We start from the raw sequence: 71,740 nt of genomic DNA on the forward strand, positions 1-71,740 counted from the left end.
TGTTTTCTTTAAAAATCTAATATTGTCTGTGTTAGGTTACATTGTTTAGTAAAAGAAAAGTTTTGAATAAGTAAATTATTAAACTTTAAATATTAGTATCGTTGCATAATATTCATGAAATAATATAAAAGTTTGTATTTGAAGCAATGATAGGTGCATGAGCATAGGAGAGAGAAGAAAGTGACATACTTTTTTTGCCACATTAGTAAGGATGTTAACTTAACGTGATTGATACCATTTATATTACTTTGGGTAAAATAGAGAATTTTAAAAAATGAGTAGTAAATAGAAAAAAAAAATCTATGAACGTAAAGATCGAGTAAGCAATAAATGAAGTAAACAAAAGACTGTCGAAGTATGAGTCAAAAATGAAAATACCGCAAGTATAGAGAAACACATAGCCAAACAATTTGATCTTATTAATTATTGAAATTAGCATCTACAAATGGGCAGATTTAGGTGGTATACTCTGTTCATAGGTGAAGAAATTGGAAGGATCAACAGTGGTTTTCACACTCACTAATCTATCAAAGTTTTCCTTGAAGAACTTGGTTCCATATACTTGAGCATCTTTCAAGCTTGTTGAAGAACTTGGATGTTTTTCACCAATATCATTATCCCTGTAATTGAGAAATGCTTCCCTTGGATACCTAGAAACAAAAGAAGTCATAAACTCATAAATCAACTTGGAAAATTTCATGTTACGATCATAGGCCGCAGCACTGTCTTCATTCCAAAACACAAAGTACTGAATCAGGAACAAGTTTCCTTTCCTGTGAGGAAAAGGGGTTGCTGATGCTGAAATCTCATCCATTACCCCTCCATAAGGGTTCCACTGCATCCAAACGTTGTTACATTTAATCATCAAATCCCAAACGCCTTTGAGGGCCGTTTTTGGGATTGGCGTTTTCACATAATCTGATCTACTCTTAAAGTATATTGTAGATGGCTCCTGAGAAGTTGGTAGCAAAGCTTGAATAGGGGTACCAATTGGGCTATCATACCAAAAAAGAGTGGAATTTACCCAAGGCATTGCTATGCAATCACTCTTTTTCAAACCCAATTCAGGGAAGGATTTACTCACCATAGGAACAAGCTTTTCGATTGGGCCTAAAAACATGCCAATGAAAGAGATTATCACTGTTCCATTCACCGCATTAGGTTCCACTCTTATGAAAAGATCTCTGTCTAGTTTTGGTGCAACCAGTTGCCATTTGTAAGCAACATCAGTTCCATCTTCTTTGATAGATCTTTTCACATTGAACACAGTCACTTGTGGGGGTACAGGGACCAATTTGACCCTCCATGAAAGAATAGCCGCAAAACTGGCTCCACCACCTCCTCTAATAGCCCAAAACAGGTCCTCCCCCATTGATTTCCTATCCCGGATAACACCATTGGCATCGACCAATCTGGCATCAATGATGTTATCAACAGAAAGACCATATTTTCTCATCAAATTGCCATACCCACCACCAGAAATGTGGCCACCAGCACCCAGAGTGGGACACACTCCTGCTGGGAACGCAAGCACATTGCTTTTCTTTGCTATTTCATAATAAACTTGACCGATCGTGGCTCCAGCCTGAACCCACGCAGTGGCACTTTTTACGTCCACATCAACAGACTGAAGAGGAAACATGTCGAGAATCACAAACGGCACGTCTGAGACATATGAAGCAGCCTCATAGTCATGGCCACCGCTTCGGATTCTGATCTGAATTCGGCTTGATTTGGCGCATGTAACTGTTGCCTGGACATGATTCTCGCTTTTGGCAGTTATGATGGCAAGAGGTTTTGGAGTGTTTTTTGTCTTGTATCGTTTGTTTTGAACGTGCAAGTTCAAGATAGAAGTGTAAGAGGCGTTTTGTGGGGTGTATACGGCTTCAGGTATTGTTTTGCTTGAATGAGCTGAGAGACAAGAGAGGAATTGTTTGATATCTGGGCTTTGATTCTGTGAATTTCCCAGAGAAACAGGCAGCATTATCGTTAGAGATGCTACGAAAAAACAGAGCAACCCCATTGTTTTCATGTTTTCCTATGTATCTTTTTCGTTCTGTGTCTTTTTCGTTTAGCATTGGACTCAATATATAATAATCATGTCACCTCTCTGTTACCAGTGTCATGTGAGGATCTCAAAAATTTAATTAGGAAAAAAAAAAGTAAAAAACAAAATGTAGAAGTTTCCATCTCAGTGCAGAAATATTAAATTTCATTGAATAAAAAAAAACAGAGAAGTAATAAATATTTCTCTTAAATATGTTACACTTATATTTGTTATACATGAGTTAAATATTTTATTAATTCCAAAACATTGTTGTAAAATTTTTATATATTTTGATTACCAATTTTTAAAAATGAATTAATATTATACTTTTAAGCAAATTATGTTAAATCTTTTTATATGTGAATCATATTTTTTAACTAATAATAAAATTAAAATATATCAAATAATATAATCAATTTTATACATAAATAAATTTTAATTTCGAATCAAATTTCAATACTACAAACATATTAAACTTTTTTATTATTTTTTTAATTATTTAGTGTGAATACTTGAATAGCCTAGTCCTTTTCAAGATAATCAATGTCCCAAAAAAAACTTTTTGTAAGAATTTAAATTATAAATATTATTTAAAAAAATTAACATTTATGATTATTTAAATTTAAAGAATTTCAGATCTCATATTTAGAAAAGTAAAATTTTAAAAATTTTCATATTTTATGGTAACCTTTAACATTTAACTAATAAATAAAAATAATCACATTTTTACATTAAAAAGAATAATTGAAAAAATTAAATTTGTTTGCTCTCGCTATATTATATTTAAATGAAAAAGTGACCACCCAGCAATATTTTGAACGTACTATATATTTAAAATAAAAAATTAATATTTTAATATTCATACAAACTTAAAATCTATTTTATTTTATAGTTTTTGGTGTTACAATTTTATTTTAATATATTTAATTACATAAGTTAAAGAATAATTTGTTCTAATTTGAAAAGTCCAATGAAGGTTTGATTCATCCTTTAATATTCCATTATACAAAGTCAGTTTATTTTAATAGTATAATGATAAATACTTACATGAATATTCAAATAAAATTTAATTATACATTTAATGTTTGTATCTGACTTCATTTTGTTTAATTAAATCTGTAATTATTTAATAATATAATTTAATATTTTAAAATTCAAATGGGTTTTCTTATTAATATAATTTATTTAATAATTAATGTAGCAAATTAGTTAATAAGTTAAATGGAGCTTATAATATAACTTTGATATGAAAATTTAAATTCATTCTAAATTAATAAATTAAATATAAGTTTAATGTTATCAAAATGAATTATTTAGCTTGACCCGATACAATTCACTTAAATTACTCATAAATTTTAATTCGTTTTCACAATACTAATAAATTACATATATTCAAAACTTTTAAACATTTCATTAAAACTGTAGTATTAAAATTATTTAAAATATCGTTAATTGTAATTTATATGTTCAAACCATTAACAATTGTAACTAAAGTTGTCAAAACGGGTGATCCAGATTGATCTGACACAGTTTGGTCACTTAGTGAATCAATTCAATCTAAGTCATTTATTAACTAGCTAAAAAATTTGAACTCGACCCGACCTACACAGGTTGGTGAGTTAAACGGTTAGGCTCACTGACTCATTTAATTATAAGTTTTTTAAAATTAAAAAAAGTACATCTTTTTTAATTCAGATCTAAAAAAATTTCACTAAAATGATGTTAAACTCCACAAACAATTTAAAATAAATAAAAAAGTATCATACAATCGAAGCGTAATCCAAAAACATGTACAAAATATGAACAAATAAGTTTTTAATATTGATAATTTTTGTATTATTTATCCATTTATAATATTATAGTGTTAGATAAATTTATAATATTTTTCTCTCTTAAAACATTTTCTTTATCATCATCTATACTATAATAAAAAAATGCTAACTAATAATATTGAAATACAAAATAATAAATAATTAAATTAAATTAGGTGGGTTGGTGAGCCAATCCAATCCACCACGAGTTCAACCCGGGAAATTGAGTTCTAAGTGAGCTAGATTGAAAAGTAACTCGTATAAAAAAATTACATTTTTTCCAAGTTAACCTAGTTCAAACTCGTGGTGTACCAAATTGGTCCAGGAATTATAACTCATTTTAACATCACTATCTATAACCATGTTTAAAGAATTTAATATCAAAGATTTAAATTAAGGAAAGCTGAAATTAATTTAATGCGAGTATTGAAAAGGTTTCCTCGCTCAGAAAACCGCAATAAGTATATTGGAGAGTAATATTAACTAGTAACATTAAATAAATAAAAAGCAATATCTCAAAACAGATAAATTAATGACTATTATAATGGTCACACTAGACATGGCAGCAAAAGGATTTATTTATACTCGGCTCTCACCAAACTAAAAAGGAAAACTTATAAATTTTTTATTTTAATATTCCATATTAAATTTGCGTCTCATAGTTTTAATTACTTAAATATTTATTAAATAATTTATTTATAAAATAAAAAAAGACAAATGTTTTTAAGAATTTTAAGCCGAAAAGACATACATCTCTTTTTCTGATCAATATTATTTAATAATAAAGTTATAAATTTAAAAAAGTAAAATATTAAATGAATTAATAATGTTCTAGTAATTTAGATATGAGACAAACATGTGATTAGAATAGAATTAATATTATATGTAAGCATCTAAATATTCTATGTAAGCATTATAATAAATTAAAAAGTCAAATGTTATTTACACTTCATTAGTACATCTAAATATTCTATATAAGCATTATAATAAATTAAATAATATCTACTTATTTTGTAAAAACAAAGAAGAATGTGAATTATAAAAAGTTAAATCAATTTAAATTACTTATTTTTTTTATTCTCTCACTTATACGCAATATTTTTCCTCTTTTCTTTAGATTTTTTATACCCTTTCTCTTTATTTTATTTTTCACAAATTACTGTTCTTTTTATAAATAAGCAATTAGTTCACCTGAACAAATTTTTGTTAGAGTCGTTAGAGCCTTTTAGTGTTCACATTTTCTCATTCGATACGTAGGAAAAAATAATCTTAGTTAAGTTTTAGTTAGTAAATTTAAAATAAAGATTTTCCTTTGTAGTGGAATGATTAACATGAACATTAAACTAAGAGAAGTGAATGAATTTCTTATTATAAATTCATGTTTTTAATAATTTTTTAATATTTTAATTTTCTTAACAATTAATTAAAATAGTAAAGAGAATAATAAAGAGAGAAAATTACACATATAACTTTTCCCTAGCACAAAACTAACAAATTATTATAATCACAAAGAAAGACAAGTTTAAGGTTTAGAAAACATCTCTCTTGTTACCACAAAAGATGAAACTTACTTTTGTAGTTGGAGACACTTAGAAGTGAGAAAAAGGTCATAAATGGTATGGAAAGGCATTGTCATGGATAGATTTTACCGGTTTCACTCTCGTGCACACACAAAATCATCTCATCTCCATCAAACACTAAATTCAACCCACAAGAACACTTAAACTCTAACCCCTTAGGTGAAAGAGCCTAGGTTTCCTCACTAAAAGTCAATCTCTTGAACACTTAACAAGAAAACCTGCCTTAAGATCTAAGGTTTAAGACAACTAATGAATCAGGTTCCATCCTAGATACAAACTCCATTAGATTTATTGTTTCAAGTCTAGGTTTCATAAGATTCTTTCCAAAATCCCATGAACCACAAATTGAGATAAGAACATCCCCATTCAAGCAAGCATTTAGCATAGAAACAAGAAACTAGCATTCAAAGGAAGAGGCACATATATAATAAAAGCATTTACAAGGTACACGAAAATTCAATGGCTACAAATATCCGTAACAAGGTGGGTTTGGCTCTCCCTTTCCATGGAGAGCCTCAAGCTTTCAAAATGGAAGATGGAAAACGAAGGAAACACAAAGAGGAAGAAGAGGTTGTTCTTATAAGCTCTAAGCAGTCTCCATGAGCTTCAAACAGCGAAGATAAAGGGTTTCATTTACCACATTACCACACATCTCTCAATGCAAAGACTCTACTGCTCAGCACTGGTCTTTAGGATGGTCGAGGTTGCCCTTTGTAAACCAATTTTGTCCTTCGTTTCAACCATAATAAACATATTCACAAGCAAGTTAGCATCTCAAGGACTTTTATGGCTTGTATTGTGGCTAGGCTAAGAAGAAAATTTGGTTTTTCTTGATAACAAAGAAACTTGAGCTAAGATATCAAACAAAACAAAACTTGGTATAACATTAGTCTCTTTTTTGCTTCAAAAATTGAATAAATCACTCCCCAACTTATTTCCCAACTTTCATTTATTGAACTCATTTTTCTTTCTCTTCTTCTTCTTTCTTCTTTTTCTTTCTTTTTCTTATTTCTTTTTGTTATATTTCTCAATGCTCCCTTATGACATGAACTCTCTCAAACTTTTAATCATTCTCCTAAACTTGAAATATATGTTTTTCTCAACTCAAGGTAAAGAAGTCAAAAATATTTCATTAAACTTAAAGGGTCTAAGAATGAGAAATCTTTTCTTTAAGGTTCAAAGGGTTTTCATTGACTTATTTGACTTAAAATGTCTAAGAGGAAAGAGAAAAGATAGTCTTAATCATATGTAACAAGCAAGTGAATTATTCAAAAAGAGAAACTCAGGCAAAGTCAATTGCGATTGCTTTCAACAAGCATTTTGAGGCACAACATCTCATAGGTTTACTCAAGGTTCCAAAATTTATCAAACACAATGCCATGAATATTGACCACAATTAAAACAATGCATTTATCTAAACAAATGAGAGCAACCATAATTTATGCTCAACAACCTCAACCAACATCATCTTAATCAAATTTTCAAAGCAATTCATATAGATAAAGAACAAGCGCAAGAGATTTTCAGTCAAGTCAAACACAAAAAATTATTCACTCAAGTCACCAAACCAATTACATAAGAACTATCTAACTAGGCAGGTTCAAAATTAATAACTAGAACTAAAACTAGAATTTAAAGAGTAAAAACAATTAAAGCATGAATTTCAAACTCAAGACTATCCACAAAAAGAGTCATGCAAAAGGTTGACACTTTGTAGCTCCAGCAGGTAGATTTTTAAGAAAGCAATGAATAGTTAAACGTATGAAGAGAAGACAAGAAGAATAACAAAGTGAATACATTTTCTTTCTTTGATTTATGTGCTTACAATTCGTAATTCATCTGAAGCTTTCAAGCGAAAAGAGAGTGAAACACCATCAAGATTTACAAATTATATTGTAATTAAAAACATATTCTTCCGTAAAGAGTTATCCATATGTATCTTGTTGTATATCCCGCTATGGATTTTTAGTGACAAGAAGAGATTAAAATACTTATAAACTAGAAGTGGTTTGAAAACTTGTAAACCAGGAGTGTTCAGAATACTCAGAAACCAAAAGTGGTGAAACTTGACTAGGCAGTGAATCAGGGAGATATCAAAATTGTTTATGGAACCAAGAGTGGTGAGAATACTCATTGTAAACCAGAAGTGGTAAGAATACTTGTGTAATTTTCAAGATTAGTGGAACCTCTCAAGAGTTCATAAGAGAGAACTGAAGTAACTTAGTTGGAGTGAACCAGTATAAAAATACTCTTTGCGCATTGTTTTGTTTTACATATCTTTTTCTTGAAAAGCTTCTCATAAAACCTAGTGTTTGCACAACTCTTCTAAAAGATCTTCACATATCATTTTCCAGACGTCGAATCAAGAAATACATTTCTTCATGCTCATTACACTCTTTTATTGATTATATCTTTTTACAAGTTTTGCAAAATACTCTTTTATTGATTATATCTTTTTACAAGTTTTGCAAAACAACGTCTAAATAAATCCTATTGATCAATTTACTTCGTAACACTCATTAGATACTACATTACGAAAAAAAAAATTAAAAACATTATTTAACTCTTCTTATAATGTTATCCTAGTTTCATGAAAAACTAGACTTACTGATATAGCACTTAAAGCTCAAAACCATACTAACAAATTCTTACTTTATTAACATAAAAAATTAGAATATCTTATAATTGAATTCTTGTAAACACAAACCACACAAACCAAATTTCTTAAATCACAACAAAAACCCTAAATGCATAAGTTTATTTTTATTTTTATTTTTATTATTATTATTATTATTATTTATTATTATTATTATTATTATTATTATTTTCATTATTATTATTATTATTATTTTCATTACTATTATTATTTTTATTATTGTTATTTTCATTAGTATTATTATTATTATCAATATTATTATTATTATTATTCTTATTATTTTTATTATTGTTATTATTATTTTTATTATTTAGGTGATGCATATAAAAATCGTGAGTCAGTAATTTATTTGGAAAATATAGGAGTAATAAAAAAAATGCCTAAAATTCCTTCAAACTCCTCCGACTAATAATGAGATACATGTAAGTGACCAATCTCACAAATCTTTCCGCGATCTCACTTTGAAACGAGTCTATGCAAATGAAAAATGTCTATCATTTTTTCTTTGCCAATGTACATGCACAATACTATTAGCTCAAACCAACATAACCTAAATGGTCTTCAATGGAGAAAAGTTTCAAAGGGTGCTGAATCCAAAATGGTGTAATGGTTGTCATCATGATTATTGTGATTGGCATTGGAAAATACATATCATTCTGTCATCAATGTTCAAACAATGTTAGGTACACATCTCAAACTTATTCATTTACAACTTCAATAACTTTTTCACTGGTTAAATTTAATTTTATAAAATTTATTAAATATATATAATTTGACTAACTTTTATATTTGATAAAATGGATCTAAATATATAATTTTATATCGGTTGCATTAAAATGTTATATATTTATCAAATGGATATAAATATATAATTTTATATTTATATTTTAAATTAAATATTGATTTTTTTATGGAATAAAAATTTTTAATTTTATATTCTTATTAATTGGACCTGTACCTATGCAAAAAAGTTATATATAATACATGGATTAAGATAAAAAAAAAAGTTATATATAATACAGGCATTAAGACGAGTTTATATTATAAAAATTAGTCAAAGTACAATTTAAAGAAAGTTTTGCAAGATATAAATTATGTATATTTATTTTCTTATTTACACACAAGGGAGAAAATGGAATCTTCTTACATATATCAAGTATTTTACAATCTGATTACCTAAATATTTATAATAATATGAACATGCTCATTGATTGTTTTGGATCAAATGGTTTTAAGTGCAATTAATGGAACCATGATTTCCGAAATCTCAAAACAACTTTCAACTTCACCATTGTTTTCTTCTTTCTTTCCCGTGGTTTCTTTTTTATGAAAGAAAATGTTATTTATTAGCCACTAGGGCCTGCACTGCACTAAACAACAACCAATACTCCAATGAATAGTTATAACAAAAGTGCTAAAAACAATGTTTATAATATTTTCTATTATATATTCTAAGAATAGTCAACATGCTCTTCTTGAACACATCGACTGCACTACCATTCCTTTTCTTGCTTAGAATCATCCCAATTAATTAAGTTACTAAATATTTTTTATTATTAAGCATAAAAGGTATAGCTAAAATTAATCTATTAAACTTTTTTTAGATGAGTGTTGCCTTCTAATTTTTTTCAACTATTGAATTTGTTTTTTACCTGCACAAATTTAATTTACAATATCAATATATGAATAAGTTATCTGAACAAATTATTTATCACATCTAAATAAGAAAATTTAAAAAGCTAAAATCTGTGAGATTATTTATTTATAACATATTTTAAAATGGTAAAAAAAAATTTGTCTGATACATTTATTTATTTTTTGAATAGAGTATTTTGACATAAATAGTAAATTTGGTATATTGATGATGTATAAATTTAATGTACTTTTTCTCATTGCATGTTTCATTAGTTTCTTTTGGTAAAAAACATTTCTTAAATAAAAATCACTTTTAAAGTTAATGTGTATACTGATGTATAATTTAAGATGTGTGTCAGTTTGGACAAGTGTTCATTTCCAATTATAAGAACTAATGATGTTAATATCAGTCAACTTTGAAAAACTTAAAGATGGAATTAAATTTTGTGATACTAAAGAGATTGAATTTAAAAATTTAAATAAAAGTGAACAAAGAATGATTTTTTTTTTAATTTATTTGATATTGTTTTATTTTCCAATTAATTTAACGTTAAGAATTGACCTATTATTGTTTCGTTCTGATTTTGTTTTATTATCTATCTTAATGTTAACAATCGGACCTTATTTTAATAGTAAGAATAATTATAATATATTAGTATCGTTGTTGTTTTCTTGTTTGATTTAATTTTATTGGCTAGTTCTCATGTTAAGAATTTGACCTCCATTTTAATACTTTAATTTCGTTATATCATGTTACAAATTTGACCATTTTTTATCATTGATATTTATTTGACCTTCAATTTCTATCATTATTATTATCATTATCTTTATTTCATTTTATTTTATTTTCTATTTCATGTTAAGAATTTCATCATTGTCTTAGTTGATCGATTAACTAGTTATCTTCAAAAAAGACTGAACTGGTACAGAAACTTGGTCTAACATTATTGAACGATCAAACTTAAATCCTTCATTAATGTAAATCAACAATTATATTAATTTACTTATCTTTATTTATAACCACTAATTGATATGACTAAATGTGATCATTTAGCAGAGTACAAAAAAATCAAACACTTGAATACATGATAAACCTCAACCCTATGCATCCATTATAGAATCTCTTTGTTGTTTCGAATCTTTTGTTTCTCCCCTTCAACTGTGAAATGGTATTCCCTCCTTTCTTTGGAAAATTGCTTGCACCATTCAACTTTATTCCTCAGGAAACTACACCTTGAAGGTTTATAAACAGCTTACTGACATTCTCAATATTACAAAAGAAAATCTGCTCCTATTTTGCAGAAATATTGAATTCACCCCAAAACTAAAGTGAAAGAAACAGTATGTTAAACTGAATATGATTCATGTAGAAGTTTTCTCCTACCATGCTTAACCACTAAGTTATCAATTTGCTTAGATAATGGGAAGCTACCATCATCAAATAGTTAATTTACAACTTTCTGACATCACTTGGGAATCAACAAAAAAAGTCTCAGTATCTCTTTTTCAGAGTCAAACGAAGGAAATCCACTCTTACGAGTTGAAAATCAGAAAAATCAAAGTATTTAATTGTTTCTGATACCAAGGACACATTAGTTGTGTGGCTTTTAGAGCAACAGTTGTTCAAACCTCAAGTATCTCAAACGAAATTCCCTCTAATTTTGGTGGACCATGATGGATGTTGATATGTCTAATTGCTTCCCCCACTTTATGATAACTAGTGGATACTACTAATAACATTTGCCATGCTAAAAAGAGAAACATACCCCACATTTCTACACAATTCGTGAATATTTAATACATGAAAGACCAGAATGAATAAAACAACAAATTTAATCAAATCATGAAAGTCGAAACTTTACTCATTCTTATGTCCAAACAACTTGTGAGGACAGTTAAATTTATCATACAGAAGGACATAGGATTTCCCTCCAAACAATGACTAGAATTTCTAGCACTTTCTACTAGCCTGTGCATGTACATAAAGATTGCAAACAAGCCAAAGCAATCTTCAATGAAGGATTTGAAGATATGACTTGTATAAAGATTAATCAGATAGTAAGTTCTTCTATGTATGTATCAAGTCACTCTGAATCTACTTACTAATATACACACGTGGCAATCACAATCTATTCACAAAACTATCCGAATCAAGAGAAACTATTTGGTCCTGTAATCAGTTGCCACTTGTCCTTGGCCCACTCACTGGTCTTCTTTGGTAGGTGAAGCAAACAATGCCATTGTGATGCTACTCAGATTCTTACCAATAAGCTTGGACTTTGGTTTCCTCAATGGTGCATTAGGAGCTTCAATTTCCTCACCCTCTACACCATAGGGTACAGAAATAGCAAAAGTTTTCTTCTTAGGAGTTCTGTACTCAAAATTCGTCTTCCTAGCAATCTCAGTCTACAAAAGCAAAACCAAACAGTTCACAAATTAGAACAAAAAACAGAACTTGAAACAGAACTGAACAACATTGAATACTACTCCAAAACTTACAGCTTCTCTGACAGTTTTTGAGACACGAACAAGTTGCTCCAAATCCTCATGATCCACACCGCACAACACCTTCACCTACAATTAGTCCAGAAAAGAACAGAAAAACCCATATTTCAGAACAACTATTTCAGACATGAAAATTTAGGAAGGAAAAAAAAAATACAAAACTGATATTTGCAACACTCACCAGAATCTCAAGAGGAAGGGCCTCAAGCGGAGACGTTTCAGAATCGAAGGTGATTTTCTCGCTGCGCGTTCTCTTCAACGGAGACAAAACTTCCACATTATGTAATAACACGACCCTCTTCCTTCCAAGGGCAGTTGTATAACTATAACCCTCAAACCCTAATGCCATATTCAAATTCACCAAAACTTCACAGATACAACCTTTTCTTCTAATCTGTAAAACCCAAACAAACAAACTATTAGTTTTTCAGAAAGGGACGCAAAAAGTTCAATATTTAAAAAAAAAAAATCTTATGGGAAACTGAAAAGGATACCAGAACAGAAAACGCAGAAGAAAATAGAAAAAGGAGACAACTCACCAAGTGTTACAAGAGAGTTTCTATTTGCAGTCGTGATGCTAAACAGGTAAAGCAAGGACTGAAATTGACACTTGCTGATCAAACTCAACTACAAGCTGTTTAAGAATTTAGGAACAAATTGGGGAGTTAATGAACTGCTTTATATATAAAGCTAAAAAGTGAAAAAGGCTTTTCTACTTATTATTAGATAATAAATAATTTAATAGTGAATACCGCGTGAGAAAATTACGCGAAACTTCGAGGGAAGTGACAGGGGTTACTTTTCTCTCTCTCTACAACATGGCGGGCGGTTAAAAAACCAGAAGAGGGAGGGGAAAAACTAGCCGTTGGAAAAGAACACGTGGCAACGTGACAGAAGATAGGGAGAGAGGGCGGTGACGTGGTGCTTGGTCGGCTTTGTCGGTAGCTTCTGGAGAAGTTCCGTGTACGTAAGTAAACGCGTGGTATGGTAGACCGTCGCTGCAGTGGATCACACCTGTGCAACACACGTTTGTGATGGCTTAATCAACGGTGAAAAGTGGTTAACCGAACTGGAATGGGACCCACTGAAACAACCTTTGTGCTTCGACGGAGTTTACATAGGTGGCTGGCTGCTTTGTTGTTGGAGGGCCTTTTGGTCTTTTCCTCCTATTGGAGTTTTCCTCAACCATGGTCTCTGTTGAGTCAAACCGGAGTTAGTTAATTCGGCAAATATAAACAACGCAACATGTTTGTTGTAAACACGAGGGCTGTTTTGGTCTTTTCACCTTTTGCTGTTTTCTCAACCATGGTCTTTCTTTGGTCAAAACCTTAGTTAGTGAATCTGGTATATAAAAAACACAGCATGTTTGTTTTTACTTTACAAAATGATTAGCAAAGTGTCCAACAGTTTAGGCGAGCAGTTCTCACATTTTTCAGGAAAATTTCAGGAAGAAAACAACATATTTATCCCCAATATTTTATTGATATCAAATAAGCGCGTGGAATTCGGGAGATATAAATCTTAATATTCTCAAGTGTGGTAGTTTTACCTTTTATTTTTTTTTAAGTTTTCGACATATAATGTAAACATTTAAATAATTTAGTAAAGTTTCGAATTTTTATTTTAATATTGATACTGATTATTTATCATTACAAATATAAAGTAGTACTGAACCAACGAATGGAAGTGATGCCAGTATCATGAATCGATAATCTGAGTAACGATTGAGACCTTCTCTGATCAAGGACTACTCGACCATAACCTTAAACAAGCGATTATCTTAAACACTAACAAAATATGATAAAGAGCAAGAAAGTGAAGGTTAAGAACCTTATTGAGCCTTTACTAATAGAGGCCGAACAACTTTTCCTGTAAATAGAAGAGAAGGTAATGGTTTAAAATCTTAGGTATGATTATATGGTAACTAGGAGAAACATGACCGGGGAGGAAGGGAAAACACGTAGTAGGAAATGAGACAACCAAACTGCCAAGTTCATGCGGCAGGAGTTAAGAAAATATTTTGAAATAATGAAGCAGAAGAATAAACGAGGAGATGAGATGAGCTTTGATAAAGAGCTCAAATTGATATGAGATGCTTTATACTTGAAAGTTACTCAAAATTTCACTGAGTTCAAAATTTCAGAAAATAGATTTACGGTTTTATTTTTTATTAGTTTTATCTACTTTTTTACATTTAAACTATGTTTGTTTGAGCATACTTTATCCTTCAAGAACAATGATGAAGATGGATTTAAAAATTTGTTATGTTCACTTGAACTGATATGAAAGGAATGGAAAGTGATAAATTGTGAAATGTATTATTTTTTTTATCATCTGCCGAAGAAATGTGAGGAAATCTCATATTTGCTCTCTTCAAATTTTATAATGACCAAATTTAATTTGAAATGTAACATGTGTAATCAATTCTGAATTTCATGCAATCCATTTTATTCCATGAGTATTGTGAAGAAAATATGGAATTGATTCCAATGACTTAAGTAACAATTTCAACTTGGTCAGTAAAAATATTAACATATTAATAATGGAATTAAATCATACCCAATTAATTATAACTCGTAATAGTAATAGTATTAATATTGAAATGAAATAATTGTAATGGAAATGTTAAGCAGAGACTAACACATTATTTCTTATTCTTATTTTTTTTTAGAGTCATGAGTAACTTGAGGAGTTACTTTTGTGTTCCTTTCATTAGCCTTATGTAGAGATTTCTGAAATTTACTTTCACACAAAGACCGTAACAAAGATTCCTAAGCCAACAGTGTTATCTTTTAAAAAAGTTTGACACGTTGAGGATCCAACACCCATTAAATAACCCTATGTGTGATTAGTATTTGGTTGGTGGTATATTAAGTTTCTTACAAAAATAGAAGCTCATATCATTTGTCCTTTGTACATGTGAAAGACTCTGTTGGAGTTTTGAGTGTTGACCGCATTGAAGGAGAAGCTAAGATCAGGTAAGTTTGAGTGATTCATTGGTCACAATGTTTGTCTTGTTATGCAGCTTTCAGGCTTACACATAAGGTTGGTTGGAGATGAAGACAAAGAATGAAGCAGTCCCCACTGTAAAAGTTGCATGGGTTGATGCAACAACATACAGCGAGGTTGAAGATGAATACCAAAGAAAAATGAGAAGTAACTGATTCCACTACAAGTTGGAATTGATTCCAAGGTCCACATATTCGATTCCACGGTGAAGCGTAACCGATCCATGTCCATCATATTTGGTTACGATCATGATTGGTGTTTGCCTCTTTGTTTTCTTTCTCTTAGTTCTTGTGAATAAACGCTTATAAACTCTTCTTTCTCTTTAAGAACAATCAATGTGGGACTTTCCATGGCTTGGTCTTAAAAAGAAAAGGAGAGGAGATGGGCGTCCTAGGCGTTAGTGCAAGGTAGCATAGGTAGTTTTCATGTTTTTGAACTATAGGAGAACTAGTTGCCTTATAAACCCTTTGGAGTGGAGAGATTTCATCAATGTGGGACTTTAAAGCTCCTAGAGGACGTGCAACAGCTGACTGGCCGGCCTCCTCACTGTAAAGTCCACATCTCCTAGATCTTGCATCCAAGCTCATTCCAAAGGCTATATAATAAGGCTTAGGGGTCTCCTTTGTACGCACACCTTTGAATCAATTGATTTCTTGAGTTGATTTGCACATTTGCAATCCTCTTTTGAGATAGTATTTTGTCTCCAAAGTCCCTCTTTGTGCAAACCTTATCTTGCTTAAGCAAATGGCGGTCCTCCTTTGATGCTTATCTTGGAGCCTCCTTCAAGTGGCGCATCTTCAAGTCATAAGTTCCCTTTTCTCTAATGTTTTTCATTTTTAATTTCTCTCCATTCTTTTGTATGTCATTTAGAATATTCTCTCTAGGTATGCACTTCCCCATCATGTGAACCAGGCTGATACCCTATAAGGCAACTAAGAGAAAGAAAACAAAAAGGCAAATACACGCCTATGAAACCTACTCTACTTTTTTTTGTACAAATGTATAAAGAAGACCATGCTTCTTGTCATCCTTTTATTCTCTTCATTACTTGGCCCATCCATGATCACATCAGATGGCAAGACATTGTAACGATTTTTGTGTCTTGCAAGTGTTAATAAGGGAAACTTTGGCGTGGTATATGTGTAAAGGTCGATTTGTGTTAACGAGGGGGTTATGATGGTGTACGTGTGTGGGTGGTCCTTTGGTGGTGGATATGTGGTGTAGCTGTGAAGGTAACCACTTTGTGAAGGTGGTGGAGATTCATGTCAGGGTGGAGGAGTCTATGCAGGTGGTTGAAGTTAGTTCATTCTTTAACAAACTCTGTTTTTTATTCTTTGTTGCTTGAAATTAGTTATTTTTTTGCAAGGTAAAGAAGGTTGGTTGAAATTGGTTATCTTTTTCCAAAGTGAAGAAGGTTGCTTGAAATTGGTTATTTTTTGACAAGGTGAAGAAGGTGTTAAAGTTTAAAATAAAAGCACTCCTTACCCATAATACTTGTTTTAGCATTGGATTGAAGTTTCAGGTAGGATTGAAAGATGTAGGCATGTAATTGCATTATGTTCTTTTTGATAGGGCATATATTTGTTAACCATCAACATTGGGTGTTGAACCTTCAATGTATATCTCACTTCGTGGTATTTCTTTGAAATTTGACTTAATATCATACGGGTTTTTTCCAATTAGGTTTGAAATAAACAAGGGAAAGAGTGTTGCAATGGAGTTGTCTAGAAGGATCAGGGACTTTATGAAATGGACCAAGGACATGGACGAACAACTTCTTAATGCAATGTTAGATGAATATTGTATGGGGAACAGGGTTAACGACAACTAGACAACCCAGGCATATAATAATATCGTCGACAATCTTCATCAGTTCGGGTATGTTGCAATTACAAAAAATAATGTCAAAAATAGACAAAAAGTATTGAAGGACGCGAGGTTCATGACTTGTTTAGCTCACTTAGTGGGTTTTCGTGGAATGCAACATCCAAAAGATTCGAAGCAAAGGATGAAGTTTGGGATGACCTAATAAAGGAATTAAAGACATAACTTAAGTAATGGATTTATTATTCAAATGTTAAGCATTTTCTTATTTATGATTTGGGTGTACGTTGTATTTCAGGCAAAGCCTACTGCAGTTTAGTAGAGGGTTACTACCATTAGACATTGCGATCTAATGGTCGAGTTTTAGGCCTTTGATTGGGCTATTGGGAATGGAGTGCGCACAGTTTGTCCAGCATGTCGTCTTTAGCAGGAAGTTTGTTTACAAGTTGATCTCAACGAGTAAATGGAATACATACTCGAAGAGTCTGTCTTTCAAGGGTACAATGACCCAACTCCACCATCCCCTCCTCCTATGGCCGACTATAGTCTAGAGGCTACTCAATTTGTGCCTTTTATCCCATCTAGGAGCATGTCATCTTCATGATCGACTTAATGGACTCACAATTTGATAAGTTGACTATAAGACTTGATGACTTCATGGATGTCATGGGATCCAGTAATGTTCACTTTGAGAAAATATCATCCATGGTTGAGCACCAAGTAGTTACCATTGAGAAGCGTAATCAAATTCTCATTGGAGTTCATGCGTCGTAACTCAACATTTTAATACACTAAGGACGATATATAAGAAATGTTATTTGCCATGAATATACAAAAAGATATCGTTATGGAGTAGTGTTATGATTTCTTATGTACAAACCCAGTATACACGAAAAGGTTAATGGGAATGCCTCATATCGTCGATGGAATAAGTTATGTAACATGATGATGGATGGTAGTTGAGTCCATGTATATGTTTCATAATCTTAAGTTGATTTCTATTGTACCATTTTGACTATTCCTTCGTTGGTTGCATTATTTTGAGCAATGTTAATTATGACCACTTAATATATGTATGAATGTTTCAATAGCTATTAATCTTTTATTATTGTTATGCAATTGTTATTTTTATCTTTTTTAAGTTATTGTTCAATGGGGTCATCATTGTCAAAAAGGACCTGAAAAAGTCGTGAGGGAAAAGAAACAACAATTGAGACAAATACTCTTGCGTAGAGGAGGCCATACGTGGAAGAAGTATTAGATCAACGACGTTCCTTTAGTGATAGTTGCCAGATGGAATACTATGCAACTGATTTTTATACAAGAAATCTTGTGGTGCCAAAGATTATGAATTTTGATTCATTTGCCACATCTAGTATATATTTTCATCATCACCTTATCTTCCAAGGCCTGTCAGACTTTATATCATTGGACCATCCATTCTATTCGAATTTGATAAAAGTCTTCTATTCAAATCTAAGGATCTCAGCCAATGGATATCTTCAGAGTGAGGTGAACAAAAAAAGAATTAAGTTTAGATCAAATGATTGGTTCAATGTTGCCCATTTGAAATACAAGGGTCAAAAACTCTCCTTCGAAAGTTTACCAAATGACTTTCCCTTTGACTGCGAGATGGATTCTAGAATAATTGACAAAAAGGAGAAAGCAAACACTGAAACAGGAAGACTGGCTACCATTGTTGAATGACAACTTGCAGCCATGGAACGTCGAGATGTCTTGCTAATCGTCATAAACAATCAAATTGTTGGAACTCGTTCATCTCATCATTCCTTTGAAGAAATTAGTAACTTATTAAGAAGAGTTAACATTCAAGACGACAATTTATTCGGACAATGCTTTGATTTTTTGTTTTCACACTCATCCCATACACAATGTATAATAGAGGTGCCAACACAATATTGTTTGAATAAGTTGCTTACATACCTAAACAAAAGAACTTCGTTATGAATTATGATAAATATAATTGTACGTAATTATGTGCATACAATTTGTATCTCATGTAATATTTTAACTTGATTTTATTGTTTGATTGATCATCAATATTTTATTTCACTATAAAACCAAAAAGGTATACCACTTATGACTAAATTATATTTCTAAAAAAATAAATTTTAAACAACATAAATTGAGTTTACTTAAATACATTTTATTTATTTTTTAAACTAATTTTCATTTTTTCTACTTATAATATTTTTTTACCAATAAATATATTATTAATAAATATAATTTTATATTACTTTTTATATTTTAATAATCTTCACTTTTTATTAATTAAAACATTTTTTTATTTATCACATCGGTTCAATTTTACACCAACTTTACTTCTAAATTCACTTTAAATCCCTTTAGAAAAAAAACACACAATTTACTCTAAATCTTCTCAAATTTATCAACTCCTTCTCCCTCAAATGAACACACCTTTAATCTTTTAGTTGATATATTTATATTTGTCAAAAAAATTGAAAACTTTTGTAATATATCCTTATATTAAATAAAGATTTATTAAATATTTACATTTTAAAAATTTCATACTTTCATTCCAAAACATTTTATTCTAATTTTTAAATTTGTATTAAAATAATACACAATTAAAATTAAAATTGCGTATCATTACACGTTTTTATCACAATACAATAAAGTCACCATACAAATACAACTTCAATTAAAATTTAAAAAAATACAATAAATTAAAGTCATGCTATGAAATATTATTTTACTTTATTGAATCATAAGTAATGACAAACTAACTCAACTTTTCCACAATAAAATTATACTAAATTGACACAACTTTTTCACAATAATATTATACTAAATTGACACAACTTTTTCACAATAAAATCATACTAGACTTGTCCATTTTCATAATTTTTTTAAATCTGTCCATTTCAATAATTTTGAAATAAAAAATTACACCAATTTGGTGCTTTCGGTGAAATCAACATCATTAAAAATTACAACTATTATTTAGATATTAACAAGTTAAAGTGAGTCTGTAAGAAAAACTAGTCATACTTTCAGGTCCATGTTTGTCGAGACACGAAAATCAGAGTTTCACTGTTGTATATTATAAGCGAAGATTACTTCAAATCCCAAGTATAAAAGACCGCTTTTTACGTGGGATGAAAAGTATTGCCGGCCAGAATGCGGCTGAAACTTCAATAGCAAGTAAAAGACAGTAGCAAATATCTCACCAACTAAAGAACAACCAAACAAGCCCAAATCCTTGCTACAACTAGAAATTTACAATTTTACACGTATAAGACATGCAAAACTTCACTCTGTTTTGGTCAAACAAGGAACAGTTAAACGGTGAACCATTATGATCATTGGCAACAAGCCTACAACACACACTAGTGTTGAATTAACGAATTTCAGTCCAAGTAACCACTTCCAGACTGATTGTTGAAACTGTCATTGCTTTCCTTGTCAATCTCCATTGAATCATAACAGAAAGTCCATACTGAGACGCAATTTTCACGACCTATATTTATATTAAACACGATTGAAATTAGTAAAGTTTGCAAAATTACTTTTAGTAGCACAAAATACATAATGTTTTTTCATAACTTCCTCAAAATTTAGTTCATAGATAATATAAATTAGGTTACTTCCGTAAAACCATGCCAATAATAAACCTGACCAATGATGAAATAATAGAAATAGAAAACCATTGGCAAGGGGAGTGGGAGGTCTGCATGTTTATAATATTATAACAATACCACTCAAGCGCAATTCTTCATTGCCGTCCTCTGGAATTACGAATCTTCGATGGCCCGAGGATGACACAGCATGGGGTAGAAATGGATGGAATGAGAAACCACTAACTGTGTCTGCACAACAAACAGTAAAAGATAAAGCTTAAAGCAGTTAAAAATTGAAAAATAATTTACAGCCAACTGCTGATTAGTAACACGCAATAGCTCAAAAATTTGAATTCTAATTAATGGAAGGAAAGATATTTCAAGAAAAAAAAAGGTCCCTGCTTTAATGTCTGTCCAATATAATACAACAATGAATATAAATAAACGTGGTAAAAACGTTGCCTCTTTATGTTACAAAGGACTAAACTTATGATCAGAATCTGAAGATAGAGACGAAGAGAGAAGAGTGTAGGGTATGTGCAGATCAGAAAATGGTAAAGGAACTGGGATATATAGGCCAACAACACAAGCAGATCTATGCATCATTACGTTGCATAAACATGAGGGTGAGGATAACAACACAAGCATAAGAATGGGGAAAATTGAATTTGGAGGTAAACTAGAGGCAACCTGAAGAAAAACTAAAACATAAGGATATTATCAAAATGATAAGATAAGCAAAGTTGAAACAAAAATGAATTGACAATAGGGATGGTGTCAAAATTGCAGCACTACAAGAGTTTAAATAGTTTAACTATGGCCTTCAAGAAATAGTAAGATGAAGTGAAATAATTTGAAGTACTAAAGAAACAAACTGAGAATAAATGTGTAGTAGAGGTTGTTCTGGAAAGGCAAAATACTTGAGAAATTAATGGATAAGGACAAAGGGGCATGAAAAAAAGGAGATCAAAGCCAGGACGGAGAAAAAATACAAGCATCAATACAGAACTTGAGTACCTAAAGCAGCCTCGAAACTTGACACCCACTGCCCAGTTTGAAGATTATATATGTGTACTAAACCATCCTGAAACCAAAAAAAAAAATTAATCATTTAAAAACAAACTTAATATTATTGAGGATAATTGATGTTGCAAGATAATACGAATGCTCAAGATACCTGGCCCCCTGTACCAAGATGCTGTCCAGAAGGGTCAATATCGAACAGTATCCGCTGATTGGTGTTTTCTGATGATCTGTATAACCTAGTAGCAAGGTGAAAAGATGCAACCATTAAACTCCCAACATTTGTACTTATAGAATAAATAGTAAAAGTGTCTTTACAATAAAAAAAATTGATAAAACGAGAGATAATATGATTGGAACCAGTCAACCTCTCATACCAATGGAAATACACAAAAACACATGATAGCAAACAGCAACCTAACCATGCAAAGAAAGAGGACCTTTGGATTAACTATGTAGTGCACGCATCAGCAGTTAGTAAGAGATATAGGAATTTAGCTTTGGAATTTACTGGTTCTACTATAATTCCAAAACGGAAAGTCTGAAAAATTCAATTAGGAACTCAAATTCTTCATTTTGGGGGCAAAATGTAGTATACAGTAGGTTATGTATTTTCTTTATTCTCTTGAACCACAGCTTGCATCAGTTTTGTTCATCATAAAGTACACTTCCACTTAAATGCATGTTAGTATTATCTTGTTTGAACAAAAGCTTTTGCAGTTTCCTTACTTCAGAAACAATATTTTCTACAATTTAAGTTTTCCAAAATATCGTATATAATACTTTTCTTCAATTCATAGATAAATCAAGGTCAAGGGAAGAGATAGAATAGTACTTGTAAACACAATCGACAGACTTGCGCACATCCCAGCAGAGTATATAAGGGTCCTTCAAGAAACATTGAATGTTAGAAACTGACCTTCAAGTAACAATAAGCTGGGTAACAAGAATATGATTCGTAGTCCAGTCCAAACTCTAGAACTAGAAAAGAAAATGTGAAAATCTCACCTTCCGACCTCCAGTGTACAAATAATTTCCATCTTTGGAAAACTGGACCTGAAGAAGAGAAAAATTTAGGATTTCTTCTCAATGATGTAATGTGAATAAATTATTTACAGGAAACCCTAACTTACATGGGTAATTCCACCTTCTTGACCATGCAAAAGGTACAAGAGTTCCATGTTGTCCTCCCTATAAATAGCAGCAGTTTGATTGTAAGAACCCAAAGCTAGCATCCCAGAATGAAATGGAGAAAAAGCCATTGCAGATATAATACCTGCATTCATATAAACTGAATTATGTGCATCTCTTTGTACCATAAAATCTTTCCCAGACATTTCATTCATAGATGTTACTGCTGCTGTCACCCCAACCTTCCCGGCAAAAAAGAAAAAACTTCAGCAGCCCTGATGAAAATTACCTGTTTGGCCTTCTTTTTTATCTTTTACTGTTGAATACAATTCAAAATCCCTACCCGGTCGATGTAAATCAAATATCCTAATACATTTGTTGTATCCAGCAAATATCCTACAAGACAAGACAAACAGTTTAAATAACTTTTACAAAGACACATTCATCGCTTGAAGTCAAGTAAACCAAAAATCATTCCGTATTTTGAAAAACACCTCCTAAGCATTACATATCTTCTAAAATTTTAATAGTGTGCAACTCACTTAGTAAGGTAAGGTTATTTGCCGATAACATATGAACATAAAAACCCAAGGGATGCCTGTATATTCAAATGTCCTGGTTAATATGTTTTAGTGATTATAAATATAGTTAAATTTGCTTTTCATCCTCCAAGATATTTTATTTGGGTCTGGTCCCTATAAAGTTTATGTTCCTTATCACCACACATGTGACGTTACAATGGGCATTGATGTAACATGGCTACATCATCACTGAATGGCAACAGTCTGGCACAGACAATTTTTAGAACTAAAACCAACAAAAAAAGAAATGGAAGACTGCAAACAATTTTAGCCATATTTCCAAGGATTAAAAACATACAGGTAAGCCTAAATGTCCTAGAGAAAGTTTATGAAAGTTAAATGAGGAAAAACTATGGGACCTGTGAGCATGAAATATGAGTTATTCTCATAGAAACATTGTGTTGTGCATCTACAATTTGCAAATTGTTGGTCCTTAAAGAAATAGCTTACTTAGTCCCTGCTGGATTAAAAGCAATAGAAAAAGCAGCTGTAATTTCATCCATTGCATCATATGCCCGATATGTGCAACGTAACTGCAAGTTTCACCAAAAGCAATGGTCAGAAATCACCATAGCAGCACAAAAACTATAATGTACCTTCAAAGCTGCCAATAATGTTAGTTCTTAGCAATAACATTTGAGATTTTAAAAAACGTTCCTCGACTGGGATTTTATTTGCAACATCAATGTTTATAGTGTCCTCTATTTCATGCAATACCAAGAAACGACGAAATCACAACTGTCATGGTGACCATTTTTTAAAACCTTGGTAACACTATTAGCACTTCAAGAAAAACTATATCCCCATTCAACCAGTGCTACATTTATCCGTTCCCTTAATATTCCACTCCATTTAAACTTTGATAGTTCCGAAAATCATTCAATGGCTCTAGGATGACAAACAGTTTAAGCACAAAACTAAAACGAGAAACAATGAAAGTACCTGGCCCGAGGTAGCATCCCATAAATGAATCGGATGGTCTCGAGTAGTAGTCGCAAAAACATTGGTCACTAGATCTGCAAATATCCAGTATCATAGACCAATAGACACCATCACTATCAGTTACTAAAACGCATAGAAAACAAAACATTTCTTACCAGAGGAAGACATGTAAGGATACCAACAGAAATCGTGTATAGACTCTCCTTCATGCATGACTACGTTTGCAGCAAAGGAATCTGTAGACAACAACAGCAACAACATACAATGAACACCCGAACTTCATATAGCAGTTAATCGCGTTCACTTGTTTATATATTCAAAACGGCGCGATTACCGTCGTCAGAAGCAGCAACGGAAGCGTCGCTTTCAGTTCCCGGTCTGCTAGGGAAAAGCGAAGTGAATTATTTGTACAGAATTACATTATTAGATAGAGCGAAATCGGAATGGAGGTCGCGAAGAGAAGGCTTACGGCGCGAAGAGGCGGAGAGTGTTGTCGTCGGAAGAGGTGAGGAAGCAGGAACCGTCAGGTGACCTAAGAAAGAAGCAGAACTTAAATTAGGAATTGAGAAAGGTAGTAGAAGATAAAAGAGAGTGAAAGTGAGAGTTTAGCGTACCATTTAACGGCCTTGTGGAAATTGTTAGGGTTGGAGGGAGTGATGAACTGACGGTGGAAATGGTAGGTTCTGTGAGGAGAGACATCGAAACGAAGCGCGGGGAAGGAGTACTCTTCTTTGGTGTTGGTGTTTGCTACATCGGATTCCGATTGAAGCACCTCTTCTTCTCCCATCGCCACTGCACAACCACCCTGTTTGTGCTGCCGCCGGATTTGCTGGAAGCTTTTGCTATAAGCGCCAAAACTCGCTCACTCACACTTCCAATTTTATTTTAATTTTTTAATTAAAAAATTATATATAGAGTATATTTGTCAATATCTTATACCTAATAAAGGGTTCAAAACAACTTTTATAATTACATTTCATGATGAGAACAAGGAATTTGAGGTGATTAATGATTTCACTGTTATTTTTACACTAATTTATTAATTTGAATATATAATTTTATTTATAAATGGATGTTTATTTCCCTATCGTTTATATTACATTAATACTCATAGAAACTCTATATAAGTTGTTCAAATTATAGTAAAAGTATTTAATATTACTATATGAGACTTTGATAAAAATATTTTTAGGTTATACACGTTAATGATTTTCATAAGAACTCCAATTTTAACAAATTTATCAATCAACGAGATTGGACAAATTTTTAATTACTAACAACCTTAAAGCTCACTTGAAAGATATGCAAAGTAAAGATCAAGCACACTCGAGATGAAAAAAAAATGCAAATAAGGGGTGTAACTTCTAGATTTCATGAAAGTTCAGAAAAAAAAAACGTAAGTTAGAGTTTATTTACTAAGAAACTAAATTCAAATTCATTTGAGAAAAACATAAAATCTTAATTAAAAAACCATAATGGTACACTAATTAGTCATTAGTGGTGATGATGCACAATTTGATCATAAATTTTTTTCTATAATTAAAAATTGATAATCGATCTATGATTAAACTTCCAAACAAATAATAAAAGATAAGCTCCAATATCAAGAGATAGTTATAAAGCTTATGTATTTTCATATCATTTGTTAGCAAAATAATGCACATGAAGTTTTGATGATGTCCAAAATCAAGTTAAGAAGAAATCAAGATTCAAGATGTTATGAAGACTTGTATTGCTATGGAAAGCTTTTGTAATAATTGTAATTTAGTGTCTAGGACTTAGACATTTAGTGTTTTTGATTCCATGTAATTCCATATTATATAATCAAAAACCAGAGTCCAAAGTGCATTGTTTTAATCGATTAAAATGGGTATTAATCGATTAAAACGAGGCTGACACTGAAAACCAAATTGCCTCTGGAATAATCGATTAAAGCTTGTTTTAATCGATTACATAATCGATTAATCCTGAGAATAATCGATTAAATAGAGCCGTTGGAGGTTCCAGAGTTGAAGACTAGCCGTTGCACTGGAATAATCGATTAAAGCCTAAAATAATCGATTAGTTAATCGATTAAACCTGAGAATAATCGATTAACACTAGCCGTTGGGGGTTTCAGATTTGAAGAACTAGCCGTTGTACTTATTTTAATCGATTAATACTTAAGTTAATCGATTAAAACAGTCAGATGGCTCATTTTTGAAGAATGGAAGAGCCTTTGGATGAGTCTATAAATAGACTCTCATTTCCTCTCAAGGTCATCAACTACAACTCTTCCCTTGTGCTCAAATACTCAGAAACTCTTGAGAATTGTGTGCTCTTGCTCAGCTAAGGAAACTCTGTCTGTAGAGTTGGTGAAATACTGCTACGGTGATAGAGGAATAACTGGTTCATCCTTGGTGTGTCTAAGGAAGTGTTCGGAAGAGGAAGTCATCCTTCGTGAAGTATTCGGAGGAAGTGTTTCATCCTTTGTGAAGATTCAAAGGAGGTGTTGTTTCATCTCTTGTGGCATCAAGAGAGGTGTTTTCTAAACTCTTACAAATTGTATCTGTGTGATTGTAGTTTGTAATTGTTTTGTGATTAGTGAAGTGTTTATCTTGTTTTGAGATAAGCGACTGGACGTAGGATTGGTAAGATCCGAACCAGGATAAAATCATCTGTGCAAATTTCTCTCAACCTTACTCTATTTTATTGTCTTTATTATTTGCTAAGTAAGTTTAATTGAGTAGAAATTTTTAAGGCACACGTTTTTAGTAAGAACCAATTCACCCCCCTCTTGGTTTGTTATTCCACGCTAACCCATCCGCTGCAGCTGCTTTGACAATTGGTATCAGAGCTTGCTTTGATAGTCATTCAAATGGCAGGATCACATCAAACCTTTGTAGAGGGTGCTTCTATCAATAGACCACCACTATTCACAGGTGAAAATTACGCATTTTGGAAGGTCAGAATGCAAATTTTTATGGAATCTATTGATATAGATATTTGGGATGCTGTTGCATCTGGTCCTTTTGTTCCAACTAACAATATGCAGGAACCAAAGCCCCGTGACCAATGGACTGTTGAAGATAAGAAAAAATTTGGTAATGATGTAAAAGCTCGCAATATTATTTCATCTGCTTTAACTGTTGACGAGTTTTACAGGATTTCTGTTTGTAAAACTGCACAAGAAATGTGGGAAGTTCTTAGAGTAACCCACGAAGGTACAGATGATGTTAAGAGAGCTAGAAAGAATACCTTAATCCAGGAATACGAAATGTTCAGGATGAAGCAAGGGGAAACAATCGTAGATGTTCAGAAACGCTTCACCAACATCGTAAACCATCTTATTGGACTAGGTAAGTCTTTCGATACTGATGAGCTTAATATAAAAATTTTGAAATCTTTAGACAGGTCTTGGCAACCAAAAGTGACTGCAATTTCTGAGTCACAAAATCTCAACACAATGACCATGGCGACATTATTTGGAAAGTTGAGAGAGCATGAACTTGACCTCGGAAGACTAGATGAAGAAGAAGCAAAAACTAAGAAAAAGACTCTAGCCTTCAAATCTGAGGTAGAAAAGAGCAAAAGCAAAATGGAAGATGAAGACTCAGAAGAAGACGAAAATTTGAGTATACTAATCAAGAGGTTCAACAGGTTCATGAAATCAAAAGGCAAAGGGAGATTCAGAAACGAAAAGAGAGAAAATCAAGGATCTTCCTCAAATTATAGATGCTATGGTTGCGGAGAAAAGGGACATTTAAAAGCAGACTGCCCAAATCAAAAGAAGGGTGAAGAAAAGAAAGAAAAGAAATTCTTCAAGAAAAAGAGAGCATACATCGCATGGGACGATGACAACGAATCAATTTCTGACTCGAGCAGTTCTGATGAAGAAGCAAACATATGTCTAATGGCGGATGACGACACTGCTGGAAGCCAAGTAAGTACATCTAACGATTCAGATAATTCTAGTCAATATGATAGTGAAACTGAATTGAATGATACTTATGTTGCTTTATTGGTAGAATCCGAAAAATTAGATATAGCTCATAAGAAATTGAAAAAGGAATTTAAAGAGTTAAAATTAAATTTTGAAAACATTCTTGAAGAAAATGAAAATTTGAAGTTTACTTCTGAAAATTTGTCTAAAATAAATGATAATTTGAAAACTGAATTTAGAAATTTGTCTGAAAAAAACAGAAGTTTGAAAAATAAATTTTTATATCAAGCAGAAGAAATCAGAAATTTAAAAAGTAAAGTTTTATATTATGAAAAAGAAAAATATATTGCTAATAATGAATGTGAATCTTGCATAAAATTCAAATATTTTTCTGAAAATACAACCACTGGAGAATGTAGTAAAAATAATGAAAACAAGGTTGTTAAAAATAAGTATGTTCCTAAAAATAAACATAATCATAGAACCCGTAGAACTTGGGTAGAAAAAGGAACAACTTATAGGAACACAAATGTTGCATCATGCTTTTATTGTATGAAAAAGGGTCATACATCTAACAAATGTAAAATTAAGCATTATGGTGTTCCAAGTGGTAGATATGCTTGGGTTGTAAAATGATTTTAATCTTTTTAATCTAACCCAAAGGACCCATACAAAGTAGTTGGGTACCTAAATAGCTTGTTCTTTTTATGTTGTAGGAATTATCAAAACCAAGGAAGTATATGTGGTGTCTTGACAGTGGATGTTCAAAACACATGACCAGAGATAAAAAGAAATGTACAAGCTTCCGGAAAAAGGAACGAGGCTTTGTCACCTATGGTGACAACAACAAAGGAAAAATCCTTGGAATAGGAGATATTGGAAGTGAAGATACATTGATGATCAAAGACGTGCTATATGTGGAAGGATTAAAGCACAACTTAATTAGCATTAGTCAATTATGCGATAAAGGATTCAAGGTAACCTTCGAACAAAATTCTTGCACTATTTATAAAAATGATTCTTCTGAAATTGCTTTGAAAGGAATTAGGCATAACAATATTTATTTGATTGATTTAGAAAATGCATCAAATAGGAATATTTCATGTTTAGTAGTAAAAGAAGAAAATCCATGGTTATGGCATAAAAGAGCTGCACATATTCATATGCAACAATTGAATAAACTCATTTCTAAAGACTTAGTAATTGGTCTACCAAAACTAAAATATGTGAAAAATAAATTGTGTGATGCATGCCAAAAGGGAAAACAAGTGAAATCATCTTTTCATTCGAAAAATGTTGTTTCTAGTTTAAAACCCTTAGAACTTTTGCACATGGATTTATTTGGTCCCTATAGGATAAAAAGTTTTGGAGGAAACTATTATGCTTTAGTTATTGTAGATGATTATTCAAGATATACTTGGACTTTCTTTCTTACTCTTAAAAGTGAAGCTTTCAAAGAATTTAAAAAGTTTGCAAATTTAGTTCAAAATGAAAAGGATTTGAAAATAAAGGCTATTAGAAGTGACCATGGAGGTGAATTTCAAAATGAATCTTTTGAAACTTTTTGTGAAGAATATGGCATTTCTCATAATTTTTCTGCACTTAGAACTCCTCAACAAAATGGAGTTGTAGAAAGAAAGAATAGATCCTTAGAGGAACTTGCTAGAACTATGTTAAATGAATATAGCGTTCCTAAACAATTTTGGGCTGATGTTGTGAGTACCGCATGTTATGTATTGAATAGAATGCTTATTAGGCCAATTTTGAAATGTACTCCTTATGAACTTTTTAAAGGTAGAAAACCAAATGTTTCACATTTAAGAATTTTTGGATGCAAATGTTTTGTCTTAAATAATGGAAAACAAAATTTAGGAAAATTTGATTCGAAAGCCGATGAAGCTATTTTTCTAGGATATTCTCTAACTAGCAAAGCTTATAGAGTTTTTAATCGGAAAACACTTGAAATAGAAGAATCTGTGCATGTGGTCTTTGATGAAATTGTGGACCTTGAGGTAAAATCTCTTGAGTCAGATGAATCAGATGCAGGTGAAAATGAAGACTTGCAAAAGACAACCAATGAAGAGAAAATGAATAATCCTCAAGATGATGAAGATCTAAACAAAATATGGCAACAACCTAGAGGATTATCATTGGACAACATCATTGGCGACATATCAAAAGGGGTAAACACTAGAAGAAATCTAGTTAACTTTTGTATGAATGTAGCTTTTATGTCGCAGATAGAACCTAAGAACATAAAGGAAGCTCTTCAAGATGAACAATGGTGTATTGCAATGCAAGAAGAACTCAACCAGTTTGAAAGAAGTCAAGTTTGGGAATTGATTCCAAGAGAAGATACTCATCAAGTAATTGGAACAAAATGGGTATTCAGAAACAAACTGGATGAAGATGGAAACATCACCAAGAATAAAGCTAGGCTTGTGGCTCAAGGATATAGTCAAGAAGAAGGTATAGATTATGATGAGACATATGCTCCAGTTGTCAGGTTAGAGGCAATACGCCTACTTCTTGCTTATGCATCTATAATGAAATTTAAATTATTTCAAATGGATGTTAAAAGTGCATTTCTAAATGGTTTTATAAAAGAAGATGTGTATGTTGAACAACCACCCGGTTTTAAAGATTTTAAATTTCCAAATCACATCTATAAGTTAAAGAAAGCACTTTATGGTTTAAAACAAGCACCTAGATCTTGGTATGAAAGACTTAGCAATTTTGTTTTAGAAAATGATTTTAATAGAGGAAAAGTTGATTCCACTTTGTTTATTAAAAGAGTCGGAAAACATATTTTGAATATTCAAGTATATGTTGATGATATTATTTTTGGATCAACTAATAAATCTCTATGTGAGGAATTTGCTAAGACTATGCAGGGTGAATTTGAAATGTCTATGATGGGAGAATTAACATTCTTCCTCGGTCTGCAAATTAAGCAAATGAAAGAAGGTACGTTCATTTCTCAAACTAAGTATTGTAGGGAAATTCTTAAGAAGTTTGAAATGGACAAAGCAAAGGAAGCATCTACATCTATGGGAACCTCTTGCTATCTTGACAAAGATGAGTCAGGTAAAGAGGTAAATCAAACTAAATATAGATGCATGATAGGCTCTTTGTTATACCTTACTGCTAGTAGACCGGATATTATGCAGAGTGTTTGTGTGTGTGCTAGGTATCAATCTAGTCCTAGAGAATCTCACCTTACAGCAGTTAAAAGAATATTGAAATATCTTAAGGGAACTGCATCCATTGGTTTATGGTATCCATCAGGAACAGAACCTAGTCTTGTAGGTTTTTCCGATGCAGATTATGGAGGTTGTAAGATAGATAGAAAAAGCACTAGTGGAACATGTCATCTTCTAGGTAGTTCCTTAGTTTCTTGGAACTCTAAGAAACAAGCCTGTGTAGCCTTATCAACCACTGAGGCTGAATATATTGCTGCTGGAAATTGTTGTGCGCAAATTTTATGGATGAAACAACAATTAGAAGATTATGACATTTATTTAGATCATATTCCACTCAAGTGTGATAATACAAGTGCAATAAATCTTACAAAGAATCCCATAATGCATTCTAGAACCAAGCACATTGAGATTAGGCACACTTCCTTAGAGATCATGTGAAAAAGGGAGATTGTAAAATAGAATATATTGATACACAACATCAATTAGCTGATATTTTCACCAAAGCATTGCCTAAGGAAAGATTTTTTGAGCTTAGAAGGGAGTTAGGGATATTGGAAATAGAAAAATAGGTACTCTTGGACTTAATATTGCATTTTTCGTTGCTTAAACAGGTTTAATCTACGTGTAAATCGATTAAAAGCGTTACCTTTACATTTACGACTGGATTAATTGATTAATCTAGGTATTAATCGATTACGTAATCGATTAAAATCCAATTTAATCGATTAAAACCGCTCCAGACTATTTTTTTTTTAAATGTTACCGTTTCTAACCGTTGCCAACGGCTATTAATGGTCAAAATCTCAAATTCTGAACGTTGGGGAGCCTTCTTGAGCCTATTTATACCTCCCTTGGTCTCCACTCTCCATACTTGAACCAATCTTGAGTCTTTACCTCTTGCTTTCTCTTTTTCTTTCATCAAAATCTTTGCTTTCATCCATTGAAATGGCTGAACCTTCCAAAAGAAGAAGAAGAAGAAGAAGTGAAGTTTCAGAGAGTAATATTCGCAGAAGAGATGCTACCATAGAAGGGTGGCTCTCCGATGAGCAAGATCAACATTCATTCTCCACATTTTGGAAGGAAAGGAAGCTCATTAAACAAAAGTTCATTGATCTCTCGTGGTACACATACTACAACTTCTCCTTTCCCAATCTCATCATTGAACAAGGAGTCCAACACATCATGGAACTCCGAGGAAAGTACTATCCCGATCTTGTTCGAATATTCTATTTCAACTTAAAGGTTTGTGATGGGGTTTTTCAAACAAGGGTCAAAGGTGTAGACATTGTCTTGGACAATGAGATTTGGACAAATGTAGCCAAAGTCCCTGTTCTAGCAAATTCTCAAATCATTCCAAGTGACTTTCCTCACTTCAACAAAATAATGGTGTATCAATCATTTCTTCGCAATCCTAGACAACGCAACACTCGCCTCTTTCTTGCTGGTGGCCTCAAGATGGAAGAACGCCTTTTGCACTACCTTATTGTGTGGCTTTTGTGCCCTAAAGGGTCAAATCATGCACAGTGCTCTGAAACTGATCTCATCGTTATACATGCAATTACTCAGAGCATTCCACTCAACTGGCCTCACCTGATTCAAACAATCATGCTCAAAGCCAAAAGGTTAGATCTTGCACCTCTTCCATATCCTCTCCTTGTCTCCAAAATTTGTGAATACAAAGGAGTAAATATCACAAATGAACATTATGAGCATGTCCTACCGGGTCATAAGATTGGAGATAATTCCCTGAGGTAGATGGGCTTTATCCAACAAGGACTCTCCTACATTCACCCTGAGGATGCCATTGGTGAGCAAGCAAGTGCAGACGATAATGCAAATATCCCCATGCCTGACCCTACAAATGTTGCTGGCCCATCTCAAATCCATGAGGACTATAGTCTAGAGAGTCTCTCTAGACAAATTACTGAGATGGCTCGCCTTCAAAACACTCGTCATGAAGAAATATGTACTCATCTCAAAAATCTAGACAATAGGATTTCAGGATTAGAGCGCCACTTTAATAGTGACGAAAGTGATGAGTTCTAGATCTTATTTCTTAGTTATCTTTATAATTGTATGCTTGTCTCTTTAAATTCAATAAAATTTATGTTTTTCCTTAATATTTCTATGCATATCTGCTTTTATTAAGGGGGAGTATAAATTTAGGGGGAGAACTTCAACACAACTTTTTAATTATGATCAAAAAGGGGGAGAAAATGTTTAAAGCTTATTTGCTTATTTGTGTTTCTTCACTAATGCACTCTTTCTTCCATAAGTTGTGTTTTAAATACAGATTATTCCAAAAGCTTTAAATCAAGGAGTTTTTGATCATCATCAAAAAGGGGGAGATTGTTAGCAAAATAATGCACATGAAGTTTTGATGATGTCCAAAATCATGTCAAGAAGAAATCAAGATTCAAGATGTTATGAAGACTTGTATTGCTATGGAAAGCTTTTGTAATAATTGTAATTTAGTGTCTAGGACTTAAACATTTAGTGTTTTTGATTCCATGTAATTCCATACTATATAATCAAAAACCAGAGTCCAAAGTGTACTGTTTTAATCGATTAAAATGGGTATTAATCGATTAAAACGAGGCTGACACTGAAAACCAAATTGCCTCTGGAATAATCGATTAAAGCTTGTTTTAATCGATTACATAATCGATTAATCCTGAGAATAATCGATTAAATAGAGCCGTTGGAGGTTCCAGAGTTGAAGACTAGCCGTTGCACTGGAATAATCGATTAAAGCCTAAAATAATCGATTAGTTAATCGATTAAACCTGAGAATAATCGATTAACACTAGCCGTTGGGGGTTTCAGATTTGAAGAACTAGCCGTTGTACTTATTTTAATCGATTAATACTTAAGTTAATCGATTAAAAAAGTCAGATGGCTCATTTTCGAAGAATGGAAGAGCCTTTGGATGAGTCTATAAATAGACTCTCATTTCCTCTCAAGGTCATCAACTACAACTCTTCCCTTGTGCTCAAATACTCAGAAACTCTTGAGAATTGTGTGCTCTTGCTCAGCTAAGGAAACTCTGTCTGTAGAGTTGGTGAAATACTGCTACGGTGATAGAGGAATAGCTGGTTCATCCTTGGTGTGTCTAAGGAAGTGTTCGGAAGAGGAAGTCATCCTTCGTGAAGTATTCGGAGGAAGTGTTTCATCCTTTGTGAAGATTCAAAGGAGGTGTTGTTTCATATCTTGTGGCATCAAGAGAGGTGTTTTCTAAACTATTACAAATTGTATCTGTGTGATTGTAGTTTGTAATTGTTTTGTGATTAGTGAAGTGTTTATCTTGTTTTGAGATAAGCGACTGGACGTAGGATTGGTAAGATCCGAACCAGGATAAAATCATCTGTGCAAATTTCTCTCAACCTTACTCTATTTTATTGTCTTTATTATTTGCTAAGTAAGTTTAATTGAGTAGAAATTTTTAAGGCACACGTTTTTAGTAAGAACCAATTCACCCCCCTCTTGGTTTGTTATTCCACGCTAACTCATCCGCTGCAGCCGCTCTGACATCATTAACACAAAACGACTCTTAAACATGACTTGTAAGAGAAACAGGGAGATCATCTTCTCATAAAGAATACTATATGAATATATCTCTCTTTTTGGTTGTAAAACTCTAACCATAAAGAGGTTTAGTGATTAAAAAAAGTTTGACAAACACATTAAACCATACAAAATGTAAGTCAACTTCTACACCAACAATAGTGCAACTCTATGAAAAGTTTTCCATCACTATCAAAGTACCATCTCTAAAATGATACTTCAACTTGTTCACAAATTCAATTAATGAATTTCCTACATTTGTCTCAAAGTTCAAAGTTAAATTTCCAACAAGCTAACCTCGTATTACAACTTCAATGGCATTGGAAAACCTCAAGCAAGGTGTTAGAAAATAATAGATGCCTTAGTTAAGTCAAAAGAAAGTAAAATCTTTTTCAAAAGATTTTATTTTTATTTAAGTTCTTTTAAAACAAATTTAAATTGAAAAATAGTGTTAAATATAGTAAAAATTATGTATGAGATTAATCTCCCTTATGTTAAATATACATAAAAGGTATTGTATTTATAATAGAAGAAATATGGACTAAGCCTAAAATACAAATAAGAAATAATAACAAACTAACTAAAGATAGAATGTAGATAAATCATATGTATCAAACTTGTTACTAATATAGTCAATAAAGATTTAGTGAAAATATTTGTTTCTACACTCGAGTGACACCAAATTGTTAATGATTTGTGAAAACGACATAGAAGCCGAAATATCAACCTAGAAAACTCCCTTAAACAAGAAATTTGAGAGGTTACTCCATCTAAATCTCTTCTTGTAAATTATCATTGAGGAATGCATTGTTGACATCCAGTTGATAAAAAGGACATTGTTGAAGAGCCACCATGCTATAAATAAATTAACAAAAGTCATCTTTGTCATTGAAGAAAAGCAAATATGGATGGGTCCAACTCACTAGTGATAAAAGAGAGGTTAAAAGAAACAACAGTGGAAGAAACCATGGACGAATAAGAGAGAAACCCTAAAAATCCAAGATTCTCCAATCAAGGCATTGAAAGAGAAAAAAGAGCAACCTCGACACTCTAAATCGCTGCCTGAGAGGAAACCGGGGACCTCACCACACACAACAGAAAAGGAAACAAATCCAAAACTTCTAAAGGCATTAAGAGCGCGTATGAAGGTATCATTAATGTCATGGTCGTTGTCTGGCCGAGACCATCAAAACCATGTGATCGCTGGTCGAAACTAGAACTCCGACGACGATGAGTGTCGCCACCGAACTATAGCAATTATAGTGGGCAGGGGCGACATAATTTTTTCCAAAAAACCTTACGTTCTAGATATCATGCCTTTAAATACAAATAAGTAATAATAATAATAATAAAATAACTAAAAATAAAAAATAAAAATAATATACCTAACAAATAGAATCTAATTAATTTTGAAATTAAGATGAATAAAAAATTGGTTAAGAACGATATATTGAAGATAAAGGAAGAAAAAGACAAGACAACAAAAATTAGACTGATTTAAATCACAATAAAATAATTAGATATCATTATCTTTTAAAAGCTTATACAAGTACTCACATAAGTAAGCAACTTACAAAAGATAACAAGCAAAGACTAGATCGACTTTTAAACACACTCCAAGAGGATATTACACAAAATGATATATTTACAAAAATTAAAGAGTGTGCCAAAATTCATTTTATAAACAAACTAGAAGATTGATACAATTAACACAAAACAACCTGATGTGTGAGTAAATGTAATTGCATTCATGTCTTAGTTTAGGTCATTTGCATGCATAATTGCATTCATTGAAGGATTTAGTCATGGATTATCTTTGTTTCGGATCATACATTGGCATTTTGTGTTTTTATTGTAGATTGATGATTCTAAGTGCCAAAATCACAATTTGGGAAGAATTGATGTACAAGATACCAAGATGAAACCAGAGAGTTCAACAACCAAGCTGTGAACAGTCTCACAACCTGTGGATGTTGCTTCTAAATGGAGTTGCAAAACAGAAAGTTCAACAACTGTGCTGTGAAAGTTCCCACAACCTGTGGAGTAATCTGTGGATTCACGTAAGAAAACAGAATTAAAGCAGAGAAGAACACAGGCAGAGTGGGGAGTTTTCCATGGGCTGTGAAAGTTTCCAGGAGCAGTTATTGAGCAGTTATTGATCTCTTTTATGACTGATTTAAAGAGATTAAATTAAAGGAAAATTGGAGGAAGTTAGGGAAAAGGAAAACCACTCTCCTAAAAAGGAGGAATTTGTGGAAATGATGGGAGAGGAATGAACAACACGTGGAAGGGGGATACAAAAAGGGGATTCACGTACAACAAAGGGCTCTTCTTCTTCATCTTCTTCTTGGAGCTTTTGGCTGCAACTTTTTGCGGAACTTTTTGCTTTTTGATTTTTCTTTTCCATTATGCAAAACTAAATTTCCTTTTGTTAGTGGATTGATGTAGTGCTTTGGATTATATTTTCTGAACCTTTTTCAATTGATGTTAAGTTCATTTTAATTATCCCAGTGTTCTATTTATGTTTTAATGTCTATTCTATGAGCAGTTTCACAGTTGGGAGATTGGGAATTGCTTGCGTTTATAAATAGAACAGATTAGATACTGTCACAATTGGGAAATTGGGCAGGACTAATTAGTTTGAATTGAGATATGATTGTTTTTCATGATCTTGTTGAATTTGTAATTGGCCTAAGGGATTGGGGATTCAAATTCAAGGGATACGTTTGCCTACTAAGGGATTAGGGGTAAACAAGCTCTAAATAAACTCAAGGGGATAATTATAATTTACACATCGATTGAAAAGGGGAGGAAATTATATGAAAAGGTATGAAATCAATTCTCTAACATTGTTTATATCATTTGAATTTCCATCACTTGTTTATGTTCATCATTTCACTGGATAAATTTCATCACTCAAAATTAAGTAAGTTAGTAAACTGGTACTCAACTCATTCAATCCCAGAGGACGATATTTTGTTACTACAATTACGATTGGTACACTTGCCAAACGTACATCAAGTTTCTGGCGCCGTTGCCGGGGATTGATTTTAGTTGATATTAGTGATCTAATTAGCTTAAGATTTGAGATGTTAATTGTTTTTAGTAACGTATAATTTTTGTGCAGTGTTTTTGTGTCTTTAAGTTGTTTATGCGAGGTACTGTTGCTCCGGAAGATCTACTTTTTGATTCAGAAATTGAACGCACAACACGAAGCAACAGAAGTAGTGCAAGAAGAAGAAAGCGAGAAAGAAGAAAGGAACAAAGACGAATTGAACAAGAAGAGGAGACATCAACAATGGCAGAAGAACCTGTTAGAAAGACTCTTCGTGACTATTCAATGCCAAATCCTAATAGTTATCAAGGGAGCATTGTGAGACCTCCTATTCAAGCTAACAATTTCGAAATCAAGCCTGCATTGTTGCAAGTCATTCAACAGAATCAATTTGGAGGTGCAAATTCAGAAGATCCTAATTCTCACTTGGAGAATTTTCTGGCGATATGTGATACCTTGAAAATTAATGGAGTTTCAGATGATGCAATTCGTTTGAGGCTTTTTCCCTTTTCTCTACGGGATAAAGCTAAAAACTGGCTACAATCACAACCTCAAGGAAGTATTTCTACATGGGAGGATATGGCTACAAAATTTGTAATCAAATACTTCCCTCCTTCCAAATCAGCAAAAATGAGGAATGAGATCACCTCCTTCGTGCAGCAAGACAATGAATCCTTATATGAGGCGTGGGAAAGATATAAGGAGCTAATGAGGAAATGTCCACATCATGCTTTACCTGAATGGTTGCAAGTGCAGACTTTCTATAATGGTCTTTCACCCACTTTTAAGGCAATGTTGGATGCAGCAAGTGGAGGATCATTCATTTTGAAAACACCAGAGGAAGCTTTGGAGACTCTTGAATTAATGGCAAACAACACAGTGAATATGCAGTTTGACCGTCAAAATAGAAAAGCTGGTGTGTTGGAGGTTAATACATTGGATGCTATCTTAGCCCAAAACAAGTTGTTAACACAGCAGATTACAGATTTGACTCAGAAGATGGGAATTATGCAAGCGAATAATGTGAATATTAGATCTCCAGGGTGTGATTTTTGCGGAGGAATGCATCAAAATGGTGAATGTCAGGCAACTCACCAAGAGGTACACGTGAATGCAGTAGAACAACAACAAAACCAGTTCTCTACCAACTTTAATGCAAATTGGAGGCCCCAACAACCTAGACCTTGGAGTAATCCAATCCAATCTAACCCACCAAGGCCTCAATATCAATATCAAGCTCAGCCCAACAATCAAGGAAACAAGATGTTTACGTTGGAAAATGCACTAGAGAAGTTAACTATGCAAACTTCTACCTTTGTGGAGCAGACTTCAAATTTCATGAGTGAGACAAGAACAAACTTCAAGAACCAGGAAGCTTCAATAAGAAATTTAGAGAACCAGATTGGTCAGCTTTCAAGACAACTCTCTGAAATATCTCCTGGCACATTCCCTAGTGACACTATACCAAACCCAAGAGAGCAATGCAAGGCAATTCAATTGAGGAATGGAAGAGTGATAGAGAATGAAAAAAAAAGTGAGATGGAGGGAGAGGAAAAGAAAAGAGTGGAAGAAATAGTAGAAGAAAGTGCTGAAAAAGAAGTTGAGAGAAAATGTGAGGAGAAGGAAAAGGGAGAGAAAAATCAAGAGAGTGAGAAAAAGATGCGTGAGTATGTCCCTACCATTCCATTCCCTCAAAGGTTGAAGAAGCAAGAACAGACGAAGCAATTTGCAAGATTTCTTGATGTTTTTAAGAAGCTCCACATTAATATTCCATTTGCTGAAGCATTGGAACAAATGCCAAGTTATGCTAAATTTATGAAAGACTTGCTGTCAAAGAAGAGGAAGCTTCAAGATGATGAAACAATTATGCTCACAGAGGAGTGCAGTGCAATAATTCAGCAAAAATTACCTCCCAAGTTGAAGGATCCAGGGAGCTTTGTCATTCCATGTGAGATTGGAAATATAATGGTGGTAAGGCATTGTGTGACCTTGGAGCAAGTATCAACTTGATGCCTTTGTCCATTTTTAAAAGGCTGGGTATTGGTGAAGTAAAGCCCACTATGATCAATCTACAATTGGCAGATCGATCAATGACTTATCCGTATGGAATTGTGGAAGATGTTCTAGTAAAGGTGGACAAATTTATTTTCCCAGCTGATTTTGTGGTTCTTGACATGGAAGAAGATGCTAAAGTCCCAATCATTTTGGGAAGACCATTTTTAGCAACAGGGAGAGCATTGATAGATGTTGAACAAGGACAGTTGATTTTAAGAGTGGCAGATGAGAAAGTCACATTTTCTATGACTGAAGCAGTGAAGCACAAACTTGACAGAGAGGACTGTTTCAAAGCTGAAATAATTGAGTCTCTTGTGTTGGAAGAGATAAAAGTCCATGTAAAGCAGAATCCATTAGAGAGAACTCTACTATCAGGAATGGAAGCAAAGGAGTTGAAAAGAGGAAGTAATGAGGAAGAGGTATTGAACTGCGCTCAACAATTAGAAGTGCTGAAGCCAATATTCAATTCCACAAGAGGAATAGAAGATCTACACAAGGGTGAAAGTGGAGAAGTAGAAATGCCCAAGGTAGAATTAAAACAACTTCCTTCTCACCTGAAATACAAGTTCCTTGATGAGCAAAAGCTGAATCCAGTAATTGTGAGCAATGAGCTTTCCTCTACTGAAGAAGATAAACTCTTAAGGGTGCTGAGGGAGTATAAATCTGCCATTGGGTGGAAAATTGATGATTTGTAAGGTATTAGTCCTACTGTGTGCAGGCATAAAATTTATTTGGAAGAGGATTTCAAACCTGTGCGTCAACCACAAAGAAGGCTCAACCCAACTATGAAGGAAGTGGTAAGGAAAGAAGTCATTAAATTGCTAGATGCGGGAATTATCGACCCAATCTCTAATAGTGAGTGGGTGAGTCCAGTTCATGTTGTACCCAAGAAAGGAGGTATGACAGTGGTGACAAATGAAAACAATGAGCTCATTCCTACAAGAAAAGTAACAGGGTGGCGAATGTGCATAGATTACCGAAGACTGAATCAAGCCACAAGAAAAGACCACTTTCCACTTCCATTCATAGATCAAATGCTGGTGAAAAGGGAAGATCACTATTGCTTAGTCATGAGTGCTATCACAGGCTTGCAACCTCAACGTCTTCCAAATCCAGAGTTCACATTAGTGCGGGGTAAAGATAAATGGACCTTCTCTGCTTCTCAATGCCAAAATCCCCCTCATCATGATCCAGAACCGTCATCTCACATACCTCCAGTTCCTCGGCCTTCTACGGCTGACACTCTTGCTCATATCCAGCAGTCCCTTACTGAACTCAAAGCACAACAACTCCTACATTATCAGGAGTTCATCCAATTTAGGGACCATCAAATTCTTCATCAGCAGAAGGTGGAACAACTCTTACAAGAAGTTCTCACCAAGCTCAACTCTAGTCATCACTAATCTTGTGAGTTCTAACCCCCTGTATTTTTTTTTTTTACTTTCCATACATTGGGGACTTTGTAAATATGTAGGCTTAGGGTGTTTGTATGTATGACATCTTACATTTTGCATTTGCATGTGCATTTAACGTTTATATGGAAATGTATCATTTTAGCTTTGCGTTCTATGTTTTGAACAATGATATTTTCTAAGCACATTGTGAATAGATTTTTGATTGCTTGTTGGGAAACTTCACACACTACATAGTGAGATTTGACACTAAGATACTAATGGAAGATAATATTTGGGGAAAAGATAGAAAATATTTTCTGTTAGGTTTCTATGGTGACACTCACTGCACTTGGTTATTGGAGAATTGTCTGTCAAAGTTTATATATATATATATAAAAAAAAAGAAAAAAAAACAAAAACAAAAACAAAACAATAAATTGAGGGAATAAATTGACACCCCTTTGAGATTATATGTTACTGGGGAAGAGACACTCCTTTGAGACCGAGTGTGGCAAGTGGAAGACCCATGCTTAGTTGGCCGGTAAGTGTTTTCTAAGTGAGGAACCTAATAGAAAATCTTTTTCAGGACACTTCAATGTCAAATATTATCTGCCTTAATGTCTGGTGTCATACCTCAATTCAGTAATTGCACTTAGGGTCCCAATAAGTTAGTCATTATGCTTGAAATTTTGTGAAGTATGGGCTTGAGGAATATCATTGTTTGAACTGAACTTGAAATGAGATGGTATGTTTCCATTTAGGTTTTATATCATTCTGTGTGCATAATCATTCTGTGTTAGTTGAATTCTCTTTGCTTGAGGACAAGCAAACGTCTAAGCATGGGGTATTTTGATATGTGAGTAAATGTAATTGCATTCATGTCTTAGTTTAGGTCATTTGCATGCATAATTGCATTCATTGAAGGATTTAGTCATGGATTATCTTTGTTTCGGATCATACATTGGCATTTTGTGTTTTTATTGTAGATTGATGATTCTAAGTGCCAAAATCACAATTTGGGAAGAATTGATGTACAAGATACCAAGATGAAACCAGAGAGTTCAACAACCAAGCTCTGAACAGTCTCACAACCTGTGGATGTTGCTTCTAAATGGAGTTGCAAAACAGAAAGTTCAACAACTGTGCTGTGAAAGTTCCCACAACCTATGGAGTAATCTGTGGATTCACGTAAGAAAACAGAATTAAAGCAGAGAAGAACACAGGCAGAGTGGGGAGTTTTCCATGGGCTGTGAAAGTTTCCAGGAGCAGTTATTGATCTCTTTTATGACTGATTTAAAGAGATTAAATTAAAGGAAAATTGGAGGAAGTTAGGGAAAAGGAAAACCACTCTCCTAAAAAGGAGGAATTTGTGGAAATGATGGGAGAGGAATGAACAACACGTGGAAGGGAGATACAAAAAGGGGATTCACATACAACAAAGGGCTCTTCTTCTTCATCTTCTTCTTGGAGCTTTTGGCTGCAACTTTTTGCAGAACTTTTTGCTTTTTGATTTTTCTTTTCCATTATGCAAAACTAAATTTCCTTTTGTTAGTGGATTGATGTAGTACTTTGGATTATATTTTCTGAACCTAGTTCTCAAAAAATTGAAAGCACGGTTGACAAATGAAAATTACTCAAATGATTTTAAAAGAATTTGTATTTCTCAATAGAACTAATAGTGAGACCAAGACTCTACTTATAGAACTAATAAAATGTTAATTTAAAGAAAGTTCAAAACTATTTAATCAATTATTTCAAGCATTTAATTTATTACTTTTGTAAAAGTTTGAAAAACTATTGCAATGCTTTCTATGTTAATCTATTACAACATGTGTTAATTGATTATCTGAACTTTGTATTTCATTTAGAGAAAGGAGTTAATTTGTTATAAAAGATTTACAAGACTTTCTATTTTAATCTATCAAGACACTGTTCATACGTAGGACACAACAGCCACTTAGGATATATGAAAATTTGTGGCAAATGTAGTGAAAGAAATGTCAGGGACTCAATTAAAGATCTAAAATTCTCCAAAATAGGTTTAAGTATTCCAAATCACATTGAATTGTGTCACTAATGAATATAAATCATAGGGAAATAAGGGTATAATGCAAATTTAATGAGTGGAATAACTCGCTTATGCGCTTACAACAATTAACACCTGGGATTGCTTAGACTGTGAGATAAAAAAGAGGGAGTACTAAGAGCTTCTCAGATACGAATCATTCTTAAAAGTTGAATATAAGGGAAGATCAAGAGCCCCTTCAGCAACTCTGCGATCTTCATGAATTTTAGCTACCAAGCTTTCAAGGGATGGAAAATTGGCCTGTTATGCACAATGCCCAATTTTAGTGAAACTTTATAAGTATACGAGGGACAGTTCAAGGACGACAAAGAAAAATTGTAGGAGAAATATTCATTCAGCTAATACCTCGGGACGTATGTAACCAACTATAACAAGCCGCAGTTCTTCCCCATAGAAATCCTCGTTAAAGTCATGAAGTAACCATGGTTCCTACAGTAAAAAAGCAGAAGATAATATGAAAATTGATTGGTAAATAGTTATAGTTGGGGGTGAATAATAACACTTACTATAGTCTTTTCTTTGTTGTTAAAATATGGATTCCAACCAATGCTCATCACCATTTTAAAAACACCTCTTGCTGGCAATCCAGCCCAACCAAAATAAACTCCCGCAGGATGTTCTGAAAGGAGATCTGAATATCCCTTTGCCGATAAATTTGCTGGAAGAAAATAGTGTTGTGTTTTTAAAGTATAACAGGCAAAAGAATGAAAGGAAAACTGATATATTTTATTGAGCATAAGCAGTAAATATTTATACTACATAATTTGTAACCAACTTTGAAAAATATCTCCTAAACTAATTAATTAAATAATGCATAAAATCTTTCTAAGAAATAGGATAGAAATATATTTTTATTTAACTGCTTTGACTACTTTAACCAAATGTTGTTTGAGTCACAAAATTCCAACAATCTCCTCCTTGACTCAAAGTCAGCATACACTAAGTTTTTTCGTCCTTGACCGTATCATCTAAAGTTTCTTCATTTTTGGAAGTCCCGATCATAATTTTTCGCTTAGTCTTCACGCCCTTATAATCTTTCGTAACTTTCTCATCTACTTATAGTTGTTCTTTTGGCTTTTCCGCATTTTCAGCTTCTACTTCAAGAAGAGTTGTCTTTCTTCCTCTAATTTTTCTAGTTTAATTTGACTTTCACCAACTTTAATACCCACTAGCTCTACTTTCTTGTCATTCAGAGATGGGGTTCTTTTAGGTCCTCTGACATTCGTATGTACTAATTGCAGCTTGTTTATTGCTCTCCAAGATTTGTCTTTTGGAAAAAGCAACCTTGTTTGTTTTCCATATTGCAAAGTTGCGCATACGGGTGATTTCTCTTCTAGTTTAGGAAGCCCTTGTACATGCATATTGTCTTCAACCTTGTGCACAACAAACTGCTCTTTATCAATCAAATTCAAAGCAAAGCTCTTGCCTTTCATTCAAACTCTGAATAATTCTTTATTATCTGAATCTTTAATCATGCAGGTTTTATCTTCAAATAGAACTTTATAGCCTTTCTCTAGAAGTTGGCCAACACTCAACAAGTTTTGATCAATTTCAGGAACGTATAGAACATCGGTAATTAATTTCAAACCTATACAACCTTGATCGCCATGGTTCCTTTGCCCTTCACTGCTATTTTTGCTCCGTTTCCAATTCTGACATTTGTGTTGTAGGTTGCATCAAGATCTTTGAATAATTTTTTATCATAAGTCATGTGGTTCGTGCAACCACTATCAATTAGCCAACTTTCTATTGATCTTGCAGTAGCAAAGTAAGAAACAACAAAAAGTTCTTCTTCTTCACCCTCTTCAACAACAGCTTGTACATTCTCTTGTGTTTTTGATGACTTCAGATTTTCTCCACATGCCCTAATTGTCCACATTTATGGCATTTCATATCTAGCCTCCACCAACACTTTGTATGTGGATGATTGTTTTTCTTACAAAAAGGACATGATGGAAAAACATGAGAGGATTTACTATCATTTTTGTGGTTGAAAGACTTACCCTTTATTTTCAAAAATTTAGCTGCCAAAGCCCCTTCAATATGACCTTCTTCTCTCATGAGTCTTCTTTGTTCTGGAGCCTGAAGTGCAATCAAAAGTTCTGCCAAGGTAATAGGAGAAAGATCTTTTGAGTTCTCCAAGGAAGTCAATGTGGCTTCATATCTTTCTGGAATTGTTACAAGTATTTTTTGAACAATTCGAGAATCAGGAATCTCGGTGCCAAAAAGACGTATTTTGTTTGCAATGCCAAGAAGCTTGTCCACATAATCTTTGATTGTGTCCGAATCTTTCATCTTCTGCATCTCAAGTTCTCGAACCAGATTCAAAGCTTGCATTATTTTGATTCTCTCATTGCCTTCATACTCTTCCTTCAAAAACTTCCAGATTTCATATGTCGTTATCAACGTCATTATTCTATTGAAAATGACTGGAGATACGGCTGTGAACAAAATTGATTTGGCTTTGGATTTTCGAAGCCTCTTTTCCTTGTAACTTTTCATTTGAGCAACCGTAGGATTATCTGACAAGGGAGACACTTCATAGTCCTCTTCTACCGCTTCCCACACATAGCATCTCGATATGCTTCCATTTTGACAGCCCACATTTGATAGTTTTGTCCATCAAATACAGGTACAGAAACTGTAGTAAAAGATGTTTGAGATTCCATCTTATGTGTGGTGGCTATTTTGTGGTTGTAGGTGTTTGTGGATTATATCACAGATCCCGTAAGACGCTTTTTGCTCTTGATACCAATTGTTGTGTTTTTAAAGTATAAGAGACAAAAGAATGAAAGAGAAACTAATATATTTTATTGAGCATAAGCAGTAAATATTTATACTACATAATTTGTAACCAACTTTGAAAAATATCTCCTAAATTAATTAATTAAATAATGCATAAAATCTTCTTAAGAAATAGGATAGAAATATATTTTTATTTAACTGCTTTGACTACTTCAACCAAATGTTGTTTGAGTCACAAAATTCCAACAAATAGAGCACATATTACTATTAATATAAAAATACACCAAAGATTGTTTAAGACAGTATAATAGACCAGCAGTTCTTTAAGAAATAAGTTGAAACAATGTACAAACCTGTAGGGATCCCAAGTACCTTCGAGCCACGACCAAATCCCTTGACAACAGGACCACCAATATACCAAGGATCTAAGGGCAAAGTTCCCTCCACCCCTACAATAATTTAGAATACTAGTTCAATACAAGAAACACTAACAAATGAAAAGAGGATTATCTTAAAGTATTTGGGGTTTACAATCTTCAAAGGGAGGCAGACCCCACTTTTCGAGTTGCAAATCAAGTAGGGAATTGATCACCTCATCTGCTGCAGTGTAGAGGTGCGACTGTTTTGGAAGTGATGGTACAGCAACTACTTCCATTTCAGCAGTTTTACCTGCAGTAACCCCAGGTCTGAAGTAGCCAAGTATACATGTTTTTAGAAAGATACGGAGGAAAAGAAGTATCCCTAAGGGATAGAGAAAAAAATATAAGATAAAAATCATCATTTATTTATAGAAACCTAGTAGGAAATAGGCAAGCAATCTTTGGCTATTATAAATTATGCAACAATGTTTACAACATGTCAATCACTGTGGATGATAGGGAGAGGGGTAATCATAATGTAGTGAAAGTTAAACAATGATGGAGACATGTCTATATTGTCAAAGATACAAATAACTTGGAAGTGAAGAAAAATCCTTTAAAATTAATATGTTAAACTAAATTCCCAGTCCAGCTTGTATGAAAGGATAAATTTGTGGGATGGAGACAAGGTTATAGAAAGTGGTAACAAGTGAAGACGTCAAACAATTAAGCAAGAAGATATCACAGAAATAAGTTTTAATCACAATAGAGAAATGCTAATTCAACCTGAGCACAGATGACTATTATGAAGGAATCTTATTGGGAAGAAACAATAGAAGCAGAGTTACAATACAACCTTTTGTTTAGTCCATGTTTCTATATAATTTTGGAGGCTGATCATAGGATTGCATTGGGTATGAGTCCAATTAGGTGTTAATTGTTGTTCTGCAATAGCATTAATTGGGGTATAGCCAAACTGAAGGGTATTTTTTACTTTTGAGTAGTGTTGTGCTGGGACAAAAAGTCGTCTCGTTCCCATGGTTTATTGAGAACCAAACATTTAGAATATTATCCTATATCTATTTTCATCGTTTGTTTTGTTCTTTCCCATGACCATTTTTAAAATCAAACATAGAACAAGCACTTTTGTGTTTCCAGTCCAGTCCTCCTTTCTTAGCTAATAAAGGCACTCACATTCACTGCACCTGGTTAAGTAAGCACTAACTACTATCATCAAACACAGTAACTGTGTTTAACTTCCTCAAAACTAATCGCCATCCCTAGGTAAAATGCATGCAATTTTGGCTGGCAGATATATCAAAATAACAGTCATCCTCAGACAAAGGGGATTCTTTTACTTCAAAACCATACACTAATTACAAACTCAAAATTGTAATCCTCTTAGGCTACAAAACCCAAACAGAATCTCTAGTGAAGGAAAGATATTTAGAGATTCCCAAAAAGTGTTTGAAATCCTTTTTTTTCCACGAAGAGACCAAAAGGAAAAGGGGTTATCTTTAAATTTTACAAATATAATTAATAGGATTCCAATAATTTTAAAAAGTTTCTCTTCTGAATTTTATTGGGGATAAAAACAAATAGCATCCCATCTGAAAGCTTAACCTTCAAAGAAGACTTAGAACTGACACATGAAGTCATATGAAAGATTAGTACCGGTAGAAAGACAGGAATCAAGGAACTCACACAGAATCTTCAATGACAAGACAGCTGGAGGGCTCAATGTTTAACCTCCTAGCAGCTTCAAGGAATCTAACATCACAACACACGATATAAAAGTTTTAGAAGACGGAGAACTTTCAAATGTAGAAATCAGGTCACCTTCATTAATCAAAGCTAGAGAATACATCACTGCATCTCACATTTCGGGGGACGGTTTCCCTGTTCTTACTTCATCTCCACCGATTATAACAGAGAAAGAATTCTTCCATCCTGCACGTAAAGAAATTAAAAGAACAAACAACACCGTACTTAAATTAACACACAAAAACCAAAGGCAAAGGCAACACAAGAAGCTAAAGGTTCCTGAAATTGACCAACCATCATGATAAGATATCTTGGCTTCAACGCTTTCCCTTGGAGAGTTTGACGCCAAGGCCATCGGAACGCCATGACTCTTCAAATGTTTAATCAATCGATTAGCACCAGGAAGTGCTTTGATGTTGTGCCACCTAAAAATAGAGCACAAAACTTAAGAGAAAAATCCCCTCAGAAATTGGAAATACAAGCTCGGTATCTCCAACTCGAACAAAAATTTCAGACAATAGTTTCATTTCAAGACATTATGTGTTAATAAATTTCCAGAAGTCTATCTCGTGTGAAACTCCACTTTCGCAAAATAAGATATGAATTTGCAATCTCTAACTCAAAGTTCAGTAATCAAATATTGTTAACTCGTTGATAATTAGTTGTTACTAAGCATACGACATTTCAATTAAAAATTCAATCGACGAGATATCTCTACAAACACAAAAAAAAAAAAGCTTATAAAGAATGATGCAACAGACTATTACTGGTCAGAGAAGAGAGGCGAAATTTCAGAGAGAAATTCAGTCGTCGAGCAGGAAAGTTCATAATCCTGCACAACCGCAGCGGCAGCTTCAAACGGTGTCGTTCCTATTATTTTATGAGCTTCTCTGCCGTCCCATTCCTTTCCGTACTTTCCTAACAAAACCTTCAAAACGTTGCCTACGATGCCATCTGCATCAAAACATTCGCAATCGCCAGCGTTATAGAATATAGCCCCAATTATGAAAAAAAAATGCAGATACTCGATTATATGCTTCAACTGTGTGAGCAAAGACGAATATTCTGTGTTGACGAAATTAAACAAACCTGTATTGAGAAGCGTGCCGTCCAAGTCAAGGATAACACATCTAATCAACTTCTTTGCAACCGACATTTTCTCAATGGAATTGAGCTCAGAGAATCCTTATTTGAATCGAACGAGAACGAAGAGAGTGAAGGAGACGCGCCAAAGAGACTGTTGAAAAGCGTGGTTAGAGTTCACAGTGGAAGCCTGTTCGCTGCAATTGCGCTTTGTGTGACAGAGCGAGAAAACCTTTGGAGTTCTCCAGAGAGCAGGAAGAACATGGTTGTTTACACACGATTATGACCATGCCGGCACGTTAGCTTTTCTTTTGGCATTACTGCTTGCTTATTTCTTTCACCAACTAAATTAACAATTACTTTGTTTTATTAATATTTTTTATCTTCTTTTTTAAAAATTATAATAACTTCTTACTGAATATATTTAAATTTAAATTATCAAACCAAGTTAATTTAAGTTATAAAAGAATAAAGATAACCATAGTTGTTAGATTTATTAATTTAATACTAAATGGTTTTGATTAATTGTAACCTAAAATGAATAACAGGGACAGACATTATAAAGTGTTTTTTTCACTCGTTCACGATGGAAATTCTTGAAGAGAAATTAATCTGTATATCGAATTTCAATTTTTTTTATAATAATATGTTGTAGGAATAAAAAACTATAAAGAAATAATAGAATTTTAAGAATCTACAATTGTAAATTACTTAAGATTTTATTAAGAAAAAAAAATTAAAAATTCTAAATGTAAATTAAGAGGATTTTAAGTTTTGTCAAAAAAGTAAAAATCTCTTCCTCTTTATTTTTTATTTAAAGATATTTTTTTTATTTTAACATATAGGGTAGGATGACAACGGATCGGGTCGGGTACGGATAGTATCTACTCGCAACCCGACTCGACAAGAAAATATTCGACCCGTTACTCGCACGGATACCGGCTTAAAAAATATTTGCAGTATTTTAAAACCCGCGGATACCCGTAGATACCCGCAAATATTTAAAAAAATATATTTTTATAAATTATTAAAATAAAATTACAAAAAATATATAAAATCTAATATAAATTAAATTAAATATAAACTATTTTAATTAAATTTAATCTTATAAAATATAAATTAATGTTAATTTTAATTAAAGTTAATTTAATAAATATAAATTAAATCTTTATTTTTGTTTTTTGCGAGTAGCAGATATCCGCACATACAGATAGTATAATACCTGCATCCGACTCGTTTATAAGTAGATATTAAAATACCTGCTCCCGTAGCCCGTAGGTAGTAAATACCTGCAGATACCAACTATTTGTTGCCTATTTTATCTGCGAATATCTACGGGCGCGAATTTTTTTGCTATCCCTAATATAGGGTGTCATCAAAGAGTAGATATTGTTCTTCCATGATAAAAATACACTATAGATACTTCACAATAAATTCTTTGTTCTACTTTTCGATCTTTAATATAAATTGCTCAGGTTCAAGTATTATTTGAGTATGAGAAAAGACTAATAAACGTTTTACTAATATATATACGTAATTAGTTCTTATCAATATCATTTATATTAGGGTTTATGGGTTTTTACTTTATTAAATTTGAACCACATAAATTATTACCTTAATTAACTTGTTATGTTATGTTTTAACTTTTATTTTTTTCCAATTTCACTTTATTATCGCTAAGCTTAACCACCATGTTCTTGCCAAGATGATGTGGTGTTGTCTAGGAGATTTTAGTCATTTGTTAGACAATTTGAGATGATATCAAGCATGTACTCATAATAGTTTGAGATGTATGGGTCGAAATAATCTTAAATAAGATGTTAGATATATATAGTACATATGTTATATGTTTGTCATCGTATTTTCATCGATATGGAAAAAAAGGATTAATTTTGGTTGATGTTAGTCTTTACAATTAAATTAAAGGTGTTTCTCAACTAACATTAATATAATGTAACTATTGCTTAATAAATATTAGTTAGAATTTTTTTATCAATGCTAACATGACATTTTTTATTTAAGGGTTAAATATATTTTTAATATCTAAATTTGTATGCAAAAGTAGAATTCGTTTTTGTCTCAAACTTTGATATAATTTGATGTCATAACTTAAAAAATGAATAGTTATAGTTATTTTAATCTAGGCTTAATAGTTTACTTGGTCTCTATGTTAAGTGATTTTTTTCAGTTTAGTACTCGTTTTTAAAAATGTATACATTGGGTCCAAAGTTGTCAAAGTTGTATGAATCAAGTCTTTTTCGTTAAATTGACAGAAAAGGAGTTAACTCTCAACTAACGTGGTGAAAGAATATGCATTTTTTCTTCTCTCTCCTATGCTTTTCCTGTAATGCTCCAACTTTCTCTCTCTTTTCTGTATCTTTAAGAAATACTTTTTTTCTCTCTCCTTTTTTTTCACCAAACTCATCCTCCACTTCCTCAAACTCTCTTATTTCCTTTCAGTCCACAATCAATCCCGTGAGTTTCCATGGGTTTGTCTCAATTCTATTTTAAATTTTCAATTGAAATCTGTTCTAGAGATTTCCTTTGATCATTGCAATTAATAAGTTGAAGAAGATTTCCAGTTTTGAAGGTTGGGAAATAAGACCCGAGTTTTGTTTTTGCCTTATTTCGTTCTTCTATTCCTTCCTTTGGTGTCTGTGCTAAGTTATTCCTGATTTTTGTTGCCTTCGCAGATACATTTTTCGTGAGGAAAAAGGGGTTTTGAAGCTCTAAACTTTCTGCTTGTCCTGTAATTATAGAGATGATTGTTGCTTGCTTGGGTGTAAAGACTGAGTTTATATCCATCGTCATTGATAGAAGCTTTGAAATGTCATTATTACTTGAATTTTCAACATAGATTTACATTTTCCATAGCTTCAGAACTAAAAATCTCGGCAATTTTCCTACAGCCATAAACAAAGTTTTGGTCGAACCTGATTTAGGTGAGAGAAACTAATGTACTTAATCAAAATTAGAACTGAATAAATTGATTCTAATCACAACCTTGCAATCTTGGTCGGAACAATTAATTTAGTTTTGATGTTCATATGTTCTTGCTATTGCTCTCTCATTTCTCTCTTCATAATTTCCTACAGGAAAACGAAAAATCCCCTTGGTTTCAAAAGGAATTGATTCATGTTCTAGTTAGTGTTAATTTTATAAGGTAAACATCCAGTTTTTTTGGATCTTTTTGGCGTAACTCGTGTTTTTGGTGCTCTTCATAATCTCAACCGCTCACAATACAATCTTAGTGTAGCTTTTGAAGAGACGAGGCATTGAGTAAAATCGCCCAAGACCAGTTGAATTGAATCGATTGATGCCTCATTTTCACATTATCGTAACTGTCTTGTGGAAATATTGAATTTAAACCTCTTTTTTCCTTGTGCACCGAACATTTCCACTGTCTTTGGTTCCTCTCCCTCTTGTTATTGTTATCATCCATTTTTGTCTTGACCCAAATATAGAAGATGCTCACAATGTATTTTTTTTGTTCAGAATCCATGGACCATTTGATGCATAAATCCTGTTAAATAGTGTAGTAACCTCAGTTAATTGAGATGTGAACGAGAGAGTTATTGTCTATGTTTCTGAAGGAACACAAATCCAATTTCAATTTTAATTTAAAAATGTAGCAATTTGAAGGACTAAATCTTAGTTTTAATTATTTTTATGGTAGCTAGTAGTTAAATTAACCTAGTATGGTGATGATGACGATGATGATGCAAGGAAAGGTTGAAGAAATGGAGAAAGATTCAAGTATTTGAAGCAATAACACATTGTTTGGTGCTAGAGATAAAAATGGAAGGGATAGGTCGTTGCTGTTGAGGGCGAGTTCCGATGGCGCTAGATAGGGAACGACATCGGATTTGGTCGTTGCTATTAAGTGGAGGATGTGTTTGGTGAAAAAAATGAAAGTGAGAAAAAAAAGTATTTCATAAAGATATAGAAAAGAGAGAAAAAGTTGGGTGATTGCACGAAAAGGAGAGGAGAGAGAAGAAAAGGTGCAAATTCCTTCGTCGCGTCAGCTAGGAGATAACTTCGTTTCTGCCAATTTAACGGAAGGGACTTGATTCATATTGTTCCTGCATATAATATGTAGGACCGAGAGACGTACCTTTCTGACGTGACTTTCCTGCTTTCCAATGCTTGAGTTGCTTGCTCCGCTTGGTTGCACTCTTGACCAGGGGAAGGTACCTGCAAAAGGAACTCTGACGCTCAAGTTAGGAGCGATTTAATGAATTATTTATCACAATTGAGTATTTGAGTTCTGGTCGAACGTAAGTAGAACGTACCTGACTTTTGGCCTTGACCTTATATTTATAAGTGTCTCATGGATCCTAAACTAGCACATATTCAATAAAATAAAAACAGACTTACCTTTAGATTCAGTTAGCTACTGATAAACAACTCACCAATATCTCTAATCAGGTATCTTTGATTACTTTATTGTCTGCTGGACTATTAGCCCAATAATAACTTAAATGTTGGCCCAATTATGGCCCAACATTTGTTGTAGCAGATGGACCGAACGACCTTGAGTGGATGAACCGAGCGGCATTGATTGGATGGACCGAACAACTCATATTGTATACCATACATATGCCCCCAAAGTATGAGTTAACCGTTCGAATTTAGCCAAGGTTAAGTATAAGAATTATATGCGCTTGGGAGAGGTGTTTCCTGTTGTATTGGGGAGGTTGTTTTGATTGTACTTTAAGTCGTTGCTTTTTAGAACTTTTTCTTGTGAGGCCGAATAGCCGGATACCTTTGAGCCCGAGTGGTCGAATACCTGTGAGGCCGGATAGCCGAATGTCTAATCACTTGAGGCCATGGAAGGCTGAGCAGTATAGGCCGAATGACCGAATATCACTCGGTCTTTGACTTAGGAGTTCCTGAAGAACTTCCTAGTGAGAGGGCTTTATCTCTCGGCTTTGACCTAGGAGTTCCTGGGGAACTTCCTAGTGAGAGGGCTTTACCTCTTGGCTTTGACCTAGGAGTTCCTGGAGAACTTTCTAGTGAGAGAGTTTTACGTGTCGACTTTGACCTAAGAGTTCCTTGAGAACTTCCTAGTGAGAGGGCTTTACCTCTCGGCTTTGACCTAGGAATTCATTGAAAATGATCTTTAGGTTTCTTGGACGAGAACGAGAGTTCACTCAGAACGTTCATCACCACTCGGTTTAGGACCAGGAGTTTGTCGGACAACATTCCCTGGGTTTTGATGAGACTTTTCCGGTCGGATTAGGACAAGAGTGAGAGTTCACGAAGAGCGTTCCTCAACGCTTGGTGTATGACGAGAGTGAGAGTTCACGGAGAAAGTTCCTCACCGCTCGGATTAGGACCAGGGGTTCTCGAAGAGCGTTCCCTGAGTTTTGTGGACAAGAGTGAGAGTTCACTCATAAAGTTCCTCACTGCTCGATTTAAGACCAGAAGTTTGTCAGACAACATTCCCTGGGTTTTGATGAGACTTTGTCGGTCGAATTAGGACGAGAGTGAGAGTTAACAGAGAGTGTTCCTCACCGTTCAGTTTATGACGAAAGTGAGAGTTCACGGAGAACGTTTCTCACTGCTCGGTTTAGAACCAGGGGTTCTCAGAGAGCATTCCCTAGGTTTTGTGGATGAGAGTGAGAGTTAACGGAGAACGTTCCTCACCGTTCGGTTTATGACGAGAGTGAGAGTTCACGGAGAACATTCGTCATCGCTCGGTTTAGGACGAGGGGTTCTCGGAGAACGTTCCTTGGGTTTTGTTTGTACCGCCATGCAACCTGTGATTAAATGGAAATTGTCTGGCTTTATTCATACCAAAAGTGTAAGCACGTAAGTCTTGTCAAAAGAATTTATTCGAAATAAAACATCACATCAAAATTCAACTAAAGTAAACGTGCGATGAGTTGCATTCCAAGTGTTAGGAAGGACTCTTTATTATATTTTCTAATTGATATGTCCCCGAACCAAGCGGTCAGGGTTGCGACTGCGGCTGCGACTTCGCCTATGTCTTCGTTCTTCTTTTCTATATTGTCGTTCGGTACTTCTCCGTGGAGATCTTCTTGATGAGCTTCTTATCTGCGGTCGTTCCTCCTTCACGTACCTATGGAGATGTCCCGCACGAATAACTGCTTCGATCTTATCTTTGAGTGTTACACACTCTTCGGTAATATGTCCCAAGTTTTGATGATATTGGCAATGCTTTCCTCCATTAGTATTTTTAGGTGAATGAAGCTTTCTTACCGAAAGAAGTTCAGCACTAATGGCTTCCTCAAGGATTTTTTTCCCTAGGTTCATTAACAGTTGTGTAATGATCAAATTTAGGCGTTCGGGGGGAAGTCTTATAGTCGAACGCTCGTCTGTCGTCCTTTCTAATTTCGCCTACAAAAGCTTCTTGTTGTTGTTTTTCCCTTGAGCTCCTCATGTCCTCAATACGAATAAACTTAGCCATCCTTTCTTGAGGTTCGTCCATAGTTCTTGGTGGACGGGCGTATAACTTTTCAGCAAAATATCCTAGTTTTAAGCATGAAGGCAAATTGCTGATGATAAAAGTGTGATTAACATCTTTAACTCCCCATGCGGTTTCATTATACCTTTTCATGAAGGCTTTCAAGGTATCGTCCTTCTCCTGTTTGGTGTTTACCAATTCCGTCGGTGTCATCTCTTGTCTCCGATTGGAGGTGCATTGCCTCCTGAAGAGAGTTTCCCCGATAGCGAAACAATCTACCGTGTTCGGGAGAAGAGTGTTGTACCATTCCAATGCCTCCTCCTTGAGTGATAACGAGAAGACTCTACATATGACCGGATCACTGTCCGTATAGAACGTCATTGCGTTGGTGAAGATTATGAGATGATCATCCGGGTCAGTCGAGCCATCATACTTCTCTAATGCCAGAGGAGTTTTTTCTGGCATAGGAGTTTGCATGATGGCCGTCGTGAACAGAAGTAAACTGGTAGGTCGAACGGTTTGCAAGGGCGTTGGTTCCCTTCCACGACCGTTTGGGATGGTGTGATTATGGCTTGCATCTACGCTTGTGATTCTGGTTGGCATTCGACACCGAATGTTTGGCGGATTGCTCATGACGACCTCGTTCGGCCCTCAATGCTGCAATCTCCTTTTCGTGCTTCCGTTGCATCTCCAACAAATGTGCTTGCATCTGCGCTTGCATCTATGCTTGTATCTCTCTGATCAACTCTCTGGTGCTTTGTTGCTCCGACATATTTCTCGTGGTCACCATTGGGTTTCTTCTGCTTGCTCTCGGCCACACGGTGGGCAACAAAATTTTTTGGTAGGAATTTGTAGGACCGAGAAACGTACCTTTCCTGACGTGACTCTCCTGTTTTCCAATACTTGAGTCGCTTGCTCCGCTCGCTTGCACTCTTGACCAGGGGGAAGGTACCTACAAAAGGCACTCTGACGCTTAAGTTAGGAGCGGTTTTGTGAATTGTTTATCACAATTGAGTATTTGAGTTCTAGTCGAGCGGAAGTAGAACGTACCTGGCTTTTGACCTTGACTTTATATTTATAAGTGTCTCATGGATCCTAAACTAGCAAAGATCCAATAAAATAAAAACAGATTTACCTATAGATTCGATTAGCTACTGATAAACAACTCACCAATATCTTTAATTAGATATCTTTGATTTCTTTATCTTCTGTTGGACTATTGGCCAAATAATAACTTAAACGCTGGCCCAATTATGGCCCAACATTTGTTGTAGCGGATGGACCGAACGACCCTGAGTGGATGAACCGAGCGACCTTGATTGGATAGACCGAACGTCCCATATTGTATACCATACACATACAATTTTGACAACTTTGGGACCCAATGTATGCACTTTTAAAACGGGGTACTAAACTGAAAAAAACCACTTAACATAGGAACCAAGTAAGCTATTAAACCTTTAATCTAATTATGTTTTTTTTTAACACATTAAAAATTGTATTCATTAAATTAATATGACTATATCCATTCATTTTTCAAATTTAGATACCAAAATTTAGGACAAGGATAAATTCTAATTTCATATCTAAATTTAGAAATTAAAAAATATTTAACCCTTTATTTAATATAAATTAAAGTTTCTCAATCAATATTAATAATATTTATTTTAAAACTAATATCATTAAACTCTACTTATATCCAACTAAATTTTACTTTATGATTTTTGTCAATATTCCTTTCTACTAATATGGATGATAGTACATATCTCAAGATATTAATTCATTGAAATTTACGAACATTATTTACATGTTGTAAAAAATAAAGACAAAATTTTAAGGGTTAAAGTATGCATTTATATTAAAAAAATTGGATTTATCTACAACAAAAATCCATAAATAATGGTAAAAACTTGTGAATAATTAATATTTGTTCACGGATTATCCACGATATGTAAGTAATTTTGGTATAGGTAAAATTTTTATGGGTTTTTTATCCGTTAAAAGCAGTAATCTATTGGTAATACATACGAACAACCATTTTTGGATAACTTTCCACCATTCACATTTCGTAGGTAATACATATGGAATCCATCCATGAGTTTTTAAGATCAAACTTAATGAACATGGTTATGTAGAGTAATACAAAGCCAACTTGGTGGCCAAAAGCTATGTTCAAAGGTATGGAATAAATTACATAGAGGTATTTACACCCGTTGCTAGACTTGACACAGTGAGATTGCTATTAGCATTGGCGACTCAAAATGCATGAGATGTATTTCAACACTATGTAAAGAATGCCTTCTTGCATGGTGATCTTCAAGAAGAGGTATATGTATAACAACCAATAGGTTTCATACAAAAAGGTAGAGAAACTCAAATTACCAACTCCAGAAAGCTTGAAACAGGCCCCACGAGCTTGGTATAGTAAAATTGACACATATTTTTCCAAAGAACAATTCAACCGACACTTTGTTCACCAAAAGAATTTAAGATAATATTTTAGTAGTTAGTCTTTATGTTGATGGTTTACTCTTTATTGGAAATAACAAACAAATATGTGAAGAATTTAAAAGTTCAATGAAACTATAATTTGACATGATTGATCTTGAGAAAATGAGATATTTTCTTGGAATAGAAGTTGCACAATGAAATGTAGGAATCTTTATATGTCAAAGACGATATGCTCATGAGATATTGGCTTGGTTCAATATAACAAAAAGTAACTAAGTACGAAATTCTATTGTACCATATATCTAAAGATGATGAAGGAGTCTCAATAGATGCTACAAAATTTAAATAAGCAATTAATAGTCTCATGTACCTCGCAGTTACTTGGCCAGATCTCATGTATATGGTAAGCTTAATTAGTAGATACATGGCTAATCCAAATGAGTCACATATGGCTGCAATCAAGAGAACCTTAAGACATCTCAAAGGCACTACTGATTATGGTATCTTATATCAACAAGGAATAAAGGCAAGTCTTACAACTTATAGTGACAACAATTATGCAAGAGGCTTAGATGACAAAAGAAGTACATTTGGTGCAGTTTTTTTATAATAGGCACTAGAGTTGTCTCATGAGCCTCAAAGAAACAACCTATGGTGAGTCTGTCTACAACAAAGGCCGAGTATATTGCTGCATCATTTTGTACATGTCCCTGTATTTGTTTAGTAGAATTTTAGAACATATGATATTAGTAGAAAAGGATGCCATATAAATTCTATGTAATAATAAGTCTACTATTCAGTTATCTAAAAACCTTGTCTTCCATGGAAGAAGTATATATTTTTCATTTTCTTAAAGATTTAGTGAAAGATCAATTTGTTTGTCTTGATTATAGTTCCTCTAAAGAACAATTAGCTAATGATGACAAAAACATTGAAGCTTGAGCAGTTTGAACGGTTTTGATGTATGCTTGGAATGGTGGAAATCAATGCAATAAGCTATAATGCAATTATTGCATCTAGCTTAAGGGAGGAAATGTTAGTTAGAATTTTTCCAACGTTTTTGCATTTTAATAAATCTCCTATATTAAAGGAAGAATTAGTCTTTATTAGTTACAGTTGTTTCTCCTAATTAAGTGGCATTTATATATATATATATATATATATATATATATATATATATATATATATATATATATATATATATATATATATATATATATATATATATAATTGTTTAGCACGTTGTAGCATTACAAATTCTTTTATTAAAGGTTATATATGCCTTGTTTTCCTTTGAATAAAAGACACTTTCTCTCAAAATTCAAATACGCATACCTTGATTTCAATATAAGGGAATGTAGTGTATCATAGAGTATATGATTCGCACTGATCATAAAATATAATATATTTTGTGGATGATTTTAATTGTTAGAATATTATAAAAGATTATATAAAAAAAAGCAAAATGTTGTGATGGATTTTAACTTTTAAATTTCTTTTTAATAAAAGTACCAATTGTACCGTATACATTTATGAATAGGAGAGAGGACGACCGAACAAGGACAAGTAGATAGATGGTCTCAAACCATATGTATGTTTAAGCATTGTCTCTAATCAAGTTTACGGTTAAGAGTTATTTATTAGGTATTGGGTCGTCATTACAATTTCGTTAATCATAAGCCAAAATCGAAACCTATAAATACTTTGTGAGAGGTAAAAATGTATGTAATTTCATTTATTACGAATTTAAGATTTTAATGTGATCTCAATGGATTAGGTTATTGACTTGACTCTCAAAGTACCTACAAGTATTGCATGATATTATGTTTAAAGCTTTGGTCCACTTCTTATTTTAATTTAAAATTCTAAAAACTCAATTTTCTTCTTGGTTTTTTTTAATTTTTTATTTATTTAAAAGTTATGAGTAAAGGCACTCGCTCTTTTTAAAATAAAGTTCACGCATTTGTCAAGTTCATATTATTGAATGAAATATATTTATATCTTTGGTATTTATTATAAGTTTTAATTCATTTCCAACGGGGTTAGATATAAGAAAGCAAATAATCGTCGAAATGACATAATACACAATTTAATTTTGCAACGTGGGTTACTTTATTTTGTAGTGTATAAGGGAGGGTGTTGGTGTTGCAGTTGAAGTGGATCATGGAGTCGGTATGTTGGGTAGGTTTGTGCACCTCCGTTGAGAAGGTATGTATTTTTTGTGAAAGTTATCTTCATTTAGCATTGTAGAGATTGACATGAGTTATTGTGAAATTTGTTTGTCCTATGATGTACAGTGAATTATACTATGAATATAATTATGGTGAATAGTTTTGTCTTACGAAAATTGATTAAGGTATGTGTGTAAGACGAGGTTCATTATCAGAGTAAATAACATGTTAACGTCAATGTAAAAAGGTGCGAATTATTTCGATACCGTTTAAGTATTTACTTAGCATGGGAAAAGAGATGAAGATATATCTATTTCATTTATAATGAATCTTGTAGAATGTAGCTTTATTTTTCAGCTATATATTTCCATGAGAGCTACAATAGTTACTCAAATTCTGTGTATTAGTTTTTAAAAATGGATCAGCCAATATGACATGAAGCCAGTTAGCTCACTAAATCAGTTAAAAACTGGGGGCTAAAATCCAGTTCAAAAATCTGTATATTTAAAGGTGGTGGTTTATTACTATTTTTATTCAAAAACATTTTTTAAATAATCAAAGATTGAGTTTTACGTATGTATTTCTATTAACAATTTATTATGAGTTTTTTATGTGTAGGAATTGTAATATGACCCTTAAAATTTTGCATAGCTTATTTTTTTTTATAATTCTTTATTTTAGTTTATCATTTAATATGTTACATAAAATTAAAAATATATTTTAATTATTTCTTAACCAGTTATTAAATTGTGTTCATCGGTTTAATAATTGGTCTAGTTTTAAAACATTGCTGTTTGTGGTTCTATTATAAAAAATATAATAATTGACTTCTAATATCTAATTAGTAGGAGAAATTTGGTGGACACTCAGGAAAAAAATGGACAAAGGAAAGAACTCAAATGTCAATATTCACTACAAAAATTATTAATATTACCAACGGATTTTTATCGACGAATAAATTTTTGTCGGTAAATTTTCATTACCGACGGCTTTATCGACGGATTCTGAATTTTATTTACGACGGCCAAAAGTCTTCTGTAAATCCGTTGGTAACTGACATACACATTATCGACGGACATTTTCCATCGGTAAATTCGTCGGTAATGTCAATGTCACTTACCGACGGATTTACCGAAGGCTTTTGGCCGTCGATAAAAAAAGCGGGAATTTTCCTGCCCATTATTTCACTTACCGACATTACCGACGGATTTACCGAAGGCTTTTGACCGTCGATAAAAAAAGCGGGAATTTTCCCGTCCATTATTTCACTTACCGACATTACCGACGGATTTACCGAAGGTCCATGTCCGTCGGTAAAAAGAGTGGGAATTTTCCCGCCCAAATTCTGGCTCCAGTGTCAATATATGTGGCACAGACGCTTATTTCTCTTCATTTTCTTTACCAACTCAGTTTCACGCCACCACTACTCATTTATCCTTACCGTCTTGTGGCTTCAGTTCTCTACCATTGCGGGTTGCTCTCCACCATCGCAAGATAGTCTCCACCATCACGGGATGCTCTCAACTTTTCCGGCGAGCTCCACTTTTCCGGCGAGCTCCACTTTTCCGGTGAGCTCCACTTTTCCAGCAAGCTCAAGTTTTTTGGTGGGCTGTTGTAGAGTTTATTTGTGCAACATCACCGGTGCTAAACTTTTCCGGCGAGCTCAACTCTCTATGATAAAATGACACATCACCGGTCCTAAACTTTTCCGGCGAGCTCAACTCTCCATGATTCCCTATGGTTATTCGCGTGATGCCGTTTTGGTGGCGGAGTTCGTGGAAATGAAAAAAAAAATTTACACAGCGACGAAGGCAGAGGAAGAAGATGAGCCAGGTCGCGACATTTACCGACGGATTTACCGAAGGCCTAGATCCTTCGGTAATTACCGAAGGCTTTACCGAAGGCCTAGATCCTTCGGTAATTACCGAAGGCTTTACCGACGGCCAAAAGCCTTCGGTAATTACCGACGAACGAAAAATACATCGGTAAAGTTTACCGACAACGTTTTTATCGACGATATTTTGACTGTCGGTAAGCCGTCGATAAATGCTAATTACCGACGGATTTTATACATTACCAACGAATTATGACCGTCGGTAATCTCAATCATTCTTGTAATGATTTCCATTACTCTTCAAGTTTTAATTGGTGTTAAATAATAATAAGATATGATATATTTTTATAATGGTTATTAACGGTCAACATATGATAAACTATTATATAATAAAAGTAATTTTTGTAGCAATTTTTAATGATTAGTAATTTTTATTTATGATGATTTTCAACTGTTAAAATGTACAATTTTAACATTTAGAAATACATTTTTTTAATGCATCTCACTATATATCATATAAAATTTCGATTACTTGTTTTCGTATTATTACTTTTAAAAATAATGTGTTTCATATTATAATTTTTTTTTCTTAAAAAATATTCATTCAACTCCCTAATATTTATGACACATTAAATCATTTTAAAAAAGACATAACTAATATATATAATAATCCGCATAAATGAATCACGTCGACATCTGCTACGGTTAAAATTTAAAAACTTGTTATAAAATATAACGTTATATTTTTTTTCCCAATTTGTTATGTAAAAAAAGTGTATAAATATAACTGAAAGTCCTGAAGGTTAGGATGTTTAACAAGTTATATTAGTGATAAAGATCAAAGTACTCATCTTATTCATTAAGTTATTTCAAACATGCAACACGGATTGTATTGATAGAATAACATAAAATACTAGTTTCTCCTTATTTCTTCATAGGTTTATTCACTTATAGAATTGGATGAAATCTCATGGTGCAACTCCATTCACGCACACCCATTGACCAACAAAGATAAAGTTACAGTTTATATTGGGATTGATAAGAAGGAAGTCACGCTCTTGCAGATTGAAACCTTGAAAGATGCTCGTGCAAGTTTCACCTTCTTCCACGCCATGAACAGCCTTGCATGTTACACCTCCAACTGCATGCACATTAAATTCAAAACAATTTTTCCATAATGATTTATTCAAACAATTGTGTTATCCCTGATCATACGTACCCTCACGTAGAGTGCCAATTATTTAAACTTATTAGCAATTAAATCACAAACCAATTATATGTAAAAGTAGTAATTAAAACAGTTGGAGATTTACCCGCTGGAGTTACCACAAGAAGGAACACGACGAGAAGAGATAAGAGTATAAGAGCAAAGCTGGTGACTGTGGACTTCATTCTTGCTCTTCCAAGCTCCTTTTCAATTATCTGACTCTGATGTTATAAGAGGTGTGATTTTAGAATGTGTGGATATTAGTTTATATAGAGGAGAGATTAGGAGTTCAATCTGCATTAAAAATGAAAGCCGGTTTATTAGTGTTAATTTCTAGGCATAAACATATATAATATTGTATGTAATTGACATTGGTGGATACGTCTGACATGCATGTTGTCTGTGGCTGGCCACGCGGTTCAAAATCTCACCCACTACATGATACGCTTGAAACAGTTCCTATAACTGGAAGAAGACGTAGTATTCTTTCTTTTTAGTTTAATATAATATGAAAAATAAAATAGGCTTGGATTTGTTTTTTATTATTGTAAAACAAGGGATTTTCTTTTTATTTTACTTTATATATTTTTAATTTGCTCATTTAATCCTCATAACTATATAACTATATCCTTTTGGTTTTAATGAAAAATTCATTAAGTTCTCATACATACATTCTTTTGGTAACAATAGAATAACACATTTTTATATTTATTTAACACATAATATAAAAATAAAATAGTTATAATAGAGTAAATATTTTATATTTTTATAAAATAAAAAATAAAAAAATAGTGTAAAATGAATATAAAAAGCTTTTATATGTTAAATTATATTTCTTTTTTTAGTTTTTTTATGAAAAGTGATTTTGTTCTTTACATTCAAATGACACGTGCTATGTGTGGGTTCCAAGATGACAGTAAGTAAAAGAGTAATTTGGGAAGTTGAAAATTGATAGAATAATAAGGAAAAGAAAAAGAAGATTGCATTGAAATGGGAGAGCCGGAAGGTAATTTTCCGAGTTCGATATTTGGAAGAAGGGGATATAATTTTTTTCGCAACCAGAATGGGGTTAGGGTTCTTGGTGGGAGTTCGCATTGCGATTTGAAGGTTGGTTTTGGAAAGAAATTTGAAGGCAACAGAGTGCACTGAAATTTCGTCTGGTATAGTTGGTGCACTTGGAAGAAGGGGAAGTGGTGTGTATTTTCGATTTCAGTGGTGCATTGGCGAGGTTTTTGTTCGTCTGGTCTTAACCACCCTCACTTCACTGCTTAGGGTTTTACTTCACTCGCGCCATTCGCACTTTACTTCCGTTAATATTGTTTAATCAGTATACATTTAGAACTTTCTCGGAAGCTCAGTGTTTCCGTTAGACATGGAAACTGATGAATCCTCTCGCATGCTTCCCTTCCAGCTTCAATTCGATAAACCCCTCGCTTCTCAGGTTTTGTCAATTTAACTTTCACATTTGGGTCACTGTTAAGCTATCTCCATGCCGTTTTAAAAGTTTGTTAGATTTTATGAACGACTTATGAATCATAGATCACGATTGCGGAGTGGAATCCGGAGAAGGACTTGCTCGCTATGGTTACTGATGACTCCAAGATCCTGCTCCATCGTTTCAATTGGCAACGGTTATGGACCATAGCTCCAGGTCTCTCTTTCTCTCACTTGTTTTCTTCTGTTTATTTGATTTTAAATAGACGGTGAAAATTGCTATACTTGAATGTTCGGTGTTTTTGATGCCTTGTGAAGTGCTTACAATTTGGAAATGTGTTGAAACGATAAGCCACGCGTTGTTCTGGCTTTTCTTTTGGAATTCGAAGTTATAGTCGCGTACTAAATGCTGCTTCAATTGCTTGCTTCGGTGGTCATGGAATGTTTCTTTGCCTTGTAGGAAAATGCATCACATCCTTGTGTTGGCGTCCTGATGGAAAAGCAATTGCTGTTGGGCTTGACGACGGGATGGTGTCACTGCATGATGTTGAGGTGGGTGCTTTGTTTTGGGTTTTTTATAAGTAATCTTTTTAGTCCGTTGTTCTTGATTGCTTTGATTTTTCTTTTGTAATACTTCTGGTTATGTTATGTGTTAATAAATGTTTTATTTGATATGACACATCTAAAGAAAAAAATGTACGTGTGGAACTTCTAAGAGTTCCAGGACTGAGTTTTTATTATTAGGCGTGCGGGTTAAGCAAGCTACTTAACGTTTAGTCTCACTTATAATTCATGTAGCATTGATCATCTTGCTCTGTGCTTTTACCATTTTGAGACATTGTTGAATATCTCTACTAATACTGATCTTAACTGAGGATCAAGGCTTCTACTTGTTCAAGATTACTTTTGTAATATGGTTTTTGAAATTTGCTAGTCTAACAAGTAAGTGATTGGATATTCTTCTATCTGAGGAAGAGTTATCAATAAAAGGCCAACCATGGTTAGTATTAGTAATTCTGTTGGTTTCTTAGCAGGATGGGATAAAAGCTTAGAATCATGTTTATCTGATATATAAAGTGTCTGCAGGTTTCAAAGTTGGGTAGAATAGATTTTGGTAGATTTGATTGTAAACGGTGGAATGTAATTGAAATAGTGTCCAAATTAATCTTAGTCATATATTTTGCATTGGAACATCTTTATGGTGAAAGGATTTTGAACATTAAAATTACAGGCCCTAAGTGGATCTGTTCATTTTTAATGGTGCTTTTATTTCTCTGTCTGCGTGTGGATAGAGTCTGTGGTTTATTTCCTTTTCTTTTTTCTGTAACATAACTAATTTTTATATTTCCTATAAGCAGAATGGAAAGCTGCTAAGAAGCTTAAAATCACATTGCGCAGCCATTATATGTCTCAACTGGGAGGAGGAAAGTCAGCTCATTACAGTATGTTCTTTTCTATGTGATGGCCACTCTTGGTATTTAGTTTGGTTGATCAATTTTGATTCAGAGGAATGTCTTGAAGATACTTGTTATCTACTATAATATGGTTTCTATGTGTACCTTTATTTAGCAAAATCGAAGTGAGATATGATGCTTAGGCATGTGTTAAAACTATGGATATTATTTTTTACTTTGTTGATTCAATTGTCGTATGCTCTAAATAGAAAATAGTTAGTTCTTGTGATTTAGTTGGTAGTATTAGAGTTAAGAATGGGAAGAATCTGTAAAATAAATGGTGGAATTAAATACAAAAGATGCAAGAGGTACACAATGTCAACTTTAAACATCAATTCCATTCTTTTGGTTTATTGTTTCTCATATTCCTGCATGATTATTAAAACTTATGTTCCAAACTAAAACACGGACACATTATATTTGGAAAGAAAATATACCTGAGTACCATCCCACATCAATGCTTCATATATTGGTGCTGTTGAGAGGGAGGAAAATTGAGAGGACCTGGGAATGAATGTCTTGACTGTACTGTGAAGATCTTGTATATGATGAGTCTGGATGTTTTGACTGGATGTTCTACTTTATTTTTCTTTTCGTCCTCTATCTTAATCTTTCCTCCTTAAATTTTCTTCTAGGATGACCATGGTTATACTTCTAAGTATGAAGATAGAACCTCTCGTTTCTTTCCTCCTGCTCCAAGAGTTCCTCGGATGCCTGGGTTGGTTTCTGGTGATAATGGGTTCATGGATGATAGTGAAGATTCATTTCAGGAGCTGTCAAATTCTTCTCACCAACGATTCAACATCCTATGCAGTGCAGATAAAGATGGAAATATTTATTTTAGTATATTTGGAATCTTCCCTATAGGGAAAGTTGTAAGTCGTTGTCTCTCAGAAATTAGCATTTTTTTATTATATAAATTAATTATGAGGTGTGATGGGGAATGACATCCTAGGCTTTTGGGCTTGTGTTAGTTAATATATTAAGTTAATATATCATTTATTTACCGTTTCTTCTTTCAAGCAGTTTAGTTTTTGTTTTAAATCCTAGTGTATGGGGGACCTACATGGTTGTCTGTCAAGATCGGAAGATTATGATTTAATTGTGGTTTAATCTGCAGCATAACTAATATTTGATTACTAAAGTGACTAAAATGATCTCTTAATTAGTTACTATTGTGGTGTCATTGATTCATGTGGTCCCAAGTCCTGTTATATACTGTTTTCTGTTCATATATTTTCCTTATTGGTTAGTAAGCTTAACATGCGTTTTTACTGTGAGAAATTTATTACATGGTTGAGATTTTAGGAATTGACAGATAGACTTGACAAAGGTGGGGGTACATATTTTATTAGCGGGATTTTAAATAATTTTGTATGGCGTTAAAAAGCAACTTTGCTTTGGTGTAGTATTAGATATTACTTAATTAACTAAGAAGATATTGCTAATAACATTGGAAGATAGGATACATTACCTTTTGTTGATGTTTCTTCTGTTAAAGCCAATATAATATTAAGAGAGAAACACTCGTAAAATAATTAATACTAAACATTAATATCAAGTTAGACTTGTCTGTTTCTCTGTTACCTTTATATTTTTTGCCTTTTTTAGTTAATATTAGAACATCTTGTGGTTATTTCCTTTCAGAACATACACAACCTCACTTTTCCTACTTGCCATGATGGTGCAGAAACGACTAACAGAGTTTCAAATGCTTCTATACAGAAGGTAGATTCTCTTTTGTTTTGATCACTGAACTTCATTTGCCTTCCAGTTCCATTTAGTTGGTGACCAAATTTGGAAAACCCTAAACTATATCTTGATGCTTAAAATTAACTAGTTGATTAATTAACATCCTAATGCGCATTTTAAAATTTTGAAATATGAGAAGGGCAAATTAAAATACAATCAAAGAAGCAGAAGAACTACATCAAAAACTTTTTATGGATGACTGCAATGATGTTTGAAATTCTTCCAAAAGATTAATGGTAAATAAATTAGTGAATCTAGTTCTGCTGTCTCGATCTTATGGTCAAAGAGGAGATTCCATGTTCAATATATTGATGCATCAGTCATGAATGAATCAGTGAAGAAAAAATATGGTTTATATATATTTTTGGTCTCTGTAAAATTAACAAGTTTTTAATAGTTTTTTTTCATCTCTGTAGAATTTGAAATCAGTCTTTATAATTTCTGTGAATTTTGTGTTCGTCCCTGTAGAATATTTTATTTCATTTTATTTTCATCCCTTTAAAATTTTAAATCACTGATTTTAAGAGTTTTTTTAGGTGATACATGTAGCCATTATATTTCAACACTAGTATGTGTAATTGGGAATGGTGATTTTCAATTTCAAAGGGAGCAAAAACAAAGAATTTTTTTTTGGAGACCAAACTCAAAACTCAGTTTATGGGACTAAAAACATATTTAAGTAAAAAATTATTGAGCCTTCAACTTGCATAAGTTAATTAATGCCTGTCATGAACCAAATCCTGAAAAAGGCTTGAGCTTTAGGTGAAGCAACGTGAATGGTTCTATATTTCATTACTAATTCCGCCTTAAATGTGAGAGCCTTTTGTGCTTTAAGTGTAGATAATGCATAAGCCTCCCTACCTTGTGTCAAAACGGAGCTTGTTATCAGAAGAATGAAGGTAGCTAGGATCAAATTCTAGTTTACCCAACATAGAGGTTCTAATATAATGCAGAAAATAACTCTCGCAAAAGCATAAGCTGATAGATAAAGGACATGACTGGTTTTGTTATGTTCCCCCTGGGAACTTACTCATGGAAGCTGTGTTGTTACATGTCACTAGGTTGCATTATCAAAAGATCTCTGTCGTTTGATAGTCATGTGCTCAGGGGATCTTGTTAAAGTTGGTGCTGACTTGGGAGAAACTGACATGGCTGGGTACAATGAGCATGGTCTGCATTGCTTAGCCCTGAACACTACTATATTTTGGAATAGGTAAAAATTCTGAGAAATGGATGCTTTGCTATTACATTCTTTTTTCTTTGTAACATTTAAAACCTTTTCCCTTAATGACAATTGCAAATGAAATTTGGCATCTTATTTCTGCAATTTGATCCCTTCTATCTTTTTTACAGGAAAAATGAGCTTCATCAAGTAGCTCAACAAGCTTCTAACATTGAGGATTTGACTGAGGTTGTTCGCACATCATTATCAGTTATGTGTAGGCAGTGGTCTGATGCCATGAACACATTCCAGGAGAAATTTAACTCTTTGTCTACTCTGATTATAAATCATGGTAACTGAATAAGACTTATGGAATTTGTTTTAGTCATTACACTCACTTTAATTTACTTGTTCCTGTCTTGGATTACTAGGACTTGATTCCTCACCCCAAGAGGAGCTTCTGAGCCTTTTGGGTGGTGCAAGGACTAGCCCACCAGTTCATCAATTTCTCGTTAACACTCTGGGAGAAGTGGTATACTTACAGTCTTATATAGTTGCATTCCTCTTTGTGGATGTAGTTTTCATTCAGCAACATATTTTCTTTACAGGGTGTCAAGCGTATTTCAAAGGTTCTCTCTGGTGCAGGCAAAGAACTTCAACGTATTGTCTTGGACCACCTCCAGGTACAATATACATCAATGTTTACCAATAAGGAGAAACATATTGTTTGAAAGCAAATATTTTAAAATTTGTCATGGCAAACAACTTCCTGTTACACCCTTTTGTAGTCTTTTTCAAAGACAATGAAAAGTTTTTTTTTTTTTTCTTTCTTCTATAACTTTTCTCCAAACCTCATTAATGGGTTTGAGCTACGTCATTATTTCACTCCCACCGTGTATTAACAAAGTAGGCATTGTAGGCAAGTCTGCTCCTATCACAATAATTTAGGTCTTCAGAGGCTGTCCCCTGTGGCCAGCTTGAAGGGGCTTAAGTTCGATGTTGTCCGGAAGAATTGGGGCAGCAATTATAGTTATAAAGTTCTAGTTTTGTTGTCACACAGGGTCCTTCATATAATTGGCTGACCTTTCTAGAAGAAAATGGGTAGCTTCACTTACTTTAATAACATTGACAGGGAATTACCATGAGATTAAAACACAAAAGGTGAAATGGTAGGGTATTGAATAAATTGTTAGGTGATATAAAAATTCCTGCGTATTCATGCAATCTCCTGAACTTTTACTGTTCCATTCTTGACATGGGATTAGAAGTTCATTTACTTTTGAGTTTATTCAGTATTTGTACACACTTCACTTAAGCTCTCATGGAAGTTTAAATGTATTTTTCAGCCTGCTGTAGAAGTTATTGCATTCAGAATAGGAGAACTAAGAGGGCTTTCAAGATGGCGAGCACGCTATCACAGCATTGGCTTGGATGAATCACTTATTAACAATGCAACAGAAAAGGCTGGTACGCTACTTGTACAAGTTGAACGATTTATGAGGGTTCTTTCATCTGTTGTGCAGCAGGTGTGCCTTTTTTGTTTTAAATGAATCTTGTAGAATATAGCTTTATTTTTCAATTTTAGCTCTGTTGTTATCATGGTCTTTAAATTGTTATCAGCTATATATTTCCATGAGAGCTACAATAGTTATTCAAATTCCATATATCATAGTTTGTAAAAATGGATCAGCTAATATGACCTGAAGCTAGTTAGCTCATTAGATCAGTCAAAAACTGGTGGCTAAAATCCAGTTCAGAAATCTGGATTTTGAAAAGGTGATGGTTTATTATTATTTTTATTCAAAACCTTTTTCTAAATAATCAAAGATTGAGTTTTACGTATGTATTTCTATTAAGTATTTACTATGAATTTTTTATGTTGTAGGACTTGTAATATGATCCTTAAAATTTTGCATAACTTAATCTGTGACAATTCTATATTTTAGTTCATCACTTAATATATTATATAAGAATAAAAATATATTTGAATTATTTCTTAATGAACTGTGGTTCAACCATTGAATTGTCTTTATCGGTTTCATAATTGGTCTAGTTTTAAAACATTGCTGCTTGTGGTTCTATTATAAAAAATATATTGATTGACTTCTAATATTTAATTATTAGGATAAATTTGGTGGAAACTCAGGGAAAAAATGTTGCTTCCTTGTCAGAAGCAACATTTTTTACGGAAAGGAGTGCATGTGTTTGAAGTGGTGAAAATCTATGTATTATGTTATCACATTTTTACTTTGATTATGATACCATTTCT

At 33.3% G+C, this 71,740-nt stretch overlaps 6 protein-coding genes, 1 non-coding gene and 1 pseudogene across 7 annotated transcripts in view; 3 read left to right on the top strand and 5 right to left on the bottom strand.

The window, feature by feature from the left end:
• Positions 1 to 426: 426 nt before the first annotated feature.
• On the bottom strand, positions 427 to 2,045 carry LOC108339445 (berberine bridge enzyme-like 17). The gene has a single exon (XM_017576574.1). The coding sequence runs from the start codon at positions 2,030 to 2,032 to the stop codon at positions 440 to 442; it is 1,593 nt and encodes a 530-aa protein (XP_017432063.1). The 5' UTR covers positions 2,033 to 2,045; the 3' UTR covers positions 427 to 439.
• A 9,515-nt stretch (positions 2,046 to 11,560) lies between these two features.
• Positions 11,561 to 12,931, bottom strand: LOC108333897 (F-box protein At1g61340). The gene is made up of 4 exons (XM_017569398.2): positions 12,774 to 12,931; positions 12,416 to 12,628; positions 12,229 to 12,303; positions 11,561 to 12,135 (listed from the first exon to the last, which is right to left on the bottom strand). Exons 2-4 carry the CDS (start codon positions 12,581 to 12,583, stop codon positions 11,932 to 11,934), a joined length of 447 nt encoding a protein of 148 aa, XP_017424887.1. The 5' UTR covers positions 12,584 to 12,628; positions 12,774 to 12,931; the 3' UTR covers positions 11,561 to 11,931.
• Positions 12,932 to 20,232: 7,301 nt separating this feature from the next.
• On the bottom strand, positions 20,233 to 25,230 carry LOC108343923 (uncharacterized). Its single transcript, XM_017582412.2, has 14 exons — positions 24,961 to 25,230; positions 24,816 to 24,878; positions 24,681 to 24,724; positions 24,502 to 24,582; positions 24,347 to 24,420; positions 23,855 to 23,937; positions 23,113 to 23,219; positions 22,826 to 22,968; positions 22,701 to 22,748; positions 22,528 to 22,580; positions 21,847 to 21,931; positions 21,687 to 21,753; positions 20,808 to 20,918; positions 20,233 to 20,569 (listed from the first exon to the last, which is right to left on the bottom strand). Exons 1-14 carry the CDS (start codon positions 25,131 to 25,133, stop codon positions 20,460 to 20,462), a joined length of 1,242 nt encoding a protein of 413 aa, XP_017437901.1. The 5' UTR covers positions 25,134 to 25,230; the 3' UTR covers positions 20,233 to 20,459.
• Positions 25,231 to 38,186: 12,956 nt separating this feature from the next.
• Positions 38,187 to 39,792, top strand: LOC128195242 (uncharacterized). Its single transcript, XM_052872479.1, has 2 exons — positions 38,187 to 39,624; positions 39,788 to 39,792. The coding sequence occupies exons 1-2, from the start codon at positions 38,187 to 38,189 to the stop codon at positions 39,790 to 39,792; spliced, it is 1,443 nt and encodes a 480-aa protein (XP_052728439.1).
• On the bottom strand, positions 38,718 to 38,824 carry LOC128195123 (small nucleolar RNA R71). Its single transcript, XR_008246695.1, has one exon. It is a non-coding gene; the product is annotated as a small nucleolar RNA R71 (small nucleolar RNA).
• A 14-nt stretch (positions 39,793 to 39,806) lies between the features above and the next one.
• LOC128195246 (uncharacterized) lies at positions 39,807 to 40,840 on the top strand (annotated as a pseudogene).
• A 2,691-nt stretch (positions 40,841 to 43,531) lies between these two features.
• LOC108323748 (bifunctional riboflavin kinase/FMN phosphatase) lies at positions 43,532 to 49,887 on the bottom strand. Its single transcript, XM_017556464.2, has 10 exons — positions 49,583 to 49,887; positions 49,261 to 49,447; positions 48,788 to 48,918; positions 48,610 to 48,679; positions 48,434 to 48,499; positions 46,902 to 47,056; positions 46,724 to 46,819; positions 44,132 to 44,283; positions 43,971 to 44,054; positions 43,532 to 43,865 (listed from the first exon to the last, which is right to left on the bottom strand). The coding sequence occupies exons 1-10, from the start codon at positions 49,647 to 49,649 to the stop codon at positions 43,740 to 43,742; spliced, it is 1,134 nt and encodes a 377-aa protein (XP_017411953.1). The 5' UTR covers positions 49,650 to 49,887; the 3' UTR covers positions 43,532 to 43,739.
• A 14,717-nt stretch (positions 49,888 to 64,604) lies between these two features.
• Positions 64,605 to 71,740, top strand: part of LOC108343835 (anaphase-promoting complex subunit 4) — a 13,678-nt gene continuing 6,542 nt past the window's right edge. Inside the window, exons 1-11 of the mRNA XM_017582241.2 lie at positions 64,605 to 65,110; positions 65,209 to 65,320; positions 65,564 to 65,655; positions 66,462 to 66,545; positions 67,193 to 67,432; positions 68,205 to 68,285; positions 69,371 to 69,522; positions 69,663 to 69,823; positions 69,903 to 70,003; positions 70,080 to 70,154; positions 70,818 to 70,997. Of these exons, the coding sequence (XP_017437730.1) occupies positions 65,042 to 65,110; positions 65,209 to 65,320; positions 65,564 to 65,655; positions 66,462 to 66,545; positions 67,193 to 67,432; positions 68,205 to 68,285; positions 69,371 to 69,522; positions 69,663 to 69,823; positions 69,903 to 70,003; positions 70,080 to 70,154; positions 70,818 to 70,997 (1,347 nt within the window). The 5' untranslated portion in view covers positions 64,605 to 65,041. The remainder of the gene's footprint in view (positions 65,111 to 65,208; positions 65,321 to 65,563; positions 65,656 to 66,461; positions 66,546 to 67,192; positions 67,433 to 68,204; positions 68,286 to 69,370; positions 69,523 to 69,662; positions 69,824 to 69,902; positions 70,004 to 70,079; positions 70,155 to 70,817; positions 70,998 to 71,740) is intronic.

Source organism: Vigna angularis, chromosome 1 (genome assembly GCF_016808095.1).
Source record: "Vigna angularis cultivar LongXiaoDou No.4 chromosome 1, ASM1680809v1, whole genome shotgun sequence".
Lineage (NCBI taxonomy): Eukaryota > Viridiplantae > Streptophyta > Magnoliopsida > Fabales > Fabaceae > Vigna > Vigna angularis.

Excerpts from the sequence above, each read along its gene's own strand:
- LOC108339445 (XM_017576574.1), bottom strand. The coding sequence starts at position 2,032 with ATGAAAACAATGGGGTTGCTCTGTTTTTTCGTAGCATCTCTAACGATA.
- LOC108333897 (XM_017569398.2), bottom strand. The coding sequence starts at position 12,583 with ATGGCATTAGGGTTTGAGGGTTATAGTTATACAACTGCCCTTGGAAGG. Across the intron at positions 12,304-12,415 it reads CCCTTCCTCTTGAGATTCTG|GTGAAGGTGTTGTGCGGTGT; the intron begins GTGAGTGTTGCA and ends GACTAATTGTAG. Across the intron at positions 12,136-12,228 it reads CAAAAACTGTCAGAGAAGCT|ACTGAGATTGCTAGGAAGAC; the intron begins GTAAGTTTTGGA and ends TTGCTTTTGTAG.
- LOC108343923 (XM_017582412.2), bottom strand. The coding sequence starts at position 25,133 with ATGGGAGAAGAAGAGGTGCTTCAATCGGAATCCGATGTAGCAAACACC. Across the intron at positions 22,969-23,112 it reads TAAAAAAGAAGGCCAAACAG|GTATTATATCTGCAATGGCT; the intron begins GTAATTTTCATC and ends ATATGAATGCAG. Across the intron at positions 22,581-22,700 it reads TGTACACTGGAGGTCGGAAG|GACCCTTATATACTCTGCTG; the intron begins GTGAGATTTTCA and ends TGTTTCTTGAAG.
- LOC128195242 (XM_052872479.1), top strand. The coding sequence starts at position 38,187 with ATGCGAGGTACTGTTGCTCCGGAAGATCTACTTTTTGATTCAGAAATT.
- LOC108323748 (XM_017556464.2), bottom strand. The coding sequence starts at position 49,649 with ATGTCGGTTGCAAAGAAGTTGATTAGATGTGTTATCCTTGACTTGGAC. Across the intron at positions 49,448-49,582 it reads CGGCACGCTTCTCAATACAG|ATGGCATCGTAGGCAACGTT; the intron begins GTTTGTTTAATT and ends GTTTTGATGCAG. Across the intron at positions 48,919-49,260 it reads TCGCCTCTCTTCTCTGACCA|GTGGCACAACATCAAAGCAC; the intron begins GTAATAGTCTGT and ends CTCTATTTTTAG.